The 72089-nt window shown below is 42.4% G+C and overlaps 2 protein-coding genes across 3 annotated transcripts; both read left to right on the top strand.

Annotated features, from left to right (window-relative positions):
* The first annotated feature begins 24015 nt into the window (after positions 1–24015).
* On the top strand, positions 24016–31958 carry phb (prohibitin). 2 transcript variants are annotated; one of them, NM_203707.1, is made up of 7 exons: positions 24016–24053; positions 25365–25475; positions 25867–26028; positions 26267–26409; positions 28477–28593; positions 29688–29783; positions 31407–31958. In NM_203707.1, the coding sequence occupies exons 2-7, from the start codon at positions 25388–25390 to the stop codon at positions 31617–31619; spliced, it is 819 nt and encodes a 272-aa protein (NP_989038.1). In that variant the 5' UTR covers positions 24016–24053; positions 25365–25387; the 3' UTR covers positions 31620–31958. The 2 variants fall into 2 exon arrangements, with proteins under 2 accessions (NP_989038.1, XP_031749871.1); XM_031894011.1 differs by lacking the exon at positions 24016–24053 and adding an exon at positions 24131–24230.
* An 8142-nt stretch (positions 31959–40100) lies between these two features.
* znf652 (zinc finger protein 652) lies at positions 40101–63705 on the top strand. Its single transcript, NM_001114255.1, is given in 3 exon segments — positions 40101–40168; positions 50283–51051; positions 63180–63705. Coding segments are annotated over 2 exon segments (660 nt in total). The 5' UTR covers positions 40101–40168; positions 50283–50449; the 3' UTR covers positions 63238–63705.
* The last annotated feature ends 8384 nt before the right edge of the window (positions 63706–72089 follow it).

Below are 72089 nucleotides of genomic sequence, written 5' to 3'. Positions count from 1 at the left end.
AAGGTGATATAGGCAACCAGTCCAAAAGCCTCTGCTTTATTGTTCTACCTCAGCGACAGACCAAGAGGCCACAGCTGGATCCTTAGTTAACAGTCCCTGAAGTGGCTTTTGTGAGGGACAGACACATTCCCCCAGTGAGCCCGGCAGTCCTTAGTGCCCTATAAAGCCATTGGGGCAGCAGGTGCCCGCGTGTGTAGGACCCAGTTTAACAGCCACCTTGTTAAATCTTTTAACACCAGTGGTTAAGCAATAAATGTACGCTCTCTGCTCTTTACTAAGTCGGAACAGACTGCTTCGCATTGTTCTAAGAACACAATGTAACTTTAGAGACTTATTTTTTTTCCCACAGCAAATTGATTTTAATCCCAGATCTCAGCAAGTTTTTTTCTTTATTGTTAGGACACGAGTTTGCTTCTCTCGTTGCCTAAAATAGGAATTAATTACCTTTCACACGTTCTTAACTGGAGCATTAGCTTCGCAGCTTGGAGACCTGAAAAGTGCTGCCAATATTTCCAACACAGAAATGTTCTTTTCATGGACCTCTTTGTGCTAAAAGAACTTGATTTCGACTTACGGCTCAAAAAGTTTAATGTCTGATAGTTAGATATTTGAAATCTGGTCAGATTATGGTATGATAAGGTATTGCAATGAGTCTGTACATTATGTACAACATAAAGAAGAAGGGAATACAAGATAAGATAAGCACCATGTCACTAGTTATACAGGTGGGGGTTCTGTGAGTACCTATACAGGATATAATAGGATCCTAATATACTAATATTAATTACATTTTAGAAGAATATTAGAAATTATATCAGTTCCATGAGTATCACATATTACATACCTGTAGGGATAATGTACCCCCTAGTGTAAATGATAAGGATATTAGCAGTCACTGAGGGGTTCTGTGCCCATATAAAGGCACAAGGCTGCAGGCTGAGTTATACAGGGAACTCTGAGTATCACTCATATATTATAAGGGATAATGTACCCCCTACTGTAAATGATAAGGATATTAGCAGTCACTGAGGGGTTCTGTGCCCATATAAAGGCACAAGGCTACAGGCTGAGTTATACAGGGAACTCTGAGTATCACTCATGTATTATAAGGGATAATGTACCCCCTACTGTAAATGCTAAGGATATTAGAAGTCACTGAGGGGTTCTGTGCCCATATAAAGGCACAAGGCTGCAGGCTGAGTTATACAGGGAACTCTGAGTATCACTCATGTATTATAAGGGATAATGTACCCCCTACTGTAAATGCTAAGGATATTAAAAGTCACTGAGGGGTTCTTTGACCATATAAAGGCACAAGGCTACAGGCTGAGTTATACAGGGAACTCTGAGTATCACTCATGTATTATAAGGGATAATGTACCCCCTACTGTAAATGCTAAGGATATTAGCAGTCACTGAGGGGTTCTGTGCCCCCCATATAAAGGCACAAGGCTGCAGGCTGAGTTATACAGGGAACTCTGAGTATCACTCATGTATTATAAGGGATAATGTACCCCCTACTGTAAATGATAAGGATATTAGAAGTCACTGAGGGGTTCTGTGCCCATATAAAGGCACAAGGCTGCAGGCTGAGTTATACAGGGAACTCTGAGTATCACTCATATATTATAAGGGATAATGTACCCCCTACTGTAAATGATAAGGATATTAGCAGTCACTGAGGGGTTCTGTGCCCATATAAAGGCACAAGGCTACAGGCTGAGTTATACAGGGAACTCTGAGTATCACTCATGTATTATAAGGGATAATGTACCCCCTACTGTAAATGCTAAGGATATTAGAAGTCACTGAGGGGTTCTGTGCCCATATAAAGGCACAAGGCTGCAGGCTGAGTTATACAGGGAACTCTGAGTATCACTCATGTATTATAAGGGATAATGTACCCCCTACTGTAAATGCTAAGGATATTAGAAGTCACTGAGGGGTTCTGTGCCCATATAAAGGCACAAGGCTGCAGGCTGAGTTATACAGGGAACTCTGAGTATCACTCATGTATTATAAGGGATAATGTACCCCCTACTGTAAATGCTAAGGATATTAGCAGTCACTGAGGGGTTCTGTGCCCCCCATATAAAGGCACAAGGCTGCAGGCTGAGTTATACAGGGAACTCTGAGTATCACTCATGTATTATAAGGGATAATGTACCCCCTACTGTAAATGCTAAGGATATTAGAAGTCACTGAGGGGTTCTGTGCCCATATAAAGGCACAAGGCTGCAGGCTGAGATATACAGGGAACTCTGAGTATCACTCATGTATTATAAGGGATAATGTACCCCCTACTGTAAATGATAAGGAAATTATACTCCCTACATATATATGGAATGGACAGATATAAGTCAATAACTTGTGACTGGAAGTGCAATAGAGAGACTAGAGGGATACATTACATTCTATGTGTGGATCACTACTTTACTGGTGGTCTGAAGACTGAACTGATGAACAAAACAAAGACAATTCACTAATCCTAAAGGCTAACAATCTAATGAGACAAGGGATTTTTTGCCCTAGTGTCACTGTCATGCACTAAAATGTCACTGGAATGACAGAGGTTTGTGTCATACGCCGCCGCCCTGCCTGTGAACTCAGCCCTTCAACTATGTCCTGGGGGGAGACAATGGGCTCATTTTATTGCGGCTCAGACAGATAAGGAGAGAGGGGTGACCCACACGATAAAGTGACCCGTGGTGCCACTACAGAGGAATGACAGTCCAAGTATCGTGACCTCCAGGGCGGGGGAATTACGTAGGAGGGACATGATATAATAGAAAGCAATCTGCTGATATAGTGCATATGAGTTACATATTTAACCCTTCTCCCTCCTCCCCATTTATGTTTCTTCGCAGAGTAACCAGGAGGCATTTGGCAGTTGATGTACCTATCAAGATCATGACCCATAATAAAGTCATTTAATGTATGGCAGCCTGATTCCATTGGGGCCGGTTTACCAACATACAGTAGGTACAAAATTGATTTAGTGCAACCAAGTAGATCTTCGCTTTCGTTTTGTGTTAATAAATAAGCCCCAATGAAAAAATGTCAACTGGAGAAAAGGTCTAGTTGTTAATATATGTATGTAGGTGAGTGGCTTCTATAGTGTTGGCAGATTCAGGCTGGCAAACTAACGGGGTAAAGTAATTATGGGTGCAAGGCGCAGTAAGCAGCCCAAGTCCTACCATATTCCATAGTTTGTGGAAATCCAAAGTCATTTTATTTGAACAATTTACCCACAATTCCAAAGATGTGCTCAACTAAATGTGGCCCTCATTCTGCCAAGAACAGGCTCTCCCAGTTCCATACCTACAAGGAAAGCAGGGAACTGCTCCGGGGCCCCTTTCCCTGCCGGTAGGCCCGCAGAGTTGCTGACAAGACTCCATTGAGCCTCATGGTGCTACAGAACTCATGGTGGCAAGGCGATGGCATAGTGTGGAGCCCTTTAAGACACTACTGGCCCTCAGAGCTTATGTCTGGAAGTAAGAAAGGCTTCACTGACCCCTCCCTGTTACTTCCCTGTGATCATAGCAACAACCCTCAGTCTAAGTGCAGGTCTGAACATATAGAACAACATCCTGCTATGGCCTGACCAGAACCACTTATGGTGTCCATGGAAGGACCACACTTTCCCCTATTAAAATTGATCCTCCTGTCAATGGACCTTCACTCAACTACTGCCAAGTCCTGGGACCCAAAGCTCCCCAGAAGGAAGGGACAGATACAAAGAAAAAAAAGGAGGAGAACAGGTCTTGAAATTTTGGTAAAACTATGAAAAGCTCTGAATAAGGGACCCTGGCATAAGAGGAATGTCAGATCTAAAAGGGGTGGTGGAATTATATAAATTAAGGGGTGTCCTCTAGTGTAAAGGTCCCCATACACGGGCCGATAGTAGCTGCCGATATAGGTCCCTTGGATCGTTTCGGCAGCTAATCGGCCCGGGTATGGGCACTCCAGACGGGCCTGCCCGACCGATATCTGGCCTGAAATCGCCCAGATCTCGATCGGGCAGGTTAGAAAATCGGATTGGGGACCCCATCGGCTCGTTGATGCGGTCCCCGGACCGACTTTGCCTATGTCCGTCATTATAATTCGATCATTTGGCCCCAGGGCCAAACGACAAAATTACCCTGGATTCTCCCGATATCGCCCACCCGTAGTCTGCCCGTGTATGGGGACCTTTAGCGGTTGTTGCTGAAATGCCTTTGGCTTTTGATAGGATGTTGGGAATTGGAATTTTATTGTAAAATATGTAACAATTCACACACCATTTAAAGGAGAACTAACCTAAATGAATTTGGATAAAAATGCCATATTTTATATTCTGAACTTATTGCAACAGCCTAAACATTCAGCATCTCAATAGTAGCAATGATCCAAGTCTTCAAACTTGTCACAGGGGGTCACCAACTTGGAAAGTGTCCGTGACACTCACACTCACTAACAAGCCTTGTATTGTGACATTAATATTCTATATATACAGTATAGTGTGCTATTTATATTCTATATATACAGTATATTGCGACATTTATATTCTATATATACAGTATAGTGTGCCATTTATATTCTATATATACAGTATAGTGTGCCATTTATATTCTATATATACAGTATAGTGTGCCATTTATACTCTATATATACAGTATATTGTGCCATTTATATTCCATATATACAGTACAGTGTGCCATTTATATTCTATATATACAGTATATTGTGCCATTTATATTCTATATATACAGTATAGTGTGCCATTTATATTCTATATATACAGTATAGTGTGCCATTTATACTCTATATATACAGTATATTGTGCCATTTATATTCCATATATACAGTACAGTGTGCCATTTATATTCTATATATACAGTATATTGTGCCATTTATATTCTATATATACAGTATAGTGTGCCATTTATACTCTATATATACAGTATATTGTGACATTTATATTCTATATATACAGTATAGTGTGCCATTTATATTCTATATATACAGTATAGTGTGACATTTATACTCTATATACACAGTATATTGTGACATTTATATTCTATATACACAGTATATTGTGACATTTATATTCTATATATACAGTATAGTGTGAGTGGGCCCCTAAGCTCAGGTAAGTGACAGCAACACAGAGCAGGGGAATCAGCAGGAAAGAAGATGGGGGGCAACTGGGGCATCTTTGGGGGCACAAATCTTCCCTGCTAAAGGGCTCTGGTTGCCTTGGGCTGGTACAGAAGCCCAAAACATAATGTACAGCATTTCTAGCCAACTTCTTTGTTACGCTTTAGTTCTGCTTTAATATGTGTTTTATACCGTTCCCCACAGTGGACCCCTCTGATGCCAAAGGCCCAGGCCAAATACCCTTTTGCCCTACCCTAAACCCACACCAGGAATCAAAAACAGATCAGGTTCCTGTGTGGCCTAAATGTTCTGTAAGTCAGTCGTCCATATTGCATTAAATTAGTCTGTCTGCTCCCTTTGTGCGCCCCATATGGAATGGGTTTGTGTATAAATTTACCGGCACATTTCACTCATAGGTCAGACTGCTCCTTTAATCAGCAATATCATTAGCTGCCTTTAATCCTAGGAGGGTATGACCCATTCAGCATGTCACTGCCACTTTCCTACAGGCAGATGTGCCAGCCGCCCTCCCAGAGCCCAGTCCGTCGGGACCCAATGCCCTTGTCACTATTGTTATTCTGCTTTTCTATTCTGCAGACGCTGCTCCTGTAAAGCCAGAAGCTCCTGCCAAACAAACCCAGTCCTTGTCTTGGCCTTCCTCCCCTCGCTGGGCAGCTTGCAGAATTCCTAACAGCCGCTGCCCTTTCTTCAACCGCTCTGCCCTGGGGACAAAATATCTGCGGCGGCACCTCAATGGCAAGCTTTGTGCCGCTCGGAGAGGGCTAAAAATGTCATCTTTGCACAGAACAAGCATATCTTCTTCTCCAGCATATCTCTGTCATTCGCTCGCTCTGCCTTAACCCATGGAATAGGCAGAATTAATATGATTTTCCTGTGAAATGCCAATTGCTCGGTCCCCATAGCCTAAAATGCTATCTCCCCTACTGCATATTTGCCTTTATTCTGCACACTCCAAAAAGGCTTTTGCACATAGAATTAACTGATGAAAAAATTGCAAATACATCATAGCAGTGTATTAGTATTTCTATATTTCCCTACGGAGGAATATTGGGTTACCTCGCCCACCCCTCACTGTCGCACTCCTACTTTAGAGCAGTGGCAGACGGAGCCATGGAGAGGAAACTTCGGGCGACTTTGGGAAATCTTAGTGACACATATGCCATCCCACCGGTGATTTACATTCTTGTGGGATGGCATTTCAGGGAGATTAGTCGTCCAGGGCAATGAAGATTTGTCACGGGCTGACTAATCTCCCCGTCTGCCACTGCCCTTAAGGAGTCAGAGTGATGTGTGGGTCAGAAATTTTATGACCTGCACCCACCCTAACCTGCCTCTTCTCAACCCTTAGGTTGGTAAGAGATTGTAAGTAGAGTCTCGCGTGGAACCATTTTTTGAGACTAGGACTCAACCTGGACCTGCAGCCCGTGACCTGGACCCATATTTTTACTCACTTTGACCCACTACCCAACCAACAACTGCCATATCAGCAACCTGATCTGCAACCCGCTGACCACCATTAAAGAGGAAGTACTGTTGCTGCAAACCAGAAGTGACATCATCAGAAGTGGATGAGGGTAGAAAAATAACACTTAAAAAAAACTAAAAAGTGTAAAATATAGATAATATAGGTAATGTAATATAAGATAAGAAATATGGAAAAGACCCGTAAACTGCTGACCCGCATCTATACCTGCATCTGATCATCCTACCCACGGGTACCTAGTCCACTGCAGGACTCTAACTTGAAGACCTGAGGCCAATCTGATCCTGCCCCCTTAGTTGCCATCGGAGATGATGTTACATGGGGGTATTCTCCAGACACACTAAGCCACCAATAAGGCTAGCTTTCTTGAGCCCATTTGCAGTGTACAACAGGGTAAGAGCTAGGGGAAGGCTAAGTAGGTGCCTAGATTGGAATGCAAATTGGGTGGGCAAAGGTATCTGTGTTGTGCCCTGGCAATGGCAACCCAACCCGCACCAGAAGTGGTATAGTAAAAAGTTGTGCTCACCACTAAAATCATTATATGGGGGTACAATAAGGCTGTGACCACTAAATTCATTCAGACAGCAACAAACTGTCCTTTGCACTCACCCATTATCAATATATATAGGACATTAAGCCATTCTGTGCATTAAGCTACCAAGCAATGCCCTCCCCTTTAAGCAAAACAGGGATTGTTTGTCCATACATTGCAGTATATTCAAGCTGGCCAACTACATCAAAGTCATCCCCGATCTGGCCAGTCCTACACCCAAAGTGGTTGCCCATTTTTTATCTTGAAACTGCCTGACCCACTGTTCAATGTCAAGCTTTGACTGTTTCTTAGACATTTATTACGCAGCAGATGCGGTGGCACAAAAACACTAAAACGCGCCGTTACTTGGCAAAAACTGGCATGAAATAAACTCAAATACCCATGAGCAACGCATTGCTCCCAACCAAGGCTGAATTCCCTGCACCGTACATATTTAGTACGTTGGTGGCTTTCATGTCATTGTCCCGGGCACACATGTTATTTTCAGGCACGTTAATAAAGATATCATTAGCATTTCTTCTCGGAATCAGACAATTAACGCCAGTGCGCTTCTGCCTGTCCCACTTTCTACGAGTCCCTAATTGCAGCTTCGTGGAATTCCTAAACATTAGAATAGAAACTTCCATTCCCCACTGGGCCTTGAGATTGGCCGCCTTCATCTCTGCGCTTTTACACGGGCGGCTGTACGGCAACCCCTCAGAGAGAGACAGAAGCTTTCAGCTCGCAATCGCTCCCTCCACTTTCACCTGTAAATGACTTTGGGAGAAGCAGGAAAGAGTTTTTATGGAAGGCGTTAGATTAGTGGGTAATATAGATGTGATTTATCTGTCAGGGTAATGGATCCCATTGCTAGGGAAAGGCCATAAATTTTGGAAAGACCCTGCACAAGGTGGATGGGGGGCCTGGATGCCTTCCAAAAGAAAGTCGATATTGTGTAAAATATTAAGAGATACGGAGGGAGGCTGTAAATTGGTGGGGGATAGAGAGAGAGAATGGGAGGCAGGGAGCAGGGAGAGTGATGGATTGCACGAGAGAGACGGGAAATATCAGCCTGATTAATAATTAGACATATGGGAATGAGAGAGAGGGGGATAGAAGGAGATCAGCTAGAGAAATATGGGAGAAAGACAGTTGGAGAGAGATCAGGGATGGAGAACAAAAGAGAAGAGACAAAGACCCATAGCAGGGGTATATTTCTAGTGGGGTATTAGGCCCATATGGGAGGGGTATGCAATTATAAATACAGCACATTTATACAAAGTAATGCATTGCCCAATGCTCGGTGATTAAAGGAAAGTCATACGAACTGTCAGCACAAGACAATCCACTATGTATCATTCACACGTATAGAGTAAACCTATATTAATACATGCATGCATTTCTATATATGAATGGAAGCTACCACAGTGCTGCCGAGCAACAATCTGATATTTCCATGTCTTCTTAAGCTGGCCATACACGTTCAGATTTTAATCTTCTTCCGGTTAATGCTCAGATATCGGTCGTACATTCAAATGCAACAATCTAAAACTAACATTCAGCCTGAAATTGTAGGGTAAAGTCCTAAAAATAACAAATCGGACGATGTGATGAACATGAAATAGTTGGCAGACACCAATCGTACCAAAGTGATTTCCATTATAGGCCCCCCCCAAGGATATCGTCAGATACACAATAAATGCGCAGATTTTATCATTATGCGGCCGAAATTTTCTAACCTGTCTGATCGCCATGGTGCGAAAATGATTGAAACAATAATTCTGAGTAGTGATGAGAGAATCTGTCCCGTTTAGCTTCGCGAAAAATTCACAAATCAAACAGCGGAAAATCGCAAAACGGTGAAAATGTTGTGCGTCAAAAAAAAAATTGTTGCCCGCAGCTATTCTTTTGTCGTGCGGCTATTCTTTTGTCGCCCGCGGCTATTATTTCATCACGCGGCTATTATTTCGTCGCCCGCAGCTATTATTTCGTCGCCCGCGGCTATTCTTACAGTTAGGGACACAGTGTCTAACTATAGAGGGGGGCCTGGGGGAACAGTGGGTCCACAAAGGGGTGGTCACGGGTCACCATTGGCACATTTGAAATTGTGGGTCACGTGTCATTTCGTTGCTTGGGTATTCTAAATATGACCAGCACATATGATCGGCCAATATTATACTATATTATACAATAAAAATGATTTTTTTTCTCACTTTTCTTACATGAAAGGTGCTTTAGTTGTAACAAAACACCCATAAACTTGAACTGCTGTCTTATTAGGCCAGTGCCACACAGGGACGCTCGGGTATATCGTCCCCTGGCAATCAATAGTTCTGCAGGCAGGTGGCGAAGCCCTTGGAATTGCTATTGATTTTAATGGCTGCGTTTCCAAGAGACATTTGCATGACCCACGAGGGCACCAGGGAGCCCAGGCCACTGTCATTTAAACTGATAGGGACTAGTGATGGGCGAATCTGTCCCGTTTCACCGAAAAATTTGCTAATCTTTCAAAAGATTCGCAAAATGGCGAAAAATTTGCGAAGCGGCGGAAAATGTGTGAAGCGGCGAAAATGTTGCGTGTCAAAAAAAATTGTCGCCCGCTGCTATTCTTTTGTCGTGAGGCTATTCTTTTGTCACTCACGGCTATTATTTTGTCGCCCGCGGCTATTATTTTGTCGCCCGGCTATTATTTTGTCGCGCATGGCTATTATTTTGTTGTGGGCGACAATTTTTGCGCGCAAATTTTTTCATCCGTTTCGCGAAACAATCCGCCAATGGCGAAACGCGGAAATTCACCACGAATCCATGCCTGCCGAAACATTTCACCCATCACTAATAGGGACCCATTCTAGGCGCTTTGTTACCAGTGCGAGGAGCAATTAATAGCCAGGTGACAAAATGCCTGCAATGGGTCCCAAAAAAGCGAGGGCATTGCCAGGGAGAGGGGGTGATTGGCCTAGATCAGGGGTGTGGTTGGGCGTAACAGTATTATTTAAGAGCCTACCTAGTGGCATAACTATGGAGAAAGCCCCCCTCCGCGGGGCGGGGCCCAGGGGACAGTAAGGTTTGCTTCCTCTATAACCTATACCTGAGATAGGGGGCCCTATTATTTCTGATGGTGGCCCTATATATATCTGTTTCAGAATTACAGGCGATTCTACTACTGGAACGGACCCATTCTGTGATGGAACAATTACAAGTTTAATGGTGGAGGGGCAATCAGTCCCATGTTTCACTAACCATAGTGCATCTCTGACAGTGGTGCAACCAGAATGCTCCCATCGGCCCCTTGTTATGTCCCACATGCAAAATGCAGAACATATTTGGATACATAAATATGGCAGAACTCAGAGGCCGCAATTTGCATTATTTCCAGGTGCAAGCTTGGTATTCATTACAGAACCTGTGAGAGCACCATACAGAACTGCTATTGTGAATCAAAGGGCAACTAATATCTTGTCATTTTTCTGCTTATAAAGACCTTTTTACCTTATAAATAGATAGAAGTCGGGCAAGAATGTAAGGGTGTTTGGTCTTTGTCTCCCCCTAGTGGTATTTTACTGTAACCGTATTGGCAACTCTGTAGCATGATAGGTGGGATTTCTGCTGATATAAGACCATAGGGCTCATGTAAATCCCTGCAATTTTCCCACAGTCAGTTGCACGGAAAACCACCTTCATTAAAGGTACTTGCTATAAAATACAGCCCTTGCACTTCTGTATAGTTTAACTTGTCTCAACTCAGTCCTTCCTGCCTTATGTACCAAATTGAGCGCTGCTGCACCCAGGGTTGGACTGGAGCATAGAGGCCCACCACGGTTGTGACCTCAGGTCTCTCCTCCCAATATCTCCCCCCACCCCCCCCCACCCCAACACATTGTACCTCTTGTACCTTCTGGAGTGGCTGGGGCAGGAATGCAGGGGAGCTGGAGTGGCTGGGGCAGGGGTGTAGCTGGAGTGGCTGGGGCAGGGGTGTAGCTGGAGTGGCTGGGGTAGAGCTGAAGTGGCTGGGGCAGGGGTGTAGCTGGAGTGGCTGGGGTAGAGCTGAAGTGGCTGGGGCAGGGGTGTAGCTGGAGTGGCTGGGGCAGGGGTAGAGCTGAAGTGGCTGGGGCAGGGGTAGAGCTGGAGTGGCTGGGGCATGGGTAGAGCTGAAGTGGCTGGGGCAGGGGTAGAGCTCAAGTGGCTGGGGCATGGGTAGAGCTGGAGTGGCTGGGGCATGGGTAGAGCTGAAGTGGCTGGGGCAGGGGTGTAGCTGGAGTGGCTGGGGCAGGGGTAGAGCTGGAGTGGCTGGGGCAGGGGTAGAGCTGGAGTGGCTGGGGCAGGGGTAGAGCTGGAGTGGCTGGGGCAGGGGTAGAGCTGGAGTGGCTGGGGCATGGGTAGAGCTGGAGTGGCTGGGGCAGGGGTGTAGCTGGAGTGGCTGGGGCAGGGGTAGAGCTGGAGTGGCTGGGGCAGGGGTAGAGCTGGAGTGGCTGGGGCATGGGTAGAGCTGGAGTGGCTGGGGCAGGGGTGTAGCTGGAGTGGCTGGGGCAGGGGTAGAGCTGGAGTGGCTGGGGCATGGGTAGAGCTGGAGTGGCTGGGGCAGGGGTGTAGCTGGAGTGGCTGGGGCAGGGGTGTAGCTGGAGTGGGTGGGGCAGGGGTAGAGCTGAAGTGGCTGGGGCATGGGTGTAGCTGGAGTGGCTGGGGCAGGGGTGTAGCTGAAGTGGCTGGGGCAGGGGTAGAGCTGGAGTGGGTGGGGCAGGGGTAGAGCTGGAGTGGCTGGGGCAGGGGTGTAGCTGGAGTGGCTGGGGCAGGGGTGTAGCTGAAGTGGCTGGGGCAGGGGTAGAGCTGAAGTGGCTGGGGCAGGGGTAGAGCTGAAGTGGCTGGGGCAGGGGTAGAGCTGGAGTGGCTGGGGCAGGGGTAGAGCTGAAGTGGCTGGGGCAGGGGTAGAGCTGAAGTGGCTGGGGCAGGGGTAGAGCTGAAGTGGCTGGGGCAGGGGTGTAGCTGAAGTGGCTGGGGCATGGGTAGAGCTGAAGTGGCTGGGGCAGGGGTAGAGCTCAAGTGGCTGGGGCATGGGTAGAGCTGAAGTGGCTGGGGCAGGGGTGTAGCTGGAGTGGCTGGGGCAGGGGTAGAGCTGAAGTGGCTGGGGCAGGGGTGTAGATGGAGTGGCTGGGGCAGGGGTAGAGCTGAAGTGGCTGGGGCAGGGGTGTAGATGGAGTGGCTGGGGCAGGGGTAGAGCTGAAGTGGCTGGGGCAGGGGTGTAGATGGAGTGGCTGGGGCAGGGGTAGAGCTGAAGTGGCTGGGGCAGGGGTGTAGATGGAGTGGCTGGGGCAGGGGTAGAGCTGAAGTGGCTGGGGCAGGGGTGTAGATGGAGTGGCTGGGGCAGGGGTGTAGATGGAGTGGCTGGGGCAGGGGTGTAGATGGAGTGGCTGGGGCAGGGGTGTAGATGGAGTGGCTGGGGCAGGGGTGTAGATGGAGTGGCTGGGGCAGGATTGCAGGCTTGGTTTGGGTTTTTCCCAGTGTCCCATCAGCTAGGGTGCTACCTGTCTGGTTTTGACCCAGACAGCTCGGTTTTCGGTAGGGATGTCCAGGTCAAAACTGCCAGCCTGGTTTTTCCCAATTTGGCAGAATTCTCCAAGATTGATGAGAAGATTGGCCAATTGCCGATCGTCATGTCATAGCCTCACCTCGTGATGTCAGCGACCCGCCCTGTGATGTCACTACCCCGCCTAGTGATGCCCTGCCTAGAATTTCCATGCAGGAGAGTTGGCAACCCCAGTGTCGGACTGGCCCACGGGGATATCAGGAAAACTCCCGGTGGGCCCAGTGTCAGTGGGCTCTCCTGCTTCTAACCATTTACCCTAAATCATTGTCATTTTCGTATTTCTCTATGGGAACAAATTAACTAAATATACAGAAGAATAGATTATAGTGCGTAAAGATAAAAAAAAACTAGCAAAATATGGAGGTTAAGTGAGGATTGGAGTAGTAGTTTGGAGAGTGGGCCCACGGTCTAAGGTTTTCTGGTGGGCCCCTGGGGTCCCAGTCCGACACTGGGCAACCCTACCACGGGCCCAGTCCAACCCTGGCTGTACCTACTGACTCAAGGGAATCCTGGAGTTGCTGCCACCTCCAGCTTAGGCAGCAGTGCCCTGTGTCACAGTTCAGTTTTGCCAAAAGAATAGGAGTCGCACGCCGAACATCGTAAATGATGCCAGCGAACACTGTAGATTATTCCAGACAGACTTTGAAAATATTTGTTGCAACTGTGTCTGATTTGCAATGAAGCGTATGGTAAACTGGGCTCATCCTTGAGCATCACAACCACAACTAAAAAACCACTGCATTGTGGGAAAAAAAGATGCCGATTGCACTTTGTTCACTGCACTTGCAGATGTACATTTGCCCACTTGTGTATAGTAAGGACTAAGTTATTCCTGTATTAATATATCCCAGGTTTCTTATTTTAACCTATTGGCAGCATAACTTGGGGGGACAATTTATACAGCCCCATAGATATTTTATACAATTTATTTTATTTTATAGAATACTAGAATGAACTGTCAGTTACCTGAACAATTTCCCATACTGGGGCTTGGGAGCAAGGATTCGGAGGGGTGATAGCGCTGAGTGCTGCTGCTGATGGGCACCGAGAGCTACCACCCCACTGAAGGTAATAGCATCTAACTGCTGCAATAAGACCTCGGTTGAACAAACTGGCACAGGCATCTGGAGTACGGTGACTAAGCCAGGCCCAATAGCACAATTTGTTTGGTGCCCACACCGCCACCAATGACCTGCCCCTTCAGCCAGTGCCCCCTCTTGCCCCCCTGCTTACTTATAGCAGACAGAGCATGAAGAAGAGGGTGTGGGACAGAACCAAACAGTGGGGTCTGACCAAGAGGAAATAGGGAGGCTCAAACCTAGGACCTCCGTACCATTATCATTAACTTTCCTGTTAAAGACAAAAAATTTCTATCAATAGTTTATCAGAAGTGTTTGTAGTGACCTTATTATTCAGAAAAAAATACTGACATTGATTATTGTGTTCACTAAATCCAAATTGATCTTATTTGTATCAGAAGAGCAGCGGTTCCTATAAAGAAATCTCATTTTAGGGCTCCACTGCCCTCCAGTGGGCAAAATGAAAAATAGCAACATGCATCGCTTTGTATTTCCCAGTAACGGGGAGATCAACGTTTAAATTTGATTTTCTTTTTTTATAGCACTAAAATTCCCACAATGTCTGGAATTTATTAAGTGCAAAACCCTGAAACTCGAATGTAAAACTTCGGCATCTGAAAGCTTGCAAGTTTATATAGAAGTTAATGGAAGTTGTCTTAGGCAAAGTCAAGCCATATATTTAATTTGAGATATTCTAAATTTTTTTCGAGTTTGTAAACTCGCAAATTCGAGATATTAGAGTTTTTTTTATTGGAATAAGTGTTCCTTACTTAAGAAGTGAGCATTGGTAATGTGTTTATTCAAAATAGAAAAACAATCTTGAATTCATAAACCTGAAAAATTGCTAAATAAGCCCATAAATAAGTTATTTAGTCTTACACTATTATTTCCTTCTCTTTCACATTTTATATCTTCCTATTATTTCTATATGACATCTTTCTTCTCTGTTTTTATGTTATTTCTCTATTTTATCTGGAGTTTGGGATTCCACAATGATTTGTTTGAAACGGGGAATCATTTTTAAAAATGTCAATTATTTGATTCAAATGGTGTGCTATTGATGCCTTCCCATAGAGGGACCAAGGATGTTTGTTGAGTTAGAAGTTTTAATTCAACATAAACTGGGAGGCTTTAGGTTGGACATCCCTGCTTTATATAAATGACGGGGCCCCATAGCTGCCCGCACTAAGCAGAGCCCTTCCTGACATACAGTATAATTACAAACCCTGCTAGTTAGGTGCTATTACTTCCAAGACTAATGTATATATAATATAATAAATATATATATCTATAGACTTTACAGTTCCCACTGGTGCATTAGCCTTTCCCGATTTATTCCCATAAATCCACATTGCAATCAGCACACAGTGTCCTGCCTGCCAGTTATCTGACTTGCTATTGGGGCCAAGAGCTGTAACTTTCAATGTGATTGGTCGGACATCTGCTGATGTTCATGACAGTAAGTGACTGGCAGACAGTGGCCGGATTCTATATCTCATCATGGCACCAGAAGTTCTATGAGCACTTAACACAGGACTAACCCACAATGGAACCAAAACCCAAACCTAACCACTTAGACTGTTAGCTCTATGGGACAGGGACCTTCTCCCTACTGTGTCTCATACCACATGGCACTTAGTGGGTGATTCATTAACATTCAAGTCTGATTTTTTTTTTTTTAGCACCCAAAAATTATTATGGTTCAAAAACCCAAGTGTTTACGTAGAAGTCAATGGAAGTTGTCCTAGGTAAAATCAAGTCATATTTTCAATTTGAGATCTTCGAGTTTGCGAACTTGCAATTTTTTTTTTTTTTATTCCAAAAAGTTTTCCTTGTAAATAAATAAACGGGCATTAAAAATGTCAGTTTATTTGAATCAGAAAAACAATCTCAAATTCACGAATTCGAAAATTGATAAATAAGACCATTAATCTCTCAGTAGTAGCGATGAGCGAATCTGTCCCATCTTGCTTCGCCGTAAAATTCCCGAAACAACAGGAAATTTGTGGAACAGCGGAAAATCAGCGAAATGCCACCTGCATCTTTTTTTGTTGCACGCGTCTTTTTTGCCCGTGACCACACCCATTTTGCGGCGACCACGCCCATTTTGCCACAACAGTGTCTATTTTGCTGTGACCGCGCCTATTTTGATGCACCCAATTAGACACAACCGTGACTTTTTTTGACGCGTGACAAATTTTTCCCTTCGCCGATGGCGAAATGCGGAAATTCGCTGCGAATCCATGCCCGACCAAAAATTCGCTCATCACTGCTCAGTAGTTATGCTTAGTCACTTATACCCCTTGCACACCCACCTTCTGCTATGGTTGAGTCCAGACAGAGACCGAGCACTATGGATGTATGGAATCCATTTTTTGGGGGGTTGGCCAAACCCCAAATCCTTTGTGAAAGATTTGGCCAAATACTGAGCCAAACATTTTTTTTCACTTCCATGTTGATGTAACCAAAAGTCACAAGATTTTAAGGAGTCGTATATGGTTTAGTCAGATGCTTGGATTGTGGCAAATCCAAATCCTGCTGAAAAAGGCAGAATCTTTGCCGAATCCCAAACCAAATCCTGGATTCAGTGTATCCCTACCGAGCAGCTTTTATACAGTAGAGAACTAGGAACTGGCAAGCGACCCTTGAGCCAATGAGTAGTGATGAGTGAATTTTTTCGCCAGGCAGGCATGTATTCGCAGCGAATTTCCGCATTTCGCCATTGGTGAAGTTTTTCAGAAACTTCAATGAAAATATGTAGCGGAAAAATTTGTTGCATGTCAAAAAAAGTTGCGCTCTCGTCAAAATAGACACGCTCCCCTCAAAATGGGCACGGTCGAGGCAAAATGGGCACTGTCATGTAAAAAATGTGGGCGACAAATGCATTTCGCAGATTTTTCACCGTTTCGAGAAGCGAAACGGGACAGATTCGCTCATCACTATGAATGAGGACTACTTCCCTCCCACAGGGCATAGGCTACTGACTGGGGGGCTTCCTGAGCAGAAGAGGAAAGTTAACCCTGTGGGTTCCCCACAAACACAAAGATACCTGGAGTTGCCACCTTTTTAGAAGAACGTTACCTGCCAGAAAGGGGGCGGTGGCAAAGGGAGTGGCCCATGACGTCAAAGGGGGCTGGTTGATTATGAAAGGGATGGAGCTATTATGTCACAGGCAACTCCAAAAGGGTCGGTAAAGAGAAAATGGGTAGGTTTTCCCTAGATTCTGAGCGGCTGAACTTAAGGATATTACAAATTTACATTGCTGGTAAATTTGTAATACTGGCCCTGGCAGCTATTTTACTGGCTAGAATGGTAAAATCCCAGCTGGGTGACAATCCTATAGATCCCATGGTCAGGAACAAGAAAACCCAAGATCCTTTGCAGACGTTACTATAGAGCATAGATGAAACGCAAGATTGCTTAACAACAAAAAGAATTTTATTAGCTAAATTTAATACACTTTATGGCTTCCCATAACTTTTTTATTAGATGAATTCCAACTCCGCTCAACTAGGCGAAATCTTAAATCTAAAGCAATGAATGGGATCCAACGCAGTCGGAAACTGAGCAATTGAAAACAGCGCTCAGTTTAATTTTGTTCTAAAATCGGATGAAAACGCCGTGGGTCTCCATGAAAAAAAAAAAAAAACAAAGAATTTCTGTACTGGAATAGAGAAGTCAAATGAAAAGCAGCTCGGGTCCCCCAGCTGAATAGCACCATAAGCTCTAAGGGAAGCAGACAAGGTAAATTGGAGATTAAAGTCGGCTCAGTATTCTTCATAATATCCCCAAAGACCAAAGGAATAAAAAAAACAGATAAGGGGCTTAAAAAGAAAACTCTGAGTAATAGAAAGTGAGATCAAAAGAGCCTACGTCATGCAGTTGAAACCATTAATTCTTAATGCAAAGCGAGGTGCCTTGTGAAGTGGTGTGAACAAGCGTGGGGCACGCTCCCTGCATGGGGCAGCCCATAATAACAATGAGAGAGTCAGGGAGGGATCCGACAGGGGGGCAGGAAGTAACCTGGTGTGCAGAACGGCAGATCAAACCAATAATGCTCGGAGTGTTCAGTTCGGAGCCTGTCGCATTCCCTCGTACAGGAGCACCGGGGGGCCACCAGTCGGCTTGATTCCCAGAAACAATCATGAATCACGAGCTAAAGCTGCTGTGGAGACTATCCAGCAAACGCTCCAATCCCCACAGTTGGAGACATAAATGGTAGGGTTCCACTATTTTCCTGGAAAAAAATACCAGCCTACCCAACTTTACTTTCTTCCTTATTACTAATGTAGATGGCAACCACCATATTACATAATCAAGTTCAGTTCACAGGCTGCCACCAGGCGTAGGGGCCCAGGGGTCCATTCTGGTTGCATTGTCACTTGTGCAGTTCCCACAGTAATATGGGTTCATTTATGAGCACAATGTAGTTGCAGTTGCACAAAAATGGATGCAGTTGTTGCATTCATTGAATCCAATGACAATCCTATATCCGATGTCGCCAAGTGAGCGGATCTTCACCCGATATCCCCACCTACGGGTGGCCAATATCGGGTAGCAAGTAGCTTAAAAAAAAAAAAATAATCCGATCATTTGGCCCTGGGGCCAAATGATCGGAATACACTTGCGGCCATGGGGCAGTCGGTTCGGGGACCGCATCAACGAGCCGATGCGGTCCCCGATCCGACTGGATTTTCTAACCTGGCCGATCGAGATCTGGCCAATTTCAGGCCAGATATCGGTCAGCCAGGCCTCTCGGTTCTGCCCATACACGGGCCGATTAGCTGCCGAATCGGTCCAAGGGACCAATATCGGCAGCTATAATCGACCCGTGTATGGGGACCTTAAAATGTAAAAAGTGTTGGTGAGTCTCAAAAGCATGAAAAATGTTCTATGGGGATGCCAAATAAGGGCTGTGATTGGCTATTTGGTAGCCCCATGTGGACTGCTGGCCTGCAGGAGGCTCTGCTTGGAGTAAAATTGTATATCTGTGCCAGGGTGAGAACCTTGCCTCAGGTGGCAGAGAGCAGCTACCATGGCAAAAAGCCGCCTCTGGTAACTTTAAGAGACGAATTTCCATTTATAGCACTCTCTGCACTAGCGATGTGGCCCTAGTTCCTGCATGCTGTCTGTAAGCTGTGGAGAAGTTATTACAATTTGTAACATCAATGTTTCAGTCCCTCCTCCCCTGCCAGGATTTCAAATGATGCAGAAAGAGAAGAACTGTTTTGCAGTTGGAGTTGCAGCTATTTTAAAGCTGAAGTTGCTGTTTGAAGTAAATATTGTAATAAATTATATTTGCATTGAGTCTGATGGCATTCTTGTATATATTTGTTGCTTACATCTTACACCTTGGGGCGGCTGAGTCACAGGGGTCTATTCCCCGCTTTATATTAGCCCCAATCTTATTTTAGAAATGTCATTGTACAGGTATGGGATCCCTTATCCAGAAACCCATTATCCAGAAAACACCGAATTACGGAAAGCCCGTCTCCCATAGACTCCATTTTAATCAAATAATTCAGAATTTTAAAACTGATTTCCTTTTTCTCTGTAATAATAAAACAGTACCTGTACTTGATCCCAACTAAGATATAATTACCCCTTATTGGGGGCAGAACAGCCCTATTGGGTTTATTTCATGGTTAAATGATTCCCTTTTCTCTGTAATAATAAAACAGTACCTGTACTTGATCCCAACTAAGATATAATTACCCCTTATTGGGGGCAGAACAGTCCTATTGGGTTTATTTAATGGTTAAATGATTCCCTTTTCTCTGTAATAATAAAACAGTACCTGTACTTGATCCCAACTAAGATATAATTACCCCTTATTGGGGGCAGAACAGCCCTATTGGGTTTATTTCATGGTTAAATGATTCCCTTTTCTCTGTAATAATAAAACAGTACCTGTACTTGATCCCAATTAAGATATAATTAATCCGTATTGGATGCAAAACAATCCTATTGGGTTTAATTAATGTTTTATTAATTTTTTAGTAGACTTTGGGGCACATTTACTAACCCACGAACGGGCCGAATGCGTCCGATTGCGTTTTTTTCGTAATGATCGGTAATTTTGCAATTTTTTCGGCGTCTTTACGATTTTTGCGTAAAAACGCGAGTTTTTCGTCGTCTTTACGATTTTTGCGTAAAAACGCCAGTTTTTCGGCGTCATTACGAAAGTTGCGCAAAGTCGCGATTTTTTCGTAGCGTTAAAACTTGCGCGAAATGTCGCGCCTTTTAAGTTTTAACGCTACGAAAAAGGCGCGACTTTGCGCGCAAGTGTTAATGCTACGAAAAAATCGCGACTTTGCGCAACTTTCGTAAAGACGCCGAAAAACTCGCGTTTTTACGCAAAAATCGGAAAGACGCCGAAAAAATCGCAAAAAATACGAAAAAGTCGCAAAATGTTCGTTTCCAATCGGAATTTTTCCAATTCGGATTCGAAATCGTGTCTTAGTAAATCAGCCCCTTAAGGTATGGAGATCCAAATTACGGAAAGAACCCTTACCCAAAATACCATTGGTCCCAAGCATTCCAGATAACAGTTCCTATACCTGTACCTATTTTTTACCAGTGTCTTTTACCTATATATCCTGCGCCAATCAAGGTATTTTTTTTCAAATAAAATCGCTCCCTCTCTTTGTAATTCTGTATCATAATATCTATTATACGTAAATCTAGAGCAACTGGACTTGCTGAGTAATCATTGAAGACATTTCACTACTCATCTGAGCAGCTTCTTCAGTTGAACTGAACGCAGTATTTCTCAGCTGCTGCCCGTATGAGTAGTCTGATCCCTATATAATACCATTATACCATTAAATATCATTAAACAGTAAACTTGTGAGAACAGACTGAGGTTCCCATTTGTTCCTCTGACCCTCACAGAAAAGCAATAAAACACATTTTGACATAGCAATAATGAGCCAGGCCTCCAGCAAAAAAAAATCTTGACCTCCACATGGGGGGGGGGGGGGGCAGAGCACTTTCATGGAAGCTACATTCTAGTGCCCATTACAGGAGGCTGAAGCAATACTCTGTGGGTTGATTCTTCAGCAAGCCAGCTTTCACCTCATTCTCTCTATATTTGCACGGAGACTAAATGCTAATACTAAATGCTAATACTAAATGCTAGACTAAATAGGGCACTTTGGGCACATTTCTGGGTAGAAATAAAAAGACACTGGCTGCCCTGGCATAGGCTGCAATATGGTGGGAATTATGTGCACAAAGGTTCACTGGACCCTTAGTGAAAGTCGTAATAATTTAAATTCAAATGCTCAAGGTTTTGCCCTGTGCTCTCAGTTAAATTTGTTTTTTGCATGGTTTTTGCTTTACCTTTCTCTAAATTTGATTTTTGGTACACAAATTAAAAGATGGGATGGGGACACTTACAGAGTGTCGGAATAGAAACCTTCCCAGGAGCCAATCTGAATGAATGTGGCCCTTACATTTCCCCTTTTTCTGACCCAATTCTGCTCATTAGCCAGAAGTAAAACCTGGGAAAGACTAAAGCTGGGCAAACACAGAAAGATCCGCTCGTATGGCGAGGTCACTAATTGAGTGGATACTTCCCCGATATACTCACCTTGAGGTGGCTGATATTGGACTGATCCGATCGCTTGGGCCAATGGTTCACATAGACTGGATGCAGGGATGAGGACCACATCAACTTGCCAATGCCCTCCTCAGTCCGACAGGATTTAGAAACCTTCCCGATCAACATCTGCCCAATTGTTGGCCATATATCTACTCAAACCATTTGAGAAGCTTTTATCGGCCTGTGTATGGCAACCTTTAGGCATTAAATGGAGTGATTAGGAGCTGGAGGGAAGGTGCATCTGGCACAAATACATTCTGCTTGTGCCCCATCTTATCTGCAGGCTCATATTGTCTACGTGGAACTAGAAAGCACTAGACCAGAACTGTCACCTTTCAGAGACGTATCCTTTTCCTATGCAAGGGGGTGCTTTTTGCTTTCACATGTAGTAATGCACCAGGACTAAAACAATTGGACCCAGTGGTGCATCTGGGAACTGTCGTACAGAACAGCTGCAAGGCCTGAGATCATATTCTGGGTGTTTCAGCCTGGCAGTCACTGTTGGGCTAGTATTTATGAACAACTGTATCAGCCAGATGGAAGTTTGCCTCAAAACGAGAGTGCCCACCCTGGAATCTGGCACTGATGCAGAACTGGATTATATATCTTATTTTCTCAACAGCTTTTAAACATCTAATGTTACTAAACCCTTAGGACAACCCTAGGCCCCCTTTAGAGGCCTCCCTCCTGAAGCCAGTCACCAGGGACTCACACTCCAGCAGCTATTAAGCTATGGCTAAAAAAACCTAAGAGTAGGGCAGCTGGGTTGGCGAGTGCCATTTCACACTGCTTTGGGCCTTCTTTACTGCAGTCTTGCCACAGGAGCCTGCATCTTGTCACTGATCACAGTGAAGAGGACCCAAAATGGCGGGAGATGGCCCTTGCTAGCCCGGAAGTGTTGCTCTGCATTTTATAGCCAGAAAAGTGATAGCTGCTGGTGTGTGAATCCCCGGTGGCACAGTACAGAAGGTCTACAGTTGTTCTCGTAACTGAGATGGGTAGTGGAAGAAGAATTAAATTACATATGCTCAAGGCCATATTTTACCCTATCTGTGCTTTGGCCATCGGTGGGGCATAATTCAACATTCCTGGCCCTGTGCTTTGCTGATATATTTTGACTTTGCCTCTATTGACATCACATGGCTGGGGTGGTTTCGTTTGCCACACAAGACAGTATATCAGTATATGCACATATAGGTGGGAGATGCCTATTTTCTTCTTGGGGTGAGGTCACATGGGGCGTTTTTACTAACCCTAACACGTAGTTGAGTATAAATATGGCAGCAAAAACACGAGCATAATAATGCGTTTTTCAGCTTGCAGTGTTGTTTTCCCAACATGCATTTCTAGCTTTTTCCCACATTCCCACATTTCTGCTGTTACACGTGTTTGTAATGACGTTCCGTATCACAAAAAGCCTTGGAGGAAGACATCTCTGAAGAATTTTATTAAACTTTTGTGGGACAAAAGCCAAGCTGAAAAGCAATTTAGGTGCAAAAATGTAGCCGGACTGATCGTCAAGATGCTACATAATTACATCACCAGCATACAACGCCGCAAATACATATATGTGCAATACATCTCGCAAGAGATGCCATATTGAAAATAAGCGGCGTATTTCAACAAAGTGTATTTCCACACATGTAGATCCCATAGAGGTATGGCGTTTCCTTGATGTAATGGCGTTTCTGCTGAAAAACGCAAGCACTGGCGTCATGTGGCGGATATCAGCTTGCAAGCTCCCCGTGGGAATTGCTGTAGTGTGTATTTCATTTTGTGCGTATTTACGCTCAAATCTGTTTTTAAAAACGCAATGTAAAAACTCCCCGTGTGACCTTGGCCTTACACAGGGTCGGACTGGGGTGTGCAGCACCCACCAGGGCTGTCGCCCCAATGGCCACCATACACAGTATGGGTAATGGAGACCATAGATAAAATATTAAGTATGAGGGAAATCAGTTATCAGGTATTGCTGTGCTGCAGGTTTCAGGAAGTTTATATATTCTGCATATGTATATTCCAATGCTACAGTAAGATCCCCCTGTGTGAAGAGATGGTTCAGTCTGACACCATTGGATTTAAAAGGCTTGCTAAACCAAAGTGGACACAGGCAGGGGGGTTATTAGAACAGAATCCTGTACAAAGTAGAAAAATGGAGCATGAGGAAGGAGTAATTATATTTAGTGTTCTTAGATACAGAGAGCAACAGGAGTTATCTAGTTAGCTGGAACTATTCACGTACACTGAAGGGGTCCACCCTGTCCTCCCCTACTAAAGGCTAAACTCCAGGCATGCAGAGAAATAAAATGGTTCGCTAATGGTTTCATCAGGCTGAGGATAGAGTTAATTTAGACCGCCCTTGACACTGCATTTCACCTCCCCTTTTCGCATGACAGTCAAGACCGCCAATGGGTTGTCACGTCAGCCCAAGCTACTATGGGAGGTGTAGTCTACAAGCATATAGTACGCGTAAGGGAAAGCAAACCCTGGAACTACAAGTACCATAATGCAACGCGATGCCGAGCAGCGAATAACGTTATAGCGCTGAAAGGGGAAGATTGCGCATGCGTGATCCGGAAGCGTGTTTCATGTGGAGGTCAGAACGTAAGGAGGTGAGTAGGGGGCATAATTAGCTGTGTATCAGGTATAGAGAGAATAGAAATAAAAAAGTACATTAGTGTGAGGTCGCTAGAACGATGATCCTTAACATATAGATCTCTAAAGCTGTCAGTGTGGCGCATCTGTGGCTCTCAAGGCATGCTGGGAACTTTCAGTCCAACTACAGACAAGTATCACAATCTAGAGGTCATTGTATCTTCTAAGGCAGGGAAGAAAAGTGTTCAGTGTGTGAAGATATGCCATTGGCATTACTAAAAAAAAATCATTTTAGACCCCCCACTACTTTGGCAGTACATATAGCTGCTTATTGGCTAGTGTCCCTGCAACCTCAGGGTCTGCCTCCTTTGTAGCTACACCTCTGCAGTAGGTTAATTGTTGCAGTAACTATAGGAAGGAGACCCTATGACTGCAGGGGGGCAGGAGCTACTGGGACACAAGCTGATAAGTAATTCAGTATATGTCTATGAAAAATATCTTGTCCCCAAGGTTCAACAAAATTATTTTATTTAGTAACTTCTTGTTCTGCAACTCATAATTAACCACAGGACTGCTTTAAGGGGCAATGGGCCCAGGGTAAAGTTGTGATAGTTGGGCCCCCACACCATAGTGGTTTCCATATACTGATGAACTTGGACATAGGGAAGAAGAAAAAAATGGTCTGTGCTTACTGAAGTAGGCATGATTAAGGTACCCCACCCTTGAACAACAGCCAATGAAAATTGTAATAACAAATATCAGTGTTTTATTACAAAGATCCCATAGGAACATTGTTATAATTGAATGTTAAAGCAAACTGCATCTAGCTCATTAAAATGAGGGGGGATTCTTGAGTCTTGGTATAGCAGATTACAGGTGTGAATAAGGGCCTCCAGTCTCTGTATGCCCTGAGTAAATACCCATTTATTAAAATGTTTTCATTAACCTGTGGGTCAGAACCCAAAACAGGTTGTTATACAGTAGAATACTAATTAAAATTAGTAGCATAATTGCTATTCTAGTTAACTGTATTTCTAAAGCGCAAAGCTATTCTGAAGCTTTATATGTATAAAAACAGAGTTTGTGTACAAATACTGACCAAAAAAGGAGGTAAGCAGGACCCTGCTCAACAGAGCTTATAACTTAATAAATGATTTACTCCCCGAGTTCTGGGGAATGATTGGGAAACAATGCAGTGTGTAGATGGTGAGAAAAGACAAAGTGAATTAGGTGGTGGTTTCTTATATAAAAGTAAGGGTTCTACATATCACTGATGTACTGGTGGTTATACCTGTTGTAATTCTTACTCTTACTTTTTTTTTGTCTAGTTTTGATTTAACCCGCAGGACCAATGGCAGCACGACTGTTTGAGACTATTGGGAAACTTGGCCTAGGACTGGCTGTCGCTGGAGGGGTTGTGAACTCTGCACTATATAATGGTAAATAGCTCAATGTACATAACTGTCCCTTCCCGCTTACATTTTATTCTGAAGGCCTAGATATAAATGTGCTCAATACTATATTCATGATAAATTGGCCACCAATGTATTGATTATTTTTCTGCCTATCAGGAGCAAGTATTGCAGCAGCCACTTATGCATAAACAGATGCATGGATCACACTCCCTGTGGAAAATAGCTATGCTCATATAATTAACTTATTTATAGATAATTAAGCAAAAGTTATACTTTTCTTTTAATACCTTCTCCTTTGTTAATTTGTTCTGCCTTTTATTCAAAGCTCCAGTTCACTTCAGTGCAATCCTTCTCCTATTGCTTTAATTATTTGTTTGTCATCAGTCATAACGCCCCTTTCTTTCCTCTCTTTAAGTGGATGCTGGACACCAGGCAGTCATCTTTGATAGGTTCCGAGGAGTACAGGAAACAGTAGTGGGCGAGGGAACCCATTTCCTTATTCCTTGGGTCCAGAAACCCATCATTTTCGACTGTCGCTCACGTCCTCGCAACGTACCTGTTGTTACAGGGAGCAAAGGTAAGTGGCACCAAGCTTTTTCCACTCTTTTCAGGGTCAGTTAAAAAAAAAAATGACCTATTAGGAGAGAAATGGTGCTTGCCTTTTAGGCTTGGACCCACTTGTAACATCTAGCCTATGATTTGTGATATTGGTACATAGTTAAAGCTTTGGTTATTGCAAAATGTTGTGGTGATGCAAATTTTCTTTATGTTTAAAATAAAGTCTATACCAACGACCTACTCATTTATTTTTCCAGATCTACAGAACGTCAACATTACACTGCGTATCCTTTTCCGGCCAATGGGTAATCAGCTGCCGCGAATCTTCACCAGTATTGGAGAAGATTATGATGAGAGAGTCCTGCCCTCCATTACTACTGAGATCCTAAAATCTGTAGTGGTAAGTGGGATGAGGGACTATGTTGTCTTCTGTATCTTTTTTTTTTTTTTTTTTTATAAAGGTTATTGATCACATGCTATACAATATGAGATCCTAGGATTAATGGGAAGCTGCTGCCCTAGGCACAGGCCCTCAGGTGCCTATTTGGTAAATACGGCTCTGCACAATAGTTCTCTTTAGAGCACTGCAGCTGCTCGTGCCATTGGAAGGCAAGGATTGCAAGAAGCTAGCGTTACTGGTAGAAATATAAATGAAAATGGACATTTAAATGACTTGCATGCATATGAATGCCAAAAAGTTTGCAGACTTTCTGGGTGTTCCCAACTGTGTATTGAACATCTACTTAAACAATGTTAAGTATTTGTATTGCCTGATTTATAACTATAGTTTATAATAACTATTCCCCTGTTTGTGTTTATACCTTGTAAAGCACTTCATACTTTTGTGGCACTATATTAATGAATACAATATAGATATATGGGAGAAACAACCAGAGGCTTACTTTCTACCTAGGTCTAAATTGTACTTTCTTATGCCACGGTGGGAGTGGGGTAGTAAGTGAGGGCAAGAATTAATAAATATTGCACAGTTCCATTGGGATCCCAAGTCTTATTTTCCCAGGTGGAAGTCTAGATTAGCCCATGTGGGATAAGGAAATTAGGTTATCAGTGACCCCTTGCTGCTGCTGCACTTTAGCATGTACTGATTTTCCCCCCACCCCCCACATAAGAGGACAAGTTCCCCAAACCCTACGTCAAGGGTTCCCAACCTTTCTTACTCATGAGCCACAGCCAAAAGTAAAAAGACTTGGAGAGCAAAACAAGCAACATAAAAGTTCATGGAGGTGCCAAATAAGGGCTAAGATTGGCTATTGGAGTTGTTTTCTCTGGAAAAGAGGCGCTTGCGACGGGACATGATTACTCTGTACAAGTACATTAGAGGGGATTATAGGCAGATAGGGGTGTTCTTTTTTCCTATAAAAACGATCAACACACCAGAGACCCCCCCTTTAGATTAGAGGAACGGAGCTTCCATTTGAAGCAGCGTAGGGGGTTCCTCACGGTGAGGGCAGTGAGGTTGGGGAATGCCCTTCCTAGTGATGGGGTAATGGCAGATTCTGTTAATGCCTATAGCGGGGCCTGGATGAGTTCTTGAACAAGCAGAATATCCAAGGCTATTGTGATACTAATATCTACAGTTAGTATTAGTGTTTGTATATATAGATAGGTAAGTTGTGGGTGCTGGGTTTACTTGGAAGGGTTGAACTTGATGGACTCAATGGTCTTTTTTTCAACCCTATGCAACTATGTATTAGTTTGCCTCTGTGCACACTGTCAGCTTACAGGGGCTTTATTTGGTAGTAAATCTTGTTTTTATTCAACCAAAACTTGCCACCAAGTCAGGAATTCAAAAATAACTACCTGGTTTGGGGGCACTGAGCGCAACATCCAAGGAGTTGGGGAGCAACATGTTTCTCACAAGCCACTGTTTGGGGTATCACTGCCCTACATGCTTCCCTTGCCACCTGTGGTCCATACGTGGGAATCCTAATAAAGAGAGAACCCTTACTGACCTTTTACCACCTACTTGCCAGTTGAGTGAGGAGTCATAGGTGGGAACCTGAGGTCAGGGACTATAATGCCCCATTAACCTATCAAAAAAATGTTTGTTTACATGTTAGTGATCCCACCCACATAGTCAGCCAGAGCTCCAAATCCTTATTTTGCCCTCTACTCCCTGATGGAGCTGAATAGGACTGGAACCACCCCTGCTTTTATACACAAGTTGCTTGTAGGCTGTTCAAGAGGAAAAAACATTTGAATGAATGCCATAGCTGCTTCTTGGGTCAGCGGTTTCATACAAAGTTTTAATTTCCTGTGTGTTGTGTCTGGCTGTATAGGAGAGCAAGATGAAAGATACATCACACATACTGAAGTGGCAAAATTAACTAGTGCTGAGACAGATATTCAAATATTAATTAGGATCAGTTTGAAACTAGATGTTTAAGACACTGGGCAATCATTTTGTTTGTCACTTTGATTTAATTCTCTAACACTTGCGCTCCAGGCCCGGTTCGATGCAGGGGAGCTAATCACACAGAGAGAGCTGGTGTCCAGGCAGGTGAGCGAGGATCTCATGGAGAGAGCAGCCACCTTCGGCCTCATCCTGGATGACGTGTCACTGGTGAGGATATTCTCCTTCCTGATCTGTATACCAGTTGAGGGTATGATTGTAAAACTGTAAAATGCTGGGCTAGAATCCTAGTAGTGAATAAAATACCTCACAAATAAAAGGACAGAGTGTTGTGAGAAGGACAGGGTCTATATACAACTTTATGTGGAAATTTTTTGAGATAAATATAAATAAGGACACTCTTTTATTCAGCTTTAGACCAGTTCATCTCATCGGAGCAAAGTGCTCATGTGAGAACCTGGGAATAAAAGAATTGCTTAGAACAGCAGTCCTGTGTCCAGTCTTGCCAAGGGTGGTGGGAGTTGTAGTAACTCCAGTGGGACTGCTACAGTTGGCTAAAAGCCTGCAAATATCCATCAGAAGAAGAACAAAAGAAAGTAAAGATTTGCCATAAGGACGTATTTCTCACACTTGGGAAGATGCTAAAAATAATCATATACTGAAGGCAAAGAAGCCTTTTTCCACATGTGTGTGCTGTTTATACAAGTGATTTAAATTTTCAGTGGTTTGAAAAAAATCCCACAAGTTTTTAAAGCCAAGTAATGTTTTTGAAGGCCAAGTGTCTAATTAGGTTGCGCTACCCATAATTATTCACTTAGGTGTCTCAAACTGACCTTCAGGTGTTTTGATAGTCAAGTTTTGTTTCTGAACCATGAGTGGGTTTGTGCTCCATATAAATGCAATTAACTTGAAGGATCTGTAGGCCAGCTGGTTCTTCTAGTGTCTCCAAGCCTTGGAATTAGAGGAGTCACATGACAGTGTTTGTTAGCCAGCACAGCTGCACAATTTGACATTCGACCAATCAACTAATTGGGAATTCCCCAAGGCCTCAATCTAACTAATCCAAATCAAAAGCTTTCATGTGACCTGGGATTATTTAGACACATTGGAATAATAGATGCTCTCGGTTTTTGTTATGTAAACCTTATCATTAGTAGTGGAAGATTAACAGATTAACTTCCTGCAGACGGGAAAACACTTTCATGTAATATCTGTGGCAATTTTGATTTATATATCAGGGTGGTGTATAATTTTACAGGTAACCTGCAAATAAAAAAACCTAAAGCACTTATTTCTCCATTCAGACACATCTGACCTTTGGCAAGGAGTTCACAGAGGCCGTAGAAGCCAAACAGGTGGCCCAGCAGGAAGCGGAGCGTGCCAGGTTCATTGTGGAGAAGGTACATGAGTGATCATTTAGTAAAAGCCAAAGTTAATGGGTTACAGGAAACAGATGTATAGATAACTAAATGGTATGAAAATGTTTGTTTCACTATCAGTATTCCACAAGACATATTGCCTGTATGTATATGTACAGGAGTGTATGTATATGTACAGGTTTGTATGTATACTGATGTAGCACTGAACAATTATATGCATGTTTTGTAGGGTTTGCGCAGGAGTAAAATATTTATATTCCCAAAAGAAGTGTGTTTCAGATCAATCAAGATATATACTGTCCATAATGGAATATGCCAACCCTTTTTGTAATAAAGCGGAACTCCACCCAAAAACAAACTAATCTCTTTGAAAAGTAAACATAATTTGAAGCAACATTGCAAAATACATCCGTAGTCGACTGTCCTCAGCCTGCATCCTCCAAATCCCACAGTTCCCTGCACACGTCGTCAATAAGGAAAGGAACATTGCAGTGCAATGCATTGTGGGTTATGTAGTTCCTGTATGCTCTCTAAGCTTTGGAGAAGTTATTACAAATTGTAACATCAATGATTTAGTCCCTCCTCCCCTGCCAGGATTTCACATGATGCAGAAAGAGAAGAACTGTGTTGTAGCTGAATGTTAGCATATAAAGATGGTATTTATTCATACAGTTCGAAGGAACAGATTACAGTCATAGGTATATTAGGGGTTTCTGTGTTGTGTGGAGCTCTTTAACAAATTTTAGTTCGTAAGCCAAAGTTCCACCTTAAAGGAACAGCTCAGTGTAAAAATGAAACTGGTAAAATAGACTGCGCAAAATAAAAAATGTTTTTAATATGACTAGTTAAGCAAAAATGTATTCTATAAAGGCTGGAGTGAGCAGATGAACATAATAGCCAGTACACTACTTCCTCCTTTACAGCACTCTAAGCTGTTACCAGTTGGTAACCAATCAGTGATATGAGGGGGGGGGCATATGGGACATAACTGAACTGTTCAGTTAGTTTGCTTTTTAATCTGACCCCCTGGTCGTCCCCCCCACCCCCTCTTCCAAAGTTAGTGACAGACTAAGGTTAGAGTGCTGAAAGCAGGAAGTAAAGTTCTGGCTATTATGTTAGACATCTGCCCACTCCAGTCTTTATAGCAGGGGTCCTCAACCTTTCTTACTTGTGAGCAACATTCAAATGTAAAAAGACTTGGGGAGCAACACAAGCACCATAAAAGTTAATGGAGGAGCCAAATAAGGGCTGTGATTGGCTATTAGGCAGCCTCTATGCACACTATCAGCTTACAGGGGCTTTATTTGGTAGGAAATCTTGTTTTTATTCAACCAAAACTTGCCCCCAAGTCAGGAATTCAAAATAACTCCCTGGTTTGGGGGCACTGAGAGCAACACCCAAGGGATTGGGGAGCAACATGTTGCCCCTGAGCCACTGGTTGGGGATAACTGCTTTTATAGATTACATTTTTGCCTAACTAACTATATTACAAATATTTTTTATTTTGCACAGTCCATCTATTTTACCCGGTTTCATTTTTACACTGAACTTTTCCTTTAAGGGATTATTGTGCCTGCCTTCATAGTTCCTATTGCTAAATGAGATGACTGAAATCTTACCAATTACTTTGTATCTCCTTTCCAGGCTGAGCAGCAAAAGAAAGCTGCAGTGATTTCTGCAGAAGGGGACTCCAAGGCAGCAGAGCTCATTGCGACGTCACTGGCGGATGCAGGAGATGGGCTTATCGAGCTGCGCAAACTGGAGGCCGCAGAGGACATCGCGTACCAGCTGTCTCGAGCTCGTAATGTCACCTACCTTCCCTCAGGACAGTCAACATTATTACAGCTACCACAGTAATTGGATGATGTGTTGTCATGCCATTTATTTTTTTTTACGTCTGACCCCTACATAGGTCTTTGTTAATTGGCCAATTTCCCTTGGGAAATGTTACAGAAGATTGTGTATGAAGGTGAATCTCCTACAGAGCCCACATAATACCCTACATGAAATGGACTTTAGCCACAGAACTGTTTGAATCCTGCCAATATATTTCTGAATTTGAATTGAATATAATTGTATTTTCAATGGAGGGCATAATACATTTTTGGTTGAAGCACTTGTTTATGTCTAAACCTAAAATCTGGCCTTCTGTCACTAACAATAAAAGTTATCCCTCAGAGGATATTTCAATAATGACATTGTATTATGAGTCAGATTACTTATGTAGGGATGATCATGTGTTAATCACCTATGAGATGTAACTTTGGGGGCCCAGGCCCTCCCTAAAATTGTTTGTTTCTGGACCACCATCCCCTTGGCCAAAACTGTGCCCCCCCCTCCCACGCAGCCATAGGGTGTATTCCTAGACCTAGAGTACAAGAGAGATTTGTGTAAAATGTAAAGGGATAGTGACTAAAATCTAGCAGGAAAGTGTCACTGTGGCTTTACTAAGCAGCCTGGTTTTAAGCTTGTGATTCCCTCGGGTCACCCTGTCACGTATTGACTAAAGTCACTGAGACAACATAGCTAGATAGTGAGTTTTCTGTTCTTTATCATTTTCTTCCTTCCCTCTACACACTTCACATTCTCTGCCTTTGCTCAGATACTTTTCTGCACCCCATCACCATAGCAAAAAGATCCCTTTTAAAGGAGAAAGAAAGGTAAAAACTAAGTAAGCTTTATCAGAAAGGTCTTTATCAGCCATAAGCACTCACAGAAACGCTGCACTGAGTTCACTGTCAAAAGATTTGTTGTGTCCGTTTTCCTCTCCCAGAGACACGCAGCTCTCTGCTCTCTCCTGCTCCCCCTCCCTCAAGAATGCTAAGAACTCACTCCCCCCCTTAGGAATGTGGATCTGAGCCAATCAGCAGGAAGCTGGCTCATAGTCTAACTATCTGAGCATGTACACTTGGTCTGGGTCTCGGTGCAGAGTGAGGCATTATGGGAACTTTCTTTACACAGCTCAGCATTTTTTCTTCCTGTCTGGCTTCTGATCTTCTGAACAGGTAAAATATGGGGAGACTTAAGGGCACTATTGAGAGAACTGAAGGTATGCCTGCAGCTTGAGATTAACTCTTTATTAGCCTTTCCTTCTCATTTAAAACCCCAGGTTCCAAACATTCTAGGCATAAACATTATAGATTCCAAACCTGTATTTCCTTTTCCAATTCAGGGGCAAAACGTTTTTGTTTTTTTTGTTTTTTTTAAATAAGAAAAAAAAAAAAGGAAAAAGTGAATTTGTAAATCCAGCACTATTTCTAAATATATGTATAATTTTTAGTGGTATGGGGAGCTAATTTAAAAAAAATCACAAGTTAAAAATAGAGAGCAATTGTACTGTTTGAAAGATCTAACCCTTTAATATTGAACTTTGACATGCAGATGTAGGGATCTTACACAATGATGTTCCTGTGCAGTGGAAGCTGATGCAGGGGTATGCAGGTTAAAGCACCAGCATGTAAAAGACATTAGGGGGTTATGTAATAAAAGTCACTAAGTTTGCCCAGGAGCAGTAACCCATAGCAACCAATCAGCAGGTAGAAGTTACTGGTCACTGTTTTATAAGCAATGATCGTATTGGATGCTATGGGTTACTGCTCCTGGGCAAACTTAGTGCCTTTTATTACATATAGGGGTTAGTGTGTGACTCCCAGGGAATGTATTTTGCATCAGGTTGCATCATTTAGAAGCATCTTTGCATTGCCTTTCAGTGTTGAAATTTAAGGAGATGTGGCAGCTTCTCCCTACATAGCTGCATGTCAACTAAATCATTACATCAGGCGTAATCACCAAACAGAAAAAAATAAAACCACAAAATAAACCTTTGCCAGCAGGCCCGGACTGGCAATCTGTGGATTGTGGCAAATGCCAGAGGGGCTGCTGTAAGATGCCATTGGGCTGTTTGGGTCTTTATGTACTTGAAATGCCAGGGCCTATTTTAAATCCTGATCCAGGCCTGTTTGCCAGTGGCGCTAACTAAACACCAGCTTCCTAGCTACAAGTCAGGCTATTCCTGGTACCAGCAAGAACTGCTAAAAGCTTAATAACCACTGGCCAATAGCCAGAACCTGCCTTTACTAAGGGCCCACCAGCAGTTGTTAAACAAGGGTGCACCAGGGGCTAAAAAAAAAAATCTGAGGGGCCCAGTGCACAGTAATTCATATCTAGCCCCTATTCCCTGCCGACATCTTCCCCCTTCCTGCATCTCTACTACTTGCGATCAGGGAGACAGACGCCCCCCCCACAACTGCTATCGTCTGCTTCCTCTATAGTTACGCCACTGTCTCGGTCTGGTAACTTGAAAATATACAGTGCCCTCTATAATGTTTGGGACAAAGACACATTTTTCTTTGATTTACCCCTCTGATCATCTGTAAAATTTTAAATCAAACAATTCAGACTTGATTGAAGTGCACCTTCCAGACTTTAATTGAAAGTAATTTGAATACATTTCAGTTTCACCATGTAGAAATTACAACACTTTTTGTACATAGGCACCCTCATTTCGGGGCCCCTAATATTCAGGAGAAAGTAATGGTTATATTATTAATGGTTATATTAAAGCAGTCATGTTTAGTACACTGTTCTGCCAAGCCTCTACTGCAGCCACCTTCAAATTTTAGCTGGCTGAAAAGCATACTGCCTCAAATACTAATGAGCTAGAGTCCTGCGTGGAACCAATTTTTGAAACCCAACCCGGACCAAAAACCCGCATTTTAACCAGCGCAGGGCCAAAATGACCGGGCACCCTAGGCAACCCGGCCGGATTGGCCCGCTCCCCCCTCCTCCATGGGCACGCACTTATGAACGCACACAGGGGTTACTGGGCCACTGGAGGGGGGTGATGCGGTGGGGGGAAAGGGCACGGAACTAGGGGTAAGTGAAAGGAGAGGCACCTGCCTGGAGCGCCAGCCACCCTTGCACCCTAGACAGGTGCCTCTTCTGCCTAGCCCTAGTTCCGGCCCTGATTTTAACCTGCTTGGACCCGCTACCCAACCTGACCCCCAAATGCTTTATCCACAACCTGATCTGTGACCCTCATGAAACAGAAAGGAAAAATGCTGCAAATGGAAAGTGACATCATCAGAAGTGGGCGGGGATAGAAAACATTTTTTTTTTTTAAATGTTTAAAGGAGTAAAATATAGATGACATAGATAATATACCATAAGAAATATAGATAAGACCCACAACGTGACCCATGACCTGCATCTATACCCACATCTGAAAATCCTACCCGCATTCTGCAGGGTACCCTTTTCTTTCCCAGGAACCCAACCCACTGCAGCATTTTTAAAGCTGAGAAGTTCCCACTCCTTTGCTTCCTGATGTTTCTCTGAGTGGGACCCACAGGAGGCAATCACAGACACTTGAAATACTCCTGGCTGAAAAGCACCTCATGTGAAATTATTAATTATGACATTATATAGAGCAGGGGTCGGGAACCTTTTTGGCTGAGAGAGCCATAAACACCACATATTTTAAAATGTAATTCCGTGAGAGCCATACAATATGTTTGGCCTTGGATGGGTCCCAAGGATGCCGGATGCGATGCAGACGGAGGGCGTGGCTTGTGCTCGGCGGATAGAAGACGTGTTCTAAGGCTTAGAACATGTCTTCTATCCGCTAAGCACAGGGACAAGGCAGGGTGGGTCCCAAGGATGCCGGAAGCAGATGCGATGCGGATGAGGGCGTGGCCTATACTTGGCAGATAGAAGATGTGTTCTAAGGCTTAGAACACGTCTTCTATACGCTGTGCACAGGCCACGCCCCCCATTATTTTTTTATTAAAGATTTGGCAGCGAGCCAGATGCAGCCATCAAAAGAGCCACGTCTGGCTCCAGAGCCATAGGTTCCCTACCCCTGATATAGAGGAATCATGTTGTTAATGTCCATGTGACTATTGGTTTTCTTCAAGGCCCCATAAGCTTGGTATATGGTGGGGAATCTAGATAGCTGCTCAGTACCAGAGCCATCCTCCTGCATGATCCTTTACCCTGTATGTGAAAAGGTTATTAACTGCTATTTGGTATTCCTAGTTAATATGAGAGTGAAAAAGATAAGTCTGAAGTGAGGCAAAGTAAACAAACGTACAGGAAACGCAAACATAAATAATAGTGCAGAAGCATTTACTGCTGTGCAAATAGTGGTAAAATCATGGCATATTAAAGGGCAAGATGTGCTTTGAGAAACCAGGTCCCCGAAATTTCATCCGAAATAGAGGTTCATAGAAATAGAGAAGAGCAATGTATAGTGAAAACTCTTCATTGATGTAATTAAACTCAATCTCCTAACTCAAGGGGTAGGCTTTGTGTAAGAGTAAAAGTACAGTATGTGTATAGGTGCTGAACACCCCCTCATTACACTCCCAATACTGCCCCCCCCCCCCCATGCCCATGAGCAAATGGATCTGAAAGCACAGATGCAGCCACAAAGGAGGTGCCTGGGGGATGTGGGTTTTTTCTGTGCTCCTGCCCCCCCCCCCCCCCCCCAGAAGTCACAGGGTCTGCTGATAAGTAGTTCTGAGACTTCTCTGTGCAATTTGTGTATCACAGTTCCTCGGGAAAGTCGAGATGCATTAAACTTAACTATATAAATGTATGAAAATTGAATCTGCCAGAAAATAGAGAACACTATTAAAGGAGAAGGAAAGTTAAAAACTAAGTAAGCTTTATCAGAAATGTAAATACAGCCATAAGCACTCACAGAAACGCTGCACTGAGTTCTCTTTCAAAAGAAACAGGATTTGTTGTCTCTTTGTTTTCCTGTTCCAGAGACACACAGCTCTCTCCTCTCCCTCAAGAATGCTAAGAACTCCCTCCCCCCCACTCCTTAGAAATATGTGATCTGAACCAATCAGCAGGAAACTTCTTCATGGTCTTACTAACTGAGCATGTACACCGGTCTTGGTGCAGGAGAGAGGCATTATGGGAACTTTCTTTACACAGCTCAGCGTTTTTTTTTCCTATGAGGCTTCTGATAATCTGAACGGGAGAAATATGGGGAGACTTAAGGACACTATTGAGAGAACTGAAGGTATGCCTGCCGCTTGAGATTAACTCTTTATTAGCCTTTCCTTCTTCTTTAAAGCACATATTGGAAAACATTTAGTTTTTAGTATTTTACCAATTCTGTTACTTTTCAATTGGTCTTCACTGTTTAATTTCTATAGTTTCTGAATTATTTGCTTTCGTCTTCTGACTCTTTCCAGCTTTCAAATGAGCTGACCCCGGCAGCCAAAAAACTATTGCTCTGTGAGGCTACAATTTTATTGTTACTTTTTATTACTCATTTTTCTTTTCAGACCCTATCTTATTCATATTCCCCTCTCTCATCCAAATGAGCCCCTGCTAAGGTAATTTTATAATTTAGACCAAATTGTAAATTGTCCAAAAATGGTGATGTTCGGGCTGAAACGTTTGGGTTGGGCGGATTTGGGGTGACCTTCGCACAGTGTTTGCGGGTCACGGCCAGGTTCAGGCTGAGCAGAATATTACTCTCTACGTCATACTAAAAGTTAACACAAAGGTGAACAACCCCTTTAAAGGGTAACCTAAGCAAAAGAGGGGGATAAGCATGACAGCATCACATAAAGTTCTCTGAGTTGAAGCAGCTTTATATTTTTCATTTGCTCTTGGCAGAGGTCTAATCTCCCGTAGAGAATACAAAAGATTCCCTCTTCTTTAATCATTTGCTGTCCCCAGATATATAATTGGAAATGAAGGATTAGCTGAGTGGTGCTTTGGAGGAAACTAAAAGCATTGGGAGTCAATATAGCCCCATTGTAGACACGCATTCCCATAGTTGACAGTTATCTCTAATTCCCATGGCAGTTCCTGGTGTTCTCTCCCTCTCCCCCAAACCTGCCCCAGGTGAAGTCTCTGGTTTTTAATGGTCCAATAGCAAAGAATTATGTTTTACAGCAAACGTTTTGTGAAAAACAAACCTGAAATATTGAGCTTCAGTAGAAATCCAACACTTTTATATTGCAAAGAACTTTTTTTTGGAAGGGGTAAGCATGTAGCAAGAACCAGTTGATTTGCCCCCGGGGTTGTCCAGGGTAATTGGATGTCACGTGTGCACCTCAATTTTTAAACAGTGGATAAAAATCAGGGCTGTGACTGGGCCATTGTAGGACACTCACCTTTTTGTTCTTAAGTTACCCCTTTGTTCTTTTGGCCTCGTGTTTGAGATCATTGCCCTGCTGATTGGTTTCCCATATTGCATCTGGGGCACTGTTGTGTTGCTGGCAAACTGCAGGCACGCCTGTACATTCTTTTTTAATAATGGCTTCCTTTGTGCTGCTTTTTCAGTACAGGCTGTGCTACGCAGAGCTCTTGATATGGTTGACTGGAGCTTCATGACTCTCAGCTGCTGAAATCTGAACTCAAGGCAATTTTGCCCACAGTGTGGGTTCTTTTCCTATCTCCTTTTTGTTTTGAGGGAATGCCGCTTTACCGGGTACCATCAGGGGATTTCATGTAGTCCTGATGCTTGAATACAGTGACCTGGGATCGCAGGCATGTTTTCCCATGGTGTTTCTATTTTCCTTTGGTTTATTGTGTAGTGGTGCAGGTTCACTCTTTTCTGTAGTTTCCATTGTGTCTCTCCTCCATAGAATCTCTTTGTGATTCACTGTGACAACATTGGACATTAGGTACCGCAATTGTACTTGGTTATATTATTGCCATTTTCTGTACAGGAGGAGATTTTCATTTAGTATCCTTGTTGCTCTGTGAATGTCAGTCAGATCATTGTCTTTCAGACATGAAAGACAAAATTTACAAAGAATATGCTGAGAAATGTTGTGTTTTGAGCTGATTTGATGAAAAAAAAAAACCCCAAACCCTACTAGCCCTGCCCATTTCTTGCACTTCCTGGTGGCTGCTTTCCCAGACTATGCAGTGGAGCCAGCAGCACTCAGCACATACACTGTAGTGCAGGAACCAATCAGTAGGCGGACCTGACAGGGAACTACAACCTACTCTTCAGGGCTGTGATTGGCTAATCCCCTCATACTGTACTTCTGGTAAGCACCATTAGGACACACCCCATATCAACAGGAAGTTACTGGTCATTTTTTGCCCAGAGTGAAAGCTGATGCATATATTATTCTTTTTTTTTTTTTTTTAATTGTTTTTCTATATCATTATTTGCAAATCAATAAATGGGGTAAAAACAACTATACTCAAAAATTAATGTTAAAACCTGAGTTCATTTGAAGGTGAATTAATCCCAAAAGCACTGGGGGGAAGGCAGGAGGAGGGCTCCAATATGTTGCACCCCCAAGTTGCCATGATCACATGCTCCTCATCTTTTGAAAAAGCACCCCCAGAAGTGTTTATACCACTATCCTGCTACCTGCCGCCCACAATCCCCTGTACAGAGGTATAGTCATTTCTGATACCCAGGAGCTAAGGGCGACTAACCCATGATACTGCCCTTGGCAATAGGCCACCCTTCCACCAATCTCCCCCCTTTGGTCAGTGCTGGGCCCCCATAAACAGTAGGTCAGGGTGACTTCTGGGATAGGCTACTAGCAGGAACAAGCAGCAAGATGAGAGTGGTACAATACACACCAAACTACCACCCAGTGTTTTTTTTTGTTGTTGTTTTTTTTTTTTTTGCTTAATATTGATATTGATGATGCCTGTTAAGTCAGCCTCCCTCATTAGAGCAGTTCCCATGTGGTGATAGGAACATCATAAAAGAGGCAGCTTGGAGACTACACGATGCACACTCATTGTTTATATACTTTATCCCCCGTCAAAAACTAGCCTAGGCAAGGAAATAAGTGCACAGCTTCTTCAGTTTCTCCACTAGTCAGTCCGGCCAAGACCCCTCAGATCCTCTGTAGACTAGAAGCATTAAGCCCCGACCCTCAGCTCCCAGTCTCTATTCCAAGCTGCAGATGCGCAGTAAGCGTCATGACGTGCCCGTGATTTTCAGGATGCCACACATTGCGCATGCGTATTGAGATCGTCAGAAGGTCCCCTTTGACCGCCTTAACAGCTATGCGCATGTGCAAAAGTTAACTCCTTTTGCTCAAACGCTGCGACGTACTGGGCTTTCCAGTCCACGTCGCGCATGCGCTATGTCCTAGCCTTCCAGGCTGAAGCTTTCTCCCTCACTGCGCAGGCGCGCCTTCCCATTCTCTGCCCTGCGCATGAGCGGTGAGCAGTACCACGTCCTTGCGCATGCGCAAAGAGAGAGGCAGAGCCTGGAGCCTAGGTGATGCGCGCTCCCGATACGGAGCGGGCAGCGGCCACGTAGCTGCGCTGCGCCGGGTGCGCGCACGGAGAGGGGGGGGTCTGCTCGGTGTAGTGACGTGAACGGCGGAGGAGGAGGAGGCCGTGGGCTGCAAGGGAACTCCCCGGGAGCCATGGACCGAGAAACCCCGGGAGGGAGGGTAAGTGAGGTACCGAGTAGATTGTTGTGCGAGGGGCGGGAAAATACAGGCTGAGGCCTAGTGAGGAAGGAGCATAATAATGGTGCACCCGAGGCCTTGTGAGGGTCAATTCATCACTGTGCAGCTTTAGCAGGGCAGCCGCCTGAAGTGCTCCGGGCCTCGGCCTGTCTTTCCCCACTTTGCCCTGCTGCTTCCACCTTAAGCCGGAGAGGTTCTAGTCTCTTACCTGGGCAGGGGCCCCTCACCATTGGCCCCTCACCATCTCACCATTGGCCCCCTCTTATTTTGACCCGTTGTTGGGGGGAAAGGGTGTGTTACTCATGCACTCTGTGTTTCCTGCAAGGCACTTGCACTGCTTACCCTATGGGGGAGCTGCACCTTATGGGAAAAAGATTCCTCCCCGGGCTTCCATTGTGTTCCCTCTTCCATTTGCAGATGGGGATGAGGGAAGCCGGCAGGCCCTGTCAGTCTAGCAGCACTGAGTAGTAACAAGGAGCAGGTCTGGGTACTATTCACTGACACAGGTACCCCCCCTTGTGTGGGGTAAGTCATATTGTCATGGGTCCCACCCTATTGTGTCAGGGATCTATACATGCACCCATACATTGGTGTCATAAGCACTTATCCTATAGGACCTTGATGCCCAGCACCCACGCGTTCTTCTTTTTATATATCGCTGACTGCACTTTACAGAGATCATACATCAGCCCCTGCGCCAGAGGAGCTTACAATCTAAACTCCTTTTGGACAGTTTTATCAGGAGCCATGCATGTTGTTGGAGTGTGGTTGGGAAGAATGGCAAATGGGCCCTGGCTGGAATGAGACATAGGATTCCAGTGTTGCAATACAGAATGGAAATGTCTGCACCCTGTCATTATCCAGATGCTGCATAGTGATGCTGGGTGTAGTAATTTCACTGTATTTGAGGCTGAAAGGCATATCTTTCTGCTGCCGGTATATAATATGCGTTGTCGAGGTTGTCATTAGCGTAAGTTTAATGACTAGAAACCTCATTTGATTCCCATTGGTATAGTGGAATTATTTCTCCCACTCTGATTAATTTCTGTCCCCCAGACTTGATGGCATTGGTAGTCATCATCAGCCGTTACCCACTAGTGTAGGCTTTCAACATGTACTCATTCATTTAGATTGTATGTATGTACAGGTATAAGGGTACGCAGCGCTGTATCTTACAAAATACAAAATTTCACACAGGCAGGACAAGTGTTATAATAAATAAATACAATAAATATATATAAATGCACAGGGAATAGGTGCCATATTAGATTGTAAGCTCTACGGGGCAGGGACCTCCTTCCTACTGTGTCTAAACACAGTAGGAAGGAGGTCCCTGCCCCGTAGAGCTTACAATCTAAGTGGTTATCTGCTGTAATAAACCTTTTTACCTTCTGTGTTTGTAAGGAGTCTGCTTGTTTTGATGTATATATCACTGCAAATGTATTGCTTAGTAATAATGTCAATCAGTTGTAAGCCCCCTCACCTTCCTCCCAAAATAATTGTACCCTAGGCAGGGTCCTCTGCTGTTCTGTGGTGCATACACACTTTCTCAATCTACATGTATAGATATACACACAGAGTCTTATTTCACTTTGCTTGTTTGGGACGGGGGGGGCACAACTAAAGGTTAAAAATAAGAAGGATTAAGAAAAAGGTACAAATGTTGGCCATTGTATTTAGATATATATACCAGGAGTAAATTCTTGTAGCAATGGTTATTCAGAAGCATTCATCTTTCTTAAAAGAAGTTAAAAACTGATGTTTTAAGTCTGTTTTCCTTCAGTAGCAGGAAGGAGCTGATTTAGGGCACGCTCATGCACAGTTAAAGCTTCAGGAGCCCTGCACACTACTTTGTATCTTGTGTAGTGATGGCGGTCGGGTCAGTTAAGGGAGATGCTAAATTACTGCATTGCCTACCTGCTCCCGGCGCTAAATCCTGCTGATCTGATCATCTATGCCCTGTAGATTTATGCATAATTTTCAGCAAGGTATCTGTCAGACAGGCCCTAAAAGGGCCTAAAAAATGCCCAGTAAGTTGCCCATTGGTTTAAAAGAGAAGGAAACAGTTAATCACTAAAGGGGTGCCAAATGTTAGGTTAGGATTGCCCCAGGCCAGCGTTCCTATTAGGAGACAACTGCACTGGCCCGGGGTATTTTTTAGTGAGCCCACTGAACGATGCCTAACTTTTGTTATCCCCCAGTGATTTACCCTTGCCCATTCCTTTAAAGGAGAACTAAAGCTTAACTAGAGAAGTAGGGGAAAATGTTGTACGTTATGTTTTGTAGTTCTGTACCAGCCCAAGGTATCCAGAGCCCTTTAGCAGGGTATATATGTGCCCCCAAAGATGCCCCAGTAGCTCCCCATCTTTTCTGCTGATTCACTGCACATGCTTTGTGCATTTACTAAGCTTTGGGACCCACTCAAAATATACTGTATGTATAGAACATACATTTCACAATATAAGGCCAAAGTAAATAATACTGATCATTAGTACATGGCAGCTCTCAAACTAGTGTAATTAGCATCAAAAAGTAATAATCAGCCCCTCTATGACAGACAACCCTCATTTGCTGCTTTATAATTTGCAATAACCCCTAAGCTTAGCTGCCCAGAGCACACTGAGCATGTGAGTGTCGCAGACATTCAGATTCCAGTATGGTGACCCCCTATGACGAATTTGAAGGCCTGGATCATTACTATTATAAAGATGCTAAACCTTTAGGCTGTTGCAACAGATTCAGTACATAAAACCTGTCATTTCTAGGTATATTCATATTTGGGGTTTAGTTCTCCTTTAATTGATATGGAGTTGTGAAATGCTCATAGAAGCAAAACTAAACGGTGGGGGTACAGCAGTGTCTTTTCAACTAATCAATAACTCACACTGTATTTTTAGATACAGTGCTTGGTAATAACAGATACTCTGTATCCCGTGCTTTGAAGTTAGTGTGTTATGATGAATGGGTTGTAAAAGGCGAAAGCGATTCTTTGTAGAAACATTCTCTGTTAATCAGAAGGTCACAGTGACACACACGACTGGCATTGCATTGCAATATATTTTGCCTAATGGGAATTATTTCCCTACTAAACGCGACAGTGCCATCCAGCATGCATAATGTATGTCACTTGGTTTTTGCTAAAAAAAAAACTGGCAGTAAACTGTTCATCTTTTGATAATTTACATTTTCAGATTTTGAAGTGTAAATGAGCAGTTTAAAAAGCACCTGACATCAAATGTGAGTTTAGCAAAATGTTGACTTTGTCCTATTAATTTATCTGCTATAGATGCTCTGTTTATAAGCTGGGTCTTTTTGTGAGAACATGACATTTCTTCACTGTGCATTTGCATTGATACAAATGCAGGCTTTACCATATTTGTTTGGTAGTCATAAATCCTTCCTTAGTATAAATTATTACAGGTATAGGACCCATTATCCAGAATGCTTGGGACCAAGGGTATTCCGGATAAGGGGTCTTTCCGTAATTTGGATCTTCATACCTTAAGTCTACTAAAACATCAATAAAACATTAATTAAATCCTATAGGATTGTTTTGCATCCAATAAGGATTAATTATATCTTAGTTGGGATCAATTACAAGGTACAGTTTTATTATTACAGAGAAAAAGGAAATCAATTTTAAAAATTCTAATTATTTGATTACAATGGAGTCTATGGGAGACAGGCTTTCCGTAATTGGGAGCTTTCTGGATAATGGGTTTCCGGATAAGGGGTCCGATACCTGTACTAAGTACTCACAAGGAAATTGTGCTATTGTTGTTTATGAAAAATGTCGGCACTATGGTAATTCCAACATGAAAATAAAAGATCATATAAACAGAAAAGAGAAGGTTTTGTGCACCCTATTGTTTATGTTGTCATTTTTGCAATGTATAGTATCAGATTTACCGCTTAGTTTTTCTCCTTAAATCATCTGCTTGGCATTGAAAGACTGGATTTACCAACATGAGAGAGAAATATCATGTGTCTCCAACATTAGTTAAAAAAAAAAATACTGACTGGTATTTCGGTCAATGATTACCTATGTTTAGCTAGTAGCAGGAAGAGTAGTGAAAACAAAAATGTGATTGGTTGTCATAGGTTACTGTATCAGTTCAAATAAGCCTCATTGCTATATTACTGGCAGTTTAAAGGGGTTGTTCACCTTAAAGTTAACTTTAAGTATGAAGTATAGCAGTGATCCCCAACCTTCCTTAAGTTGGCCATACATGTTAAGTTCTTGCCAAGCGAGCGGATCTTCTCCCGATATCACCCCACCTACGGGTGGGCCGATCGAATTATAAAAACGGTAATTGGCACAGTCAGTTCCCGATCAGACTACATTTTTTAACCTGCCCAATCAATATCTGGACGGTTTCAGGCCAGATGTCGGTCATACAGGCCCGTCGTTGCTGCCCCTACATGGGCCGATAAGCTGCCGAATTGGTCTAAGGGGCTCATATCGGCAGCTATAATCGGCCCGTGTATGGCCACCTTTACTCGTGAGGCACAGTCAAATGTAAAAAGGCTTGGGGAGCAACACAAACAGAGAGTAACATTCCGAGACAGTTTGCAATTGGTCTTCATTATTTATTTGTAGTTTTTAAAATGATTTCAGTGTTTGTTCAGCAGCGTTCCAGTTTGGTAGCTATCTGGTTGCTAGGGTTCAAATTACCTTGGCAACCAGGGAGTCATTTGAATGAGAGACAAGAATATGAATAGAAGAGGACCTGAATAGAAAGATACATTGTAGAAAGTAACAATAACAATAAAACTGTAGCCTCACAGGGCAATAGTTTTCTGGCTGCTGTGGTCAGTGACCCCCATTTGAAAGCTTCAAGGAGAAGAGGATGGCAAATAATTCAGAAAATATTAAAAAAATAAATAATGAAGACCAGTTGAAAAGTTGCTAAGAACTAGCCAGTCTATAACATACTAAAAGTTAACTTAAAGGTGAACCACCCCTTTAACTGTTCAATCCCAAAGTTCTGTGAGGATGTTGATATTCTTGAGAATAGAATTTTATGGAACAACAATAACAACCAACACATTTAACTTTTCCTAAAGCAGCCTATGCACTTGTTCATGGCTATTTTTAGTACCCTGTAAGTATTTGTAAAGGCAGCAAGAAACTGACCCTATTGTCTGTTGCCAAGGATTGGGTGTGCCATGGCAATGATAATCCACTTTTGTTGAACTGGACACTAATGATTCATCTTTAATTTTCCTTGTAAGTCGGACATTTTCCATGACGTTTTTGCCATAAAAATGGTGGAGAAAGTAGCATTTACTGCCCGTAACTGCAGTGGCATCGGCCTATCAGTGTGCGCCTGTCATTGTCCCGTTTTCCCCATCTCCAGGCCTCAAATCTGTCCCATGTCTCCACTTGAATGCCATTGCAGTCAGCAGCAGTGGTAGAAGGGGTTTACTTGGCTTTTGGCTATTTGGGTATAAGCTGGGCTAGCTGTGCTTCAGCAGGAGAAAGTTGCGGTGTCTCTTTGTGTTTTGGTGATGATATTGCTCCTTTAAAGGAGAAGGAAAGGCTAAGTCACTTGGGGGTGCCAAAATGTTACTTAAATTGCCTACCTTTTACCCTGGGCTGGTGCCCCTGTTTGGAGAGAATAGCACCAGCCCAGGGTAGCTGTGAGCTCTTCCTGCTTCGTTCCCGCAGTAGAGTGAAAAAGCCGAACTTAAAATATAAAGTAGGCTTTTCACTCTAGTGCGCATGCAATTGTCCCAGGAATTTGCCGGCAGCGCGAATACGGAAGAAGGAAGCGCTCGCTACAGGTACCCTGGGCTGGTGTAATTTTCTCCTAACAGGGGCACCAGCCCGGGGTACAAGGTAAGCAATTAAAGTCACTTGGGGGTGCCTAACATTTTTGCACCCCCAAGTGACTTTGCCTTTCCTTGTCCTTTAAACTACTAAACCTGTAAAGATGGTTATTGGATTTTGCATTATTTCAGTACAATTCTACAGAATACCAGGAGAAAATCTCTACATTTGTGAAGACCGGTCATGCAATGATAACTGTAAGTTGTTCCACCTTCTCCCGTTTAATAAAGGCTGCTAATCAAGGAGAGAGGGGAGTGAAAATCCCATGTCCATAAAAGCCTTCAAGTCCCAGAGTGACATTGTTTGCTTTTGAAATCTGCAACCACAGGTTTGCTGCGAGGAAAAATGGAATTTAATGCATTAAACTGATGGCACATAGGTTGTGTTCATATGCCAACATAGAAAAACCGATGCGCTTACTTCCGCACCTTGTATGTGTGTGCAACTGACTGGCATGGGATCAACCTGTCAGCGCACACACAGCGCTTGTGGTGCATGAAGCTTTACTCTGTGTGTGTGTATGTGCTGACAGACTGATCCCATGGTGCAAACACAAGGTGTGGAAGGCAGCGGATCAGGTTTTGTTTGCTGGCATAGTTAAATCAGTGTAGAGGATGACCCCTGTGCCGTTAGCCTTAAAGGAACAGTTCCGTGTAAAAATGAGTGAAATAGGCTGCGCAAATGAAATAAATATTTGTAATATGAGTACCAGTCAGTCAATCAACTCATTATTAACATTTTTTAATTTGCCCTCAAAGGTTGCTGAATTCTGTAGCGATTGCGGCTGCCATAGTAGTTGGCTGTGACATCACTTAGTTTCCCTGGCCCACTGATTGCATCACTCGCTCATGTATGCCGTCATGATTGCCAAGCAGTATAGCACTCACTGAGAGGGGGATTGTGGAGCTCCAGGATGGATTATTATGAGTTGTCTGCTGGCAGAATGGAGGCAGAGATGAGATGCCCATGCGTTGTTATAGGACCTCACAATCAGGACATGTATAAATAATGTTATAAATAGCAGCTAAGTAAGGAATGGCGGCAGCTTGCCTGTTTCAGTGCTATTTCTTTAGCACTGTTCACATCTTAGGTTTATTTGCCTGTGTAGATGCAAGTAAGCAAACTGAGGGTTTATTACTATGTTAAGGGTAAGTGTTACATTATATTAGAAGCTTTATAATTACCTTATTAAAATATCATTCTTGAGTGCCTGAAATTAACGTGGAATGCCCAGTACAGAAAAGATATGTCGCAAATAAATGACTAACTTACAGTTTAAAGGATGTCAACTGAAAAATAATTTTTTGATTACTAAAAGAAAACATAATTCGAAGTAACTTTCCCATATAAATGTATTAAACATTTTTAGTACTTAAAAGGTTATTTGTAAATGTAATAGCTGTTGAAAGCAGCATTTGCTTAAAGGGCACCTGTCACATTAAAACTGCTTCCACCACCATTGGTGCGGGCTAATAGAGCTTGCACTTTGATTTGGGGAAACAATAGTTTTGGGGTTTTTTTGTTTAGTTTTTTGCTTATTATCCACATGTCTTTGCCCCAACCAGAGTATGGGCTCTGCTAACCTGCACCTCTAGCTGGGGAAGAGTTTTCTGGGAGTTAGGTGCCCTTTAACTCCTGGTTATGACTATTTAAACAATGTTGCAAAAGCCAGTCTCCTCCAGCAAGACAGGTCTGTCATTCTGCTGGCTTGTGTTACATTGTTTCAAAAGTCAGAATAGGAAAATACATATAAACACTGCTTTTAATTGCAATTATATATACAAATAACTTTAAAATCACATTTTTAATGAATGTATATTGCAAAAGTTGCTTAGAGTTATATTTTCTTTTATTAGGCATAAATAATTTTTTGGGTTGATATCTGTGAATACAGGATTGTACTTTGTCTTACAGAAGTATTGTCCTCTTGCTGGTGGCAAAATGCTGGTAATTGCCCCTCCGTTGATTTATTTATAATTGTCTGCAGCCTGCACTTGCAGGTCACAATGAAATGCTCTGGCCCATTTACAAGTGATAATTGCCTGGCATGCATGTACAGCAGAGGCTGAACATCTGGGGGCTTCATGTGCGATTGCCATTAAAGATTAAAATTTTCCCGGAAAACCTTAAACGTGATATCCGTTATATCAATATATGCCTCTGTAAAATAAAAGTGTATTATTAAAATGCTGCTAAGCATTGTAAGAGGTGTGGGGTGCAAGCATGGCTGGAATTCATAATGGGGGAGCATTTCAGTGTCTTGCTAAATTGTATGTCCCATCACCCCAAACTGCCCCTGTAAACTTGTATTGAGCAACATTGACCAGTGCTTGTCAGACCATAGATGCCTCGAAAACCTGACTGGTGGAAGTACAAGCACTTTCCTGGAGATATTAGTTAATTCTATAGGGGGCACTGTGTGTGGTGCCCAAAACAACCCCATGGGTCAGTACTTTTAATCATATATCTGTGGTGTCAGGGAGGCAGTGGGGAAACTGTTCTATCTCCTGGATAAAATGAAAGTGCAGGGATCAGCAGCAGCAACAGTAATATAGATTTTCAGTTTTCATTTTTTAAATAAAAGAATGTAAATCATTTAAGCCGACTGACTTGGAGGCTTGGCATTCCCTTTGAATATGGCACACAGCTATGACTGTACCCATTGAAAGTCTCACTAGTGCATGCTTGCTTGTCTCTCACTTCTGATTGTAATGAAAACTGTTTTAACCACGGGTCCTTCCTTTGCATTGTTTTTAAATCAGGGGAGGACCTTTGCCTTATGTGGCCCAAATAAAAGTGGATGCTTTGATTTTTAAGGGCTCTGGCACACGGGGAGATTAGTCGCACGCGACAAATTTCACTGTTCGCGGGCGACTAATCTCCCCGAAATGCCATCCCACCAGCAAAAATGTAAATCGCCGGTGGGAAGGCAACTTCCGCGATTTCACTGAGCCCTAAAATCCAATCTGCTGAAATGAAGCCTGGTTTAACTTTGACCCAATATCGAGTGAGTTGACTAGGAACTGCATGAGTCCACAAAATGCTTCCCATTGGTTGCTGTAATGTATAGATTTGATTGGCTTGATGGCTGACCAGTAGTGGAGGCCTGATTGCTTTATGATGGTAGGAACTTTTTTTTACCACAGGGCAGTAACTTATAGCAACCAATCAGTGATAAGCTTTTTTTCCCAGCCAGCTGCAGGTACTACTACTGAGGCGCAGATTTGCCCAGGGATGCTAAATGAGCCCTACTGTAACTAGTTACTAGAAAGCAATGTATCGGTGAGCAGCACTTCTAATGTCACCATCACAGCTGTGACTCGACCATTGTAGGACATTTACCTTTTTACGAATCCAGGTTTTCTTTTACCGATTTTCTGTCCAGGCACATTTTGGAAAAATACTACATCATCTCTGATTATAGTGTGAATCCATGCTCAATGGCAACCCAGCAATAACTTATTATTAACTTGTTATTAAAAGAAATGCAGAGTGGTAATCATTTGGGTGGAGTAAGCAATGCTCTCAAGGGATAGAAGGTTGTCCGCCAAATCACCAGTCAGTTTTCTTATGCTCTATTTATCCTTTTAATATTGAATCTCTGTCTAGACCCAAATGGCCATTTACAGATCTTTAACAAGCACAGAATTCCACTGAGTATGCAGAAATGTGGAGAATAGAACTTTTAAACATGACCAAAACAGGCAGGGCCTTATTTCTCAGACCAGAACCCTACACAGCACTAGTTAAATATCTGTCTAACACCATGTCATTTATGGCTTTAAATCACTTTATAACAGCCGGCAACACTGGTGTAAATAGAAAATGAAGGCAGCAAGTTTTCTTTAAACAGATAAATAGTAATAAAATAAGGCTGTTGCACAAACAGGTATATTATACTATTATATATTTAACTTGTCTTAGTCTTGACAGCGAGGGTCAAATAGTCTTTTAATACAAATGTTAATACGTAACTGGCTTTTTTCTTAAGTAATCCTTTGAATTATACATGCATTATTTAAGTAATAAATGAAGAACCTGCAAAGTAAGGCAGGACAATATGCATGCTACACGGTACAGCATTTAAAGGCTACATACAAAGTTTTGATATTTCTATAAACATATTTTTTACCAATAATGTCTTTATTCAGAACTATGTTGGTTGTAGTTCAATATATTTGGTGGATATAGATAATAGACCTTTTTCGATGAAGGCGCCCTAGCTATCATTGCTGATCATTTACTCTTTCTTTTTTTTTGCAGGTAAGGTTTTGCAACAACCACTCATTTTAGGAGGACTCTCCAGATTCCAGAAATACTGGAATTTAATTTTGTTTTTCAAACTGTCATCCTCATCACACATCCATCACCTTGCAGGGGGTCTGCACTATCTGGAAATGTTGCGTCCATCGAATGTTCAGCCTGACCCGATGGGGCAGACAGCTAACTCCTGCCAAAAAATGCTGGACGGTCGCCCACCAGATGTTTCTGGCATGGTTGTTGATGACCCATGCCTGATGAATATCCCAACCTCCTTTTACCACAGTACTAACCAAGAGCTTGATTTGTCTAACAAAACTTTTAAAAGAGAAGTTGGTGGTCCGTACTCTGTCATGATGGACAATAAGATTGGAAAACCACATCTCATTGATACAGATCAACAAAACTTCTTCCGGGACAGTAAACCACCTAATGAAGTTCATGCTGTGAAGGGTGAGAGAGAAAATTCTGGAGAGTCAGAGGATGAGGATGACGATGATGATGAGGATGACGAAGAAGGAGAAGATGATGATGAGGATGAGGTTAATTACAAGAGAGAACAGATTATTGTGGAGGTGAACCTCAACAACCAAACCTTGAATGTCTCTAAGGGGGACAAAGGTGTACCCAAGGATCCTTCGCACATCAAGACAAGCAGCGATGACGAAGGTGGAGATTCCGGAGAGGATGAGCAGGACAGTCATGAGGATGAAGAAAACAATCCTCTTACGTTGGATGGTCAGACCAATATGCAGCATGGAAACCAGGACCAAAAAACAGAGAACTCAGACATGGTAGGTGGTGATGGAACCATACCTGCCAACTCCACAAAAGAGCAGGGTAAGGGCGGGGAGGCTCCAAAGAGGAAGAAAAAGACACCAAAGGAGCCTAAATCACCCTCTGACAAAGCAAAATCAGAGGAAAAAGAGACCCTAACCTGTGACAAATGTCCCCGGGTCTTTAACACTCGTTGGTATTTGGAGAAGCACATGAATGTCACACATAGGCGCATGCAGATCTGTGACAAATGTGGCAAGAAGTTTGTCCTGGAGAGTGAGTTGTCTCTTCATCTACAGACGGACTGTGAGAAAAACATACAGGTATGTGCAACATAAAATATATTTAGATTTTGGGGGGGAAATTCTAAGGTTTTAAAATAACTTCAATGTGACACTTCAGCAGATCTAGAACAAAGTGTTTAATGACCATAATACATATATCTCTAAATTGTGTTTAGTACATCTCCAAATCTTGTTAGATTCAAAGTAGGTTCTGGCATTTCAAGTACGCAGAAGCCCTCACAGGCCTGATATAAAGCACTGGTCAGTGACAGCTTACGGAAGTTATACCAAATGCCTTTGTTTTCCAGAAATTCCCTCTATACTTTTTGGCTATGCTCTGGGATATTCAATGTTTACAACACTGCTGGTGGTAAATGTTAGGCACCTCTTCAGCGATTGTAATCACTAGCTGATACCCTGAGCCGGTGCTCCTGGTAGTTGAAAACTGCATCGGCCTGTGCACTTCTGTGCAAGCTTCACCTTTCCACTGGTGGGACTGCATGCACAATAGAGTGAAAATCAGAACTTTAACTTAAAAGCTGGCTTTTTACTCTACTGTGCATTCCTAGGCCCTGGGATTTTGAAGAAAGAAAAAGATTGCTCAGTAGCGCACACCCAGTACCCCAGGCAAGTGCAGTTTTCTGCTAACAGAAGCACTTGGGGTATCAGGTAAGTGATTACAATCACTGGGAGGTGCCTAACATTTGTCACCCCCAACTGATTGTAGGGATCCTTCTTCTTTTAAGGGGATGTTCACTTTCAGACAGGTGTCTAAATATGAACACCTCCTATCACTAAAACATTTTTGATTATTTTAAAAAATTAAAGCTACAAATTTTCCAGGGACAAGAGCTGTTCGGAACAGTTGTCCAAAGGTGAACATCCCCTTTTAAGATAAAACACTTTTTTAGATTGGAAAATTTCAGGTGATGCAATCTTTGACTTTGGAAAGGTCTTTCTTGTGAATAAGGTACTATAGTTTATTGTTTGGTCTTGTTATATATGTCTGTTAGAAAATCACAAGGGATGGCATTTTTATGCAGAATAATTATATGCCCCCTTAAGTGCTACTTCATTATTGAAAGCTTCCATGCCGCATTAGATTTGACAAGTTCACCTTTAAGTTAACTTTAATGTATGTTATAGAATGGCCTATTCCTAGAAACTTTTTTTTTTTTATAGTTTCAGATGAAGGTCATTGACCCCCCCCCCAGTAGAAAAAAAAAATTGCTGCGAGGGTGCAATTTTATTGTTACTTTTTTAATGCTTCTCTTTCTATTCAGGCCTCTCCTATATTTCTCCCAGTCTTTCCTTTAAACCACTGCCTAATTCCTAGGGTAAATTGGATCAGCCAGTAGCCAGCCAGTAAGTCTTGGTTTCCCAGTAAAAAGGACACAAACTGAAAGAAAAGAATTACACAGTATTAAAAAGATACAAAATAAGGAACATAAACATCAGTCATGAAGTTGCTTAGATAAGTCCGAAACATTGTTTTATTTTAGCTTATGCATTTAGGTACATTTGAAAAGCATTTATAATAGGACTAAGCAAACATAAGCTTTCTGTGAAGTAAGCATAGAATCGCTTTATTTGTTTCCACTGTATTTTGTTGTGAAATCCCTTGACACACATAAGTGGGGCACATTAATCAAGTGTGTACCTCTGCCAGTTTACGAAGGGATACCTATATGCATCTGTTATTTCCTAGTGAGGCAGCAAAAATGTTATCTAGGTGATGTGATTTTATGTAGACACAGCAAAACACCACCTTTTATTACCTGTCTCTTGAGTAATAGTGAGTGCTTAAACAGAAGCAAGAGTGTGCCATGTTTAACTAGTTTAATATTAAACATATTTCTAAATTGTAGGAGAATTCAGTAGATTTAAACGAGAAAATTGGGGCCTGTAATATTAAATGATCTGCTCTGGAAATCTGCTTCAATTGCTTTATTAGGTTAATTGCACACAGAGTGATTCTGCATACTTTGGTGTGTTCCCAGTTCGAGGGGCAGGCAAAAAAATACTTGGCATTGCTTTACATGGAAATAGGCCTACACCCTTAGGTGCACTCATGGTCAGGCAATTATCGATTGCTTTAGCCAGCATTTTCACCCAGTGTTCCCCTACTCCCCAATTTTACCCATCTACTAAGCTGGAAAATGCTCTGGCAACAAAATACAGTGAATCCCCCCTTGTTCCCTTAGCCTAATACTTAGGGGTGTATTTATTAACATTGGAGACAAGCATCACTGGTGATGTTTTCTGATCTGATTGGTTGCTATAAGTAACATCATGTGTAATGGTTGTCTCCAGTGTTAAACAGTACACCCCTGTTTTGCTTATAAGCTGAATGAGATCCAGTAGGTTTGATGGCTGCATATAGCATCAGGGCCATACACATGCAATACTCATCTCTTTCTAAACCTACTCCTGCTAAGATAGTTGTTTATCCCTTTCTATGCTAATAAATATACCTGCTGTAAGAGGGTTTGGGAGGTTGTAGTCATATTTCTTTCTGAAAATGGCTGATGTAAATGTCAGCTCTGGGGGTATTGCTGGCAAATAAGAGGGGTAATTTTGTAATGATCAAGGGCTTCAAACAGGCAGCACTCTTGCATTAATAGTTGTGTTAATGCCTAGCCAACCAATAGCGGCAAGTGAACATAAAGACTAGCCCTACAGGGATTCAAAATAAGCCCTGGCATTTCAACTACACAGAGGACCAAACAGCCCCCACCAGCTCAATAAGTAGTGACTGTGTATAGCTTCTTACAGCAGCCCCTCTGGCAATTACCAGAATCCAGATTGCCAGTCTAGCTCTGGCATCTCTTACTTGATTGCTTCATAAAGTATATTACCAAGTGTATAAAAATTGATCAGTATCAGCCAAGTTCTGTCCCATAGGGCTGTAGGGCCCACCTTGCATAAAAGACAAGCACTTTAAAAGCCAGTGGTTACATTATTTAAGTTGTTGTAAACAGTGGTAAGATGCCATTTGTGGCTCTCTACACACTACTTGAAATAGGATCATTGCTGCAACATATGAGGGCTCATTTACAACCACAGCTGCGGTTGCACAGAAATGGACTGTAAAAATGCAAACAAATTAACAGCCCTTCTTCAAGGTACTGGGGTCCAAAGATGCTCTTTGCACTTCCCTATAGTTGCAGTTGCCACTGGTGAGTTTGTCCCAAGTGTGTCTGTTGATGCACGAGGGACCTTGGATCCCAGTCTGAACAAGTTTAATATCCAAGGCTGCCAAACAAGCAGGTCTTTGCCCAACATGGCCAGCTTGTACCCAGTACCTAGGCAGGCCTTTAGGGGAGAACAGCATCAAAGAGCCAATGTGATCCTTGCTGCAACAGAATGTTTTAACTTGTCCAATAGATATCTGGCAATTTTTGATTGATCTATTGGATAGGTCTTGGGAAAGGGCCCATGCATGGGCTTTATATATTATATATAGTGAACATTAATATAAATATTGTTACCATCATGCCATGAAGAAACCTAAACTGGTCCGAAGCCAGAAAGGCTATGTGAGTCTGCTCTGCCTTTAGCAAAAGGATTGACTTAATCCTGCAAGAACATTTTAGCCTAATTTGTTCACCCACCTTCCTCGCAAAATAGGTTTCCCCCCCCCACAGGAAAGCTATTGGTCGACAGTTTATACTGGCCCGTGTGTGGCAGTATAGGTTGTGTGCTGTGGCTCTGATCTAACAAACTCAGCCTTCCTGGTGCCCATCCTTTTTGGGATATGAGTGTAATAAGCAGCCTTGACATTACTCTCAGATGCTAAATTGGCAAAATTGATTTAATCTGATATCACTATTGATGTGGTTAAACAAATACTCAAGCTTTGCATATGATAGATGCCTTTTGAGATACGCAAGTGGTGTTTGGTTTATAGCCATGGTAACATGATTACGTATTAAAATGTATAAACATTTGTGTCAAGGAAAAAGTTCTCTTTGATTTATAGTAGAATGCCTTTTGAACCATCTCCCGCAGATATAGGAGTTCCATTCTGAAACTTGGCAAAGAAATCTATGTAATACATTGATCAATATCTAAATCAATAACGGCTCAGGGTAATCTCCTACAGGAATGGGACCTGTTATCAAGAATGCTTGGGACTTGGGGTTATCCAGATAAGGGGTATTTCTGTCTTTGTCTATTATAGTTTATTTAAACATTAAATAACCCAATAGGATTATTTTGCCTGCAATAGTGATTCATTATATCTTAGTTGGGTTCAAGTTCAAGGTACTGTTTTATTATTACAGAGAAAAAGGAATCATTTTTAAAAATTGAAAAATAAAAACTATTTGACTAAAATGAAGTTTATGGGAGCTATAGCTTTCTGGATAATGGGTTTATGTATAGGGGATCCAATACCTGAGCATTAGTTTAGCATTCAAAAAGTAATTATGTTGAAAGATGTCTCTCGTTGTTAAGCTAAGGGCAGTGACAGATCTCCCCGATATGCCATCCCACCGGCTAGAATGTAAATCACCGGTGGGATGGCATATGTGGCGCCGAAATCACCGAAGTTTCCTCTCAAGGCAATTTTGGCAAATCGCTGTGCCGTATATTCCACCCCATTCTACATTCTTGCAGGTGTTATGGCATTTCGGGGAGATTAGTGACCTGCGACAAGGGTGATTTGTCACGCGGCGACTAATCTCTGCATCTGCCACGGCCCTAAGCCTACACTCCTGACTCTGGCTCCTGAAACAATGCTGATTCCTGTTACACTGTGGCCATACACCACATGGGACAACTTGGCACTGGGGCCCTTGGGATGATCTAGACTTATGTGGCAAGTTTGAAAATCTTTTTTTTGCCCATTGTGCTAACGATTGGATCAGCCTAATTTGGCTCTACATGTGAGTGGCCAAATTGGGCAAAGAGGTACTAAGATTGCCCGTTGTTACTTATAACTCTGTATTTTCCAACTCTTTTTCTGTTTTTTAACTTGTGGATTTTAATTAGATATAATAAAGATTTATTTTATATTTATTAAGTGGTGTGCCAGGATTTTTGTGTCTTTCTATCCCACTTGTAAATTGGGCAGAGAGACACTTTTTTGTGACCTTGCTGATGAGTGAATCTTAACATTGACCATCTTTAGGGTGCTGGCACACAGGATATCACTTGGGGTTTTGACAAAACGTCTCAAGTTTTCTTCCCACTGGCATAAATGTACATTTCCGGATACAGGTATGGGTTTTCCAGATAAGGATTTTCATACCTTAAGGTGGCCATACACGCACCTCGTTTCGTACGATATTCGGTGCGTGTATGGTATGTCGGCGAGTTAGCGATCGCAGGAAGCTGCTGATATCGCCCGACTCGCCGATCGGACCAGTTTGAAAATTTTGACCGGGCGCCATAGAAGGCGCCTGACCAAAATTCTCCCTTCAGCGCTGAATCGGCAGAAGGAGGTAGAAATCCTATTGTTTCTACCTCCTTACCTGCCGATTCAGCCCTGAATGGTGTGTGGCGGATCTGATGATGTTTCGAAACATCGTCAGATCGCCACGTGTAAGGCCAGCTTAAATCCAATTAAAAACTATTTAAGCATTAATTAAACCCAATAGGGATTGCCTCCAATAAGGATTAATTATATCTTAGTTGGGGTCAAGTACTGTTTTATTATTACAGAGAAAAAGGAATAATTTTTAAAATATAGAAATATTTGCTTATAATGGAGTTTAGGGGAGATTGCATTCACATAATTCGGAATGAGAGTTTTCAGATAACTGATCCCATAATTTTACTGAAAGCACAGGCAACACATGTTTTTCTACCAGCGATTTTTAAAACTTTTAACCGTTTTTGACCCATGGGAGCGCCTATTTCCTATGTGTCAGTACCCAATGAGTCAGGCCTAGAGAAGAGAAAGGGACGCGTTTATATTGGAAAGTTGCTCAAATTACCTTTTCTACTTTTTTTTTTTTGGGGACCCTTTAACAATACTGTATAGCTATTTGCATCAGTGTAAATTTTCCTATAAAACGAATGTAGCAGCAAGAATGAAAGGATTCCGTTTTGCTAACCTTAGTAGATCTTTCCCATCCTGGTGTATTCCTGGATAATATTGCCTAGCTTTCAAAGATAAGTTTGCCTGCCAATTGATCATTACCATTGCATTGTATTTGTAATATACGTCTTACTTGTACTTACAGTGTATCACGTGTAACAAGACATTTAAGAAGCTCTGGTCCCTTCATGAGCACATTAAAATAGTACATGGCTACGCTGAGAAGAAGTTCTCCTGTGAAATCTGTGAGAAGAAATTCTACACTATGGCACATGTCCGGAAGCACCTGGTTGGTAAGTCTCCGCTGCTTTCTCCTAGATCCCAGTGATTCCATGCATTAGTAATGGCTTGCCATTAGGTATTCAGACGTTTTGGGTTCATTTGGTCCAGGAATTTAGTTGGGCTCTTAGCACAGAAACTCACAAACATAATAAAGAGTGGCTTTAAGCAATATTTTATTGCAATGATGGACTCTCAGCTGCAACCGCCTTTTGTAAAGGTAATTACAGGTATGGGACCTGTTATCCAGAATGCTCAAGACCTGGGGTTTACCGGATAAGGGATCTTTCTGTAATTTGAATCTCCATACCTAAAGTCTACTAGAAAATTATGTAACTATTAAATAAAACCAATAGGATTATTTTGTCTCCAATAAGGATTAAATATATGTTTAGATTAAATTACAAGATCCTGTTTTATTATTACAAAGATAAGAATAATCCATTAAAATGGAGTCTATGTGAGGTGGCCTTCCCGTAATTCAGAACTTTCTGGATAACGGGCTTCCGGATAACAGATTCCATACTTGTACAATTGTATTGGAGTAATTTTAGTGGGATTGCAGTTCCTTTTTATAGCCCTGAATTGTTTCAGTTTATAATCGCTGGGGGATGCAAAATGTTAGGCACCCCCAGTGACTTTATTCGCTTACCTTTTACCCTGGGCTGGTGTTCCAGGGTACATGCAGTGAGTGTTTCCTCTTCCTTCTCTCTTCCGTCTTCTGAATCCCGGGGCCAGGGCATGCGCAATAGAGTGAAAAAAACGACTTTTTGTTAAAGTTTCGCTCTTCACTCTATTGTACCAGTGTGAAGACAGAAGAAGGAAGAGGAGGTACCCCGGGCTGGTGCCCAGGGTAAAAGGTAAGCGATTGAAGTCACTGGGGGGGGGGGGGGGGTGCCTAACATTTGGCACCCCCAGTGATTTTTACCTTTCCTTTTCCTTTTAAGTATATAATTGGAATGAATAGTGAATGGTGTATAAACTGTAGTTAATTTTGCTTCATATTTATTATTGCGTTTAATATACACTTTGCACAACACACACTAGGTGGAGCTGTTACTGAAGAGCAATCTCGACCAGTTTAAAACTATTTCCATTTTCTAATCTCAGCTATTCCATAGCACAGTAGTCACAATGATATATATTTTCATCAGATAAAATGTGTTTGGACCTTATGTAGTGTCCAAGTATGGAATGAAAAATATTTTTTGGAGAATAATATTTTTCATGTTGAATGCCCACATGTACCCCAATCGCTGCCTTTTTTATGATATACTGTCACTGATTGGCTGATCCAGGCAAGCAAATATGTGTTTAGTGTTATATGCAGCCATGCTTCTAACCAGTATTGAGGGCATAATAATAATAATGTTGTCAGGCAATTTAAATTCAAGGATGTTGGGACTTGTCTTTGGTTGTGTGTTTTTGTGCTACTAGAGATTTCAAGAACCTGAAGAAGCCCTGTGTGCCATTGCCTTTAAAGAAACAGTTCAGTGTAAAAATGAAACTGGGTAGAATAGATAGACTGCGCAAAATAAATAATATTTGCAATATAGTTAGTTGGTCAAAAATGGAATCTATAAAGGCTGGAGTGGAATGTCTAACATAATGGCCAGAATACTACTTCCTGCTTTCAGCTCTCTAACCACTTAGTCAATCAGTGACTTTATGGGGGGCCATATGGGACATAACTGTTCAGTTAGTTTGTGAGCACGCAGGTCAGATTCAGTAGCAAACTAACTGACCAGTTCTGTCCCATATGCCCCCCCTTAAGTCACTGATTGGTTGCTAACTGCTAGCAGCTTAGAGAGCCGTAAAGGAGGAAGCAGTGTTCTAATCGCAGTGACTTTACCGCCATAGGTTAGCGTATAAGTCGCTGCAACTAATCACCCGTAGGATTTGCTTTGCAAATTAGTCACCACAAATTCTTAAAAGGTCGTGGCTACTAATCGCCTCATGTGTCTTCCCCCTAAGGCTGGTTTGATCAAGTGAAATTAAAATGTATAAGAATGATACATCAGCTGTGCATACCAAACATGAATCCAACAATGAATGTTTCTTTCTCTGTGCAGCTCACACAAAAGACATGCCATTCACATGTGAGACTTGCGGCAAATCGTTTAAGAGAAGCATGTCCCTGAAAGTCCATTCCCTGCAGCACTCAGGAGAGAAGCCTTTTAGATGTGAGGTAAGAAGTGACCCTGCTACCTTGCTCGCCTACTCCCCTGCCTGCCTGCTCTTTAGTGCAATGCAAAAGACATATTTCTAGTATAAAGCCTCATCTCCCGTCCTTCCCACAGATCACTTTGCTTTGTTCTCCTTTAATGTAAAGCTGCTTTGTTTGTGAACCCACAGCTCCTTCATACATTAGGCCTCTTTGCCCACCCTCTTTATGGTTCCAAAGCATTACAGCTTATTGTCGGATTCTAGCTTTTGTGTTAAATAAAAAAAAAAACTCTCTTAGCTCGCTAAATAGTATTAGTACATGGCTTAGTGTTCTCTTTCCTTTCTTTCTCATTCTTGTCTTTCTCACATACTCATTTATCCCCCATTATTTTTCACAACACAGTCTAACCTCTTCATTGGTTCAGTTTTACTTCACCCTTTTCTCCTCTCCCCTGCTAGCTGATGCTGCCCCCTTGCTGTCCCGCAATCATTTTTTTTTTGTTCTTTGTAAGACAAAACATAGGTGTAGTTAAACACAGCTTTAACAGGGGTCGCTAACCTCCTCTTCCCACCATCATACTTTCTTCTGATTTTGTTCTAGTATAAATCCCCACCCTGCTGAAGCCCAGATTAAGCAAAACACATTCTATTCAGTCTATTTAATCTAATTAAGGGTAATTATGATTGAATACTATAGGCCAGTGATCCCTAACCAGTGGCTCCTGAGCACCATGTTGCTCAAACACCTACCATGTTGCTCCCTGTGTCCTCAAAGTAGGTGCCATTTTTAAATCTCTGGCTTTGAGACAAGTTTTGGAAGCACAGAAGCACAGTTTAACTCCAAGCAGAGCCTCTTGCAGGCCACGTGGAACAACCAAATAGCCAATCACAGCCCTTATTTTGCATATCCAAAGAACTTTCTGCTTGTGCGGCTTACCAACACTTTGTACATCTAAGTGTGGCTCACAAGGGTTGGGGATCCCTGTATAGGCAGTGCTGTGGCCTAAATGTTAGTCCTGCTGCCTTGCAGCCCTTAGAGCAGTGATCCCCAACCAGTGGCTTGTGAGCAACATGTTGCTCCCTAACCATTTTAATGTTTCTCCCAGTGGCCTCAGGTGCTCCTTTTTTAATTTCTGACGTGGAGGCACATTTTGGAGGCATAAAGATCATGATGACTGCCAAAGAGAGCCTTCTGTTGGCTGCCAGTCCACACTGAGCTACCAAATAACCAATCATAGCCATAATTGTTCCTCATGGTTAAAAAAGGATGGGGCCCCCTGCCTTAGAGTCTTAGGCTCCTGCACTCGGAGCGGATTAACACAGGCAAAGAATCCACCCCTATGCTTCAAAAGGTTTATTGTTGTGCCAGCACCTGAAGCTATTTCATTAGCACGCAAAGCAGATTTTGGCATGTTCTTTTCAGATATGCAATTACGCACCAAAATCCACTCGGTGTACCTGCACCCAGGCCAGAGCAACGGCCTCGACCAGTGGTCACAGGGAAGATCGTTATTGCTACATGTATGGCCACCTTAAGACTCTTGAGTCTGTATCTGTGTAATAGTTGGGTTCTTTCAAAACATTTCAATCATCCGTTTCCTTCTAACCTCAGAACTGTGATGAACGGTTTCAGTACAAGTACCAGCTGCGGTCTCACATGAGTATCCACATCGGACATAAGCAGTTCATGTGCCAGTGGTGCGGCAAAGATTTTAACATGAAGCAGTACTTTGATGAGCACATGAAAACACACACTGGTAAGGCTGAACAAACAACCTTTCTTTCGCCAGAGTTTTATGTTTAGATGCAGCAAGTGAAAACAGCAACCTAGAAAAAAATTGTGGTTTCTTTCTCCTTATAATGTGATCTACGCTTGTGCTGATTAGAATTTACTGTTGCCGTTAATTACTGAATCAGTAGTAAATTGTTTGTGTATTCAGTTAAATTAATTTTTAAAGGACATTTGCAGTCCAATACATTTAATGGGTTTTTTTTTTATTAAAAAAAAAAAAAAAAAGCCTACTAACTATACATTATATAATAAGCTTTCATTACTGTAATTGTCATCCATTTTAGTGCGGTTTCAAAATACCACTGGATACTTTATCAGTTAAGCTATAGTCTTTACTAAGACTGATTTTACGCCATCTAATTGTGCAGGGAACCAAAGCTTGTGCATTAATAATACCTAGCAGTCAGATTTCAATGGTAAGTGTCAGTGCTGATTAGTGATGAGTGAATTTTGTTTGCCAGGCATGTATTCGCAGCAAATTTCCACACTTCGCCATTAGCGAATTGTTTTGTGAAACTTCCGTAAAAATTCGGGACAGATTCACTCATCACTAGTGCTGACCTATTGTTTGCCAGTGTAACTGTGGCTCGTTTGCACCAAGAGCAGATCAAGTGAAGGAGGCACTTCAGAGAGGAAATCATTTAGTGATTGAGTACACCTAAGGTTGTATGTGGAAAGTATGAAATATAGGCATTAATAAATGTGCCTGCCAGAAAGTGATAAAATAGCATAGCTGTTGAAAGGAAACAGTTTCTTCACCGGATTCTGTGTTTTCTTTTCTAGGAGAGAAACCCTTTATCTGTGAAATCTGTGGGAAGAGCTTCACCAGTCGCCCCAACATGAAGCGCCACCGCCGGACCCACACGGGTGAGAAGCCATACCCTTGTGACGTTTGTGGCATGCGCTTCCGTTTCTCCAACATGCTGAAGGCGCACAAGGAAAAGTGCTTCCGAGTCACCAGCCCAGTCGGTGTACCTCCAGCCTTGCAGATTACACTCAATCCTACACTCTCCAACCCACCACAGGGCATCACAAACCTTCCAACTTCCCATGTACCACCCCCCTGCCCCACGCCACCACTGAACCTAAACACTCTAAATCCTCTGCCCCCACGTCCCATCCCACACCCATTCTCTCATCTGCATTTACACCCACACTCCCACACACATCACCTCGCAGTACCCCCTGTTCCTCACCTACCACCACCCCCTGCCCTCTTCAAGAGTGAGGCGTTGAATCACCGGGGACAGAATGACGACAGTTTCCTACGACACCTGGCAGAGAAGACTAGTGCAGGCCAACACCATTAACACCAGTGCCAGCCTCCAGGTAGAAGTGCCACCCTAACATGTGGGATTGCCCCACGTAGGAATTTGTTGAGGAACACTTGCTCTGGCGAGGCTACAACAACACAACAAGCCCTTGTCATTTGCAGAGAGTGGTAAACGGCTAAAAGGGTGATTGCAAACCTTACTTAGAAAACCACCATAGCCTAGAGCAATGCTGCATCTGTGGGGTGGCATACACAAGAGTACAACATAAGCATTATTTTAACCAATAACATGTCACCCCAATGTGGCACAGAGTCCAGTCCTGCCGGTGGTGCGCGGCTAGGTGTGGAGGAGACTAACCAGACCCTGCCAGGTTATTAACATGGTTGAAAACGAGTTATGAATTTACTTCGCAGCGTGGGGTGTCTGCCCCAGCTAGCTCACTATAGAATGACTTTTTGGAAGGAGAAGAAGAAATGTTGGGGCCCATCCCACTGTATACTAATCTCTCTTACCATTTCCCTTTAAAGCATTAAAATACAACATTTTTTTGATCTTCTCCCATATTTACAGTCCCAAGGAGTGTAAAAAAGTGTCGTCAAGCCTCTGATGGAACGGCGGCTCCTGTACTCTTATTTTACTACCGAAATTATTTTAGAGGATTTTTTTGTATAGACAGAATCTAGTCTGATGTATTTCAACAAAAGCTGTGTAATTTTTTTTTATTTTTTTCTCTTCCTGTGTAGCTTTACCCTTTTGTCGAACTTTTTTTTTTTTTTCTCCTAAATATTATTTGAAATAATCATCCAAACGGATATCCGGAGATTCCCATTTTTCTGACATTCAGTTATATTTTGCTCTTTTGATTTGTAACCATGGTGTGCATTTAGGAATCCCTTCTCCCCCCCCCCCCCCCCCCCCCCCAAAAAAAAAACCAAACTTTAAAAGTGCAGTCCCCTTATGTAGTAGTGTAATCATCATAATTTCGCCTCCCCACTTTGCAATACTGACCACGCAATTTTTCTACTATAGCCTTAAATCTGCTATCAGCGTCTCATTACAACAATGCGGGATTGCACCTTTAAAGTTCGTCCTGTTTTAGTCACTATTCAAAGCAGCCATTGATTAAAATAAAATCCTTCCTTACCACTTTTCTCAAGTTACAAGTGAATAGCTGTTTATGTGGTACAAAAGGTTTTGGCACCTAGATGCCAAAAGCATAAAGGAAAAGTAATGTTTAAAAACAAGGTGTGACCAATAGCATCCTTATAATCCGAGCCATATTAAAAATGTCTCCAGTGTATGTAGCAATGGATTTTTGAAATGTCATTCTGTTGTGTCAGGTAAGCTGTTATTGCCATTGACTGTTCGCTGCGGTCAGAGAAGCCAGCCTTCTTAATGGCTCGTAATTTGCGTGCTTTCTTGGACAGACTGCACGTAATGATATCCTGAGCCAACTGTAGTTTGCAGCTGTATGTAGCAGTCACAGTCCATATATATCACTATGTTCAGCATAAGGGCAAAGACACACAGAGCTACTAAGTAGCAGCTACTTGTCACAGCTACTAAATGCCAGAAAATACCCTGCCATGAACAATACTGAGAATTGCCTCTGCTAAAACAAACATTAAGACAATTATAAGTAGACAAAGGAAAATGCCGCACTCACAGGACTTAGAGTAGAAACTAGAACCGTTTATTCCAACATCAACCAATTATAAGTAAATAGTTAGCATTGTCTGTTTCTGTAGCCGCTACAAGTAGCTGCTACTAGTAGCTCTGTGTGTCTTCGCCCTAAGGGAGGGTAGAGGCATGTGCCAAGAGCTATTTTATATTAAGGTATTTTGCATCGTTTGTGCATTTAAGCAGGACAACAGTAATTCAGGTAATGCAAGTAAAGAGTTGGCAGATACATACAGCTTATTGTACCAGATCTGTGACACCGAAGAGAAGACCCATTCTTTCAAAATTGGTTTCTTTCTAAATGACACTCACTTTGGGGCACTGTGTATGCTTACTTTGCTGTGAGCTGCCTTACTGGGAAAGCTCATGTGCTAATCGGCACACGTATATGCTGAGTGATGCCTCTAGTGGGGGAAAAGACAAAGATATTTTCCTGTAGATGCATGGATCTTTGCTTTCAGTGGGTTCTTGTAACTCCTCGATTTTACATAAGAACTATTTTAAAGGTTCTTGGGGTAGTGTAATCCTTTGTGGGGCTTCTGTTGCACATCAACAGGGTCCTAACCGTTTATTTTTAGTTAAAATAATATATTCTTAGCCCCATGTACGACTGGTCTGACGGTCACTGCCAGTAATCCAGCTAAGAGCACAATGTCCCTGTTGATTTTTATGTTCACTACTCCTGATGTCACGAAAGCACCCTGACCTGCACAGATGGAGCAGTAGCTAAACAGGGAGCAATTACTTTTATTTGGCCTCTAGTTGCATGGTTACTTCAGTATTGACAAAACTACCCCATTTAAAATGTGCCAATAGCCCAGGGATCTCAAATATTTTAGATTTGTCCCTGTTTGTGAAGAGGCAGTCTGGCAGCTTAAAGCTTATACTACACAGGGCTGATTCCCAGCCTGTGAATAAACACAGGGTGAGTATGATCATCTACGCCGCTAGCAGTCTTCCCCTGTGCCTACACCCAGAGCCATTGTGTGAGGCAGGATGCAGGCCATTTTCCGTGGCAAAATGTGAGAGTATGCATTTTGGTGCCGGTACCCAAGCCAACGCTATGGCTTTAAGTGTAGCCACAGGGAAAGGCTCATGCCAGTGTAGGAGCTGATTCTCAGCCTGTGTTTATCCGCAGAGTGTTAATCAGCCCCATCCAACAATAGCCAAAAGCTGGCCATGTACTGTCATATCTGCTCTTCTGGCAAGGTTACCAAATGAGCAGCTCTTTGGCCACCAGTTCAGTGAGCCCAGTCAGAATCATTTGGTCGAGTAGGGTTATAATGGAGGCCTAGGTAGACCCATGTGGAAAGGAGAACTCATCAATGCACCAATGCTATCCTCACCCAACTGTATTTTCTTACTTGCCCAATTTGGAAGAGTCCAGATATAGGAAAACAATATCCCCATAGATGTGAAGAAGTCAATAGACTCACCAGTATTTGTGTTTGGATGCCAAGCCCCAAACCTACAGCCAAAAGGAGTGGATTACACCAAACAAAGAAGAGCAAGCACTCAACAATCCAGTGTTGACAGGTTCAGTTTAAATTAAAAAAAAATCTATATTTGTTTACATGTCCATAAAAAGCCTTGTGTTATAATGAACTTAATGATAGGCTGCCAACCTTAAACGGAGATAAATATAGATTTATTTTTTTTTTTTTAACTTTAAATTGAACCTGTCCGCATTGGATGGTTGCGTGCCTGCTCTTCTATGTGTATACGATCTGGGAGAGTCTCCAGCTTTTATGAGCTTGTGTATGGCCATCATTAGATTGGGGCATGGATGGTAATTTGCTGTCTTTGATAGATATATAGCTGTTTGGTGCACCACTGGGTTGTAAGTGTAGCCTCATGTTAACGATTGGCTCTGTGGCAACAAAATTGCAGTTTTATGGGTTGTTTAAAGTATGAATGACAAAACCTCTTTAAATTCTACAGAGAGTTGAGGGATTTTAGCTATTTATGTCCTGTAAACATTTATACAATAGCATTTTCAAACCATTATAAGAGCAACTTGTTTTAAGCATTACTGATCTTTAAAGTGAGGCAGGAATTCTGCAGTCACTTGCAGACTAGATACACAGAAGATACACAACTCAGGCAGTGTCTGTATTTGAACCAGCAGCAGCCATTTCTTTGGGCAAATACCAGAGCTAGGTACTTGATTGGTCTTTAATATTCCCATGTTTATGTAATACACCCTACATCCATCCATTACAGTATGTTAATGGCAGTTACAAATGGGAAGAATTGATGAGGTAGACCCAGGTAATTTTACAAAGTGCTTTGTTTTTTTTTAATTGAAGGAGAACTAAAGGCTTAAAATGAAAAAACCTAGAAATGCTGTATTTTATTGTAAATTAACTTTAGCAGCCCTGTAGCAGTAATGATCCAGGTCTTCAAATTTGTCCACAGCAGCTTCCTATCCTATTAGGCCATCTTTTGAATGTCGGTGACACTGCACATGCCCAGTATGCTGTTGACTGCTGTTAAGCTATGTTTAGGGGTTGTCAGAAATCATCAAGCAGAGAATGACTTTCATATGTCATAGAATATGATGCTACAGGGCTGATTATTAAATTCTGATGCAGAATGCACTGGTTTCTGAGTTTCCATGTAATGAGAATCTGAATGAATTGCTAATCAGCCTTGTATCTTGAATGTTAAATTTTATATATATACAGTATATTGTGAGTCAGTCCCTAAGCTCAGGAAACTGACAGCAGCACAGAGCATGTGCAGTGTATTGGTATAAAAGAAGATGGGGAACAACTAGGGGGAATGTACCCTGATAAAGATCTGTGGTTGCCTTGGGCTGGTATTGAAGTCCAAAACAATGTGCAGCAGTGTATGGGGCCGCCCTGACTGATTTCTGACATCGGGCAGATACCAGTTGGGCAGGTTTTAAAATCCTGTTGGACAGCGAGCCTCCATAGGTTTTAGTTCATGATCTAATCGTTTGGCCTTAAAGGAACAGTAACACCAAAAAATAAAAGTGTTTAAAAGTAATTACAGTATGATGCACTGGTACAACTGGTGTGTTTGCCTCAGTCTACTATAGATTATATAAACTAAGCTGCTCTGTAGCCACGGGGGCAGCCATTGAAGCTTGAGAAAAGGCACAGGTTACTTAACAGATAATGCCCCATTATAGACTACAGAGGTTATCTGCTGCTTAACCTGTGCCTTTTCTTCTTTTTTTCCAGCTTGAATGGCTGCCCCCGTGGCTACACAGCAACTTATTTATATAAACTATAGTAGGCTTCCTGAAGCAAACAAACCAGTTGAACTGGTGCTGGGCAATAGTCCATTATGTTGGTATTTGGTGTTACTGTTCCTTTAAGAGTTGCCAGTCCAGGCCACCTTCCGCCACTGTATGGCCACTTTAATTCTTTGTTCACCTTTAGTTCACCTATAAGCTCTCAGTAATGTTCGCTGATGGAGGATGAGTTAGTTGTAAGCACTTCATTGTACTTTGCTTCTACATAAACCATCAACCAAAAACATCTCTTTCCGCAGTTGTGGAGAATGTAGAAAAAGGGGGTGGTGGGGTGGGAAACTGTAATTTGTGCCTTTTTTTTTTTTTAGCCCTAATGCATATAATGAAGTGCTTAAACTATATGTGTTCTCTGTAACCCTACTGTTGTAAGGTTATTTGCCTTTCAGGCTATACTCGCAAGCTGTCTGAAAGTGCTAGAGATGTGGGTTGACTTTATTAACTATAATCAACCTATTAAGACACTAACTCTTTAATGCTGTTGTTCTCTCCCCCACCCCCCCATATTGTATTTTTTCCGTCATGTTTAATTTATTTATTTATTCTGTATGTTAGAACAGATCTTTATATTCAGGGATCGTGCTTCAGTGTCTCTGTCACCCACTGTTTGGCAGCAACAGAAGCAAAGAAGTCACCATTATGTACAAGTTTATAGAATGCAGGGGGGACCTTGCTTTGCTTCATGTGGGTCCCACTGAGAATTTGGTCCCCAGAACCTTGTGACGTGGTGAAATGAATGTTAGCAGTAGAAATAGTTCTGTGCCAAACCCACTACGTTTGCACCCATGCCGTGTGGATTTTTCTAGCGTCCATCACCAGCATGAGAGCCAATGCAAAATAATGAAATATATATATATATATATATATATATATATATATATATTAGTATAGGGAGAACAAACACAGCCTTTTTTTTAAATTAAGAAACCCTTTAATCATTTGGAGATGGGGATATGGGCAGCTTGTTAATTCCTGTAGAGCAGACACTTTGATGTGATCATTTTTTACGTCTGTATATAGAGATAAATTAATATTTTGAGGGGTTTTTTTTGTGGGAGCTCTGAATTCAAGCAGATCAGGTACTTTTCTGTTTGAGTTTTCAATGGCGTTAAGTTTATTTGACTAAAACAGAGTTGTAGAATTTGCATCCAGATTTAATATTGTAAAGCCACACAAAGAGATAGGAAACAAATGAAATGTTACAAATATTTGCAAATTAAGTGTAGCTATTTAAATGTAGATTTTTTTTTTTTCCCCTTATGGGCACCATATTGATGATAATTATCAAAAAAGTGTCATGTTTAATTCACTTTGAATCTAGGACATATGTGTAGGAGTCAGGCATAATCTCAATCGACCCGAATATTCTTATTAATGTGTAGCGGTAACAATTGGCTGCTGATGCGCTCTCTCTCTCTGCTGCTGTCCCCACACCCGCCGTCTTCTCGCTTCACTAGCATTGCCATCTGTTGATTTCTTCCAAATGAAAGAAGTGACATCAGACTGGAATAAAGAAAAAAAAAAGTAATCAAAAACACCAAAAAAACCTCATGTGTCTGCTATGATTTTCTGTTCCACACAGCGAGAGCGTCTCCATTCTAGTTTGTTCTGACATAGCTTTAGCCATGTACTTGTACTTACAAAAATAAAATGGTGCTGTCTGTATTTTATTATTATGGTTTAATGGGTAATGCCATCCTGGGGTTGTGTACTTTTATAGGTAGGGTTGTCTTAGAGGTCTATTGTTTAGTAAAACCATTCATACAAAGCAATTATCACATTTTAAACGAGAGCTAAAGCCAAAACAAAATTATTGCTAGAAATGCTGTATTTTATATACTGAGTTTACTATATCAGCCTCGAGGTTCAATGGTCCTATAATAGTATTTATCCAGGTCTTCAGTGTTGTTAACAGTAGCTCCCTATGTTTTACCTTGTTAGGCCAGCGGCACTGCACATGCCCAGTGGGCTCCAGATGAGAAGCTGGCTTAGCTTGAATTAATCACTAATTGTATTATGTAGCATATAATGGGAGTGGGTCCCTAAGCTCAGGTAAGTGACATTGTCCCAGAGGAGGTGCCGTAAATTGGCAGAAAAGAAGATTGGGAGCTACTGGTGGCATCCTCATTGGCACAGACCTTCTCCACTAAAGGGCCACGGTTTACTTGGGCTGGTACAGAATCACAAAGATACATAACGTATACATTTCTAGACCAATTTTTTTGTTATATTTCTCTTTCTACTGCTTATTAGGAAAATGAGCAGTAGATGCTTGGTGCCGAAAAGTGGAGATTTTATACTATGAAATAGTTTAAAAAAAAAAAAATAGATCTGTTGGTTATCAAAACTTCAATTAAATCTTTCTAGGAAAAATGTTTTAATTTCTTATCTTTATTTGACTTTCTATACAATATATATGTGGCATATAGGAGAATTGCCTGATGATTGTGCTTTGTCTTCTCTACTCTTTCACTGTATCCTTCTGAATGTAATGTCATAGGAGGCCCATATTGTGCCTTCATTAGCGCACTTGGTTTCTTCTAGCTGCCAGTAAATATGGTGGTCTGTATTCTATACATAAAATTCTGAAATGTTCCATATAAATCATAGGATATTCTTTTATGTTTGTGCCATATCTGCTATAACGACTCATGTTTGCTAAAGGATATATGGCTGTCTCTCTGAAGGATACAAAAGCCATTTTGGTACTCATTTTCTGTTTAATTTTTTCTGTCTCTCCTTCCTTCTTACAAACTTATGAGCAGTTTGTAAGTGGCTACTGTTTTCGGTGGCCGGTGGTCTGCCTGGGCTCTGGGTCAAAACTTAATAGGGAGGAGTATCCCAGACCCTCATTCTTTGAAGGGGACATAAACCCTCGAGAACACAAACCATTAGAGTCTGCTCTTGTAAAATATGATTTTGCTGTACAACTGACTGTACCTGTATAATTTCTTAAACACCTGCAGACAATCAGGGCCTAAAGGTCACAAGACTGACCAATCCACACAGTGGGTGGTTATTAATTATTACAACTGCAAAGTTTTAAACCAGGGGTCCCCCAAACTTTTTTTTTTAACCATGGGCCACATTCAATAGTAAAGAAAAAATGAAAAAAATAGTATGTGGTGCAGCAAAACAAGGACTAGGTTTATATATTTAGTAGGCCCTGTGTGGACTGGCAGCCTACAGGAGGCTCTGTTAGGGAGTACAACTTGTTTTATGCAAAAAAACTTGCCTCCAAGTCAGGAATTCAAAAATAATCACCTGCTTTGAGGCCACTGGGAGCAACATCCAAGGGGTCTGTGAGCAACAAGTTAGTCACGAGCCACTGGCAGGAGATTACTGGTGTTCAGATGACACTTTTAACACTGTGATTTTAAGCAGCCTAAAGGTGGCCATATACAGGCCGATTCTAGCTGCTGATATCGGTCTCTTAGACCTATTCACTAGTTTATTGGCCAGTGTATGGGCTGCGGACTGATATCTGGCCTGAAATTGGGCAGATCTCAATCGGGCAGGTTTGATTTTTTGTCGGATCGGGGACCACATCGGTTTGTTGATGGTGGTCCCCAAACCATCGGCGCCTATACCAGCTGTTTTCATTTGAGATCTAAACCGAATTAGCCCGATATTGCTCATCTGTAGGTGGGGATACCAGAAGATCCACTTACATGGTGATCTCACCATGTGAGTGGATCTTGGCGTGTATGGCCACCTTAAGTGTGCACCAAGTCACCAAAGAAACTTTTTCTTGCAAGATATTGCCATTGGAGTCATGTATGGGTTGTTTTGCCCCCCACTTATCAAACTATCAACAAAATCCATGGCCGCTGTGTGTGATTGCTTTTACTGATTACTGTTGGTCTGCTGCTCTCTGTGGTGCCATTAAGAACTTCTTGCCTGAATCCCAAGTTCATTATACAACTCTGTTCGGAAGGAATGTTAACATGTTCTGATACGGGAGCTGCTTTTGTGTGCTAATAGGAAATACTGGTGTGAGAACCCAGTGTTTCATTTGACATGAACTCAGATGAACTCTGACTAAACAGAATCTGCTCCTTCCTAAGCTGCGGCCAAGCTGTTTCCCTTGATTCGTCCATCCATAGAGTACTGTGCACTGGTGATTATTTGCAGGTTAATAAACATAAGCAGTGCACAAGTGTCTGTGGAGGAAGCGATCCAGAAGGAGCAGATTTAGCCCTGCGATAACTTGTTTTATTCTAAATGTAAAA

This window comes from Xenopus tropicalis, chromosome 10 (assembly GCF_000004195.4).
Source record: "Xenopus tropicalis strain Nigerian chromosome 10, UCB_Xtro_10.0, whole genome shotgun sequence".
NCBI classification, from domain to species: Eukaryota; Metazoa; Chordata; class Amphibia; order Anura; family Pipidae; genus Xenopus; species Xenopus tropicalis.
Note: the sequence above shows the minus strand (reverse complement) of the source record. Positions and strands in the feature narration are given on the sequence as shown.

Bases quoted from the DNA above. Each gene is read 5' to 3' on its own strand.
- phb (NM_203707.1), top strand. From the start codon at position 25,388: ATGGCAGCACGACTGTTTGAGACTATTGGGAAACTTGGCCTAGGACTG. The intron at 25,476-25,866 runs GTAAATAGCTCA...CCTCTCTTTAAG, and splicing joins GAACTCTGCACTATATAATG to TGGATGCTGGACACCAGGCA. The intron at 28,594-29,687 runs GTGAGGATATTC...TTCTCCATTCAG, and splicing joins TCCTGGATGACGTGTCACTG to ACACATCTGACCTTTGGCAA.